We start from the raw sequence: 72,089 nt of genomic DNA on the forward strand, positions 1-72,089 counted from the left end.
TCCTATATATTTTGCATTCTCCATAATGTGCATCAGAGAAGGCATGCAAGCTAAAGCTAGAGTCTCTAGGATACCAGAGTCCTAAACTATGAGTGTCCTTAAGATATCTAAAGATTCTCTTAACAGCTAGTAAATGTGATTCCTTAGGGCATGATTGAAATCTAGCACATAAGCAAACACTAAACATTATTTCTGGTCTACTTGCGGTTAGATAAAGTAAAGAACCAATCATTGACCTATATAATTTAACATCCACACATTTACCTCCATCTTTGTCAAGCTTTGTTGATGAGCTCATTGGAGTGGAATGAGGTTTCCTATTTTCCAGTCCAAACTTCTTGAGCATATCCTTGATGTACTTTGCTTGATTGATGAAGATGCCATCGTTTCTTTGCTTGATTTGGAGTCCCAAGAAAAATGAGAGCTCCCCCATCATGCTCATCTCAAATTCACTCTGTATTAGCTTAGAAATTTCCTGGCAAATGGTATCATTAGTAGAACCAAATATTATATCGTCAACATGAATTTGAACTACTAATAAATCTTTACCTTTTCTCTTTAAAAACAATGTAGTGTTAACCTTCCCTTTTGAAAAACCTTTTTCGATTAAAAAATTTGACAATCTTTCATATCAAGCTCTAGGAGCTTGTTTTAAACCATAAAGTGTTTTTGTAAATTTAAAAACATGATTTGGAAATTTTGAATCTTCAAAACCTGGAGATTGTTCCACATATACTTCTTTTATAAAACCATTTAAAAATGCACTTTTAACATCCATTTGATTTAATTTAAATTCATTGAAACATGCAAATGCTAATAACATTCTAATTTTTTCCATTCTAGCTACGGGAGCATATGTCTCATCAAAATCTATACCTTCTTCTTGAGTATAGCCCTGAGCAACAAGTCTAGCATTGTTTCTCACTATATTACCACTTTCATCAAGCTTATTCCTAAATACTCATCTAGTACATACAGTAGATTTATTACTAGGCCTTTCAACTAATGTCCATACTTTACTTCTCTCAAATTGATTTAACTCTTCTTGCATAGGCATAATCCAATGTTCATCATTTAATGCTTCTTTAATATTTTTAGGCTCTATGCTTGAGATAAATGCAACATAGTTACATATATTTCTAAGAGAAGATCGAGTTGTTACCCTTTTAGATGGATCACCTATAATCTCACCATCCTTGACATAGTTGTATTCTCTTGGGTAAGAGACTTCACTTTCTTCAATGGTTGGATTCTCGATTACATCATGCGTTTCCTCATCTTTCACTTCTTCCTTTGATGATGGTTCTCCAACGTCATGTCTAACGTCATTTGTGTTTACAATACCTACATCATCATTCACACAAGAATCTTTCCTCGGAAGGGAATTATCATCGAAAACAACATGTATAGACTCTTCTACAACTAAAGTTCTTTTATTAAATACTCGATAAGCTTTAGAATTTAAGGAATAACCCAGAAAAATTCCTTCATCACTTTTAGCATCAAATTTTCCAAGATTTTCTTTACCGTTGTTTAAAACAAAACATTTACATCTGAAAGGATGAAAATAACTAATGTTAGGCTTTTTATTTTTGAAAAATTCATATGGAGTTTTGTTCAAAATTGGCCTAATCATTACTCGATTAATAACATAACTAGCAGTATTTATGGCTTTCGCCCAAAAATATTTTGGCAAATTGTTTTCACAAAGCATGGTTCTAATTATTTCTTCTAAAGTTCGATTTTTCCTCTCAACAACTCCATTTTGTTGAGGGGTTATTGGTTCTGAAAAATTATGGTTAATACCATTAGAATTACAAAAATCAGTAAATCCAAGATTTTCAAATTCAGTACCATGATCACTCATAACGCTAGTTATGAAGTAACCTTTTTCGTTTTGGATTACTTTTGAAAACATGATGAATTTTTCTAATGCTTCATCTTTAGTACTTAAAAATAAAACTCAAGTATATCTAGAATAATCATCTACTAATACAAAGCAATATTGTTTTCCATCCAAGCTAATAGTCCTAATTGGCCCAAAAAGATCTATATGGATCAATTGTAATACTCTACTAGTTGATACATCATTATGGACTTAAAGGAAGCTATTCTATGTTTTCCTTTAGCATATGCATAATAGATTTTATCATTATGAAATTTTAGCTTTGGTAACCCTCTTACTAAATCTCCTTGAATTAGTTGTCGTAAAACACTCATGCTAGTATGTCCTAGTCTTATATGTCATAACCAACTATCATGTTCATCCTTAACAACTAGGCACAAGTTAGTCATATTTATTGTATCTAAATGCAGCATGTAAATGTTTCCTATTCTATGACCAACAAGCATGATCAAAATAGATGCAATGTCAATCAATTTTTGCAAACATTTAATTAAAAATAAGACATTGTATCTTTTGTCAAATTCATCTAATCGGATTATGCTTTAACCCATTCATATATAAAACATTATGCAATGTCGATTATCGAGATTAAGAGCATATATATAAAGTTTTAGAAATGTTATGCATTAAAAAAAATTGAATTATATGCACAAACATTAAAAAGTTTAAGGTCAAAAATTTACCAAAACCAAAGTATTTGAAAAATTGATATCAATTGTTAAAGAGATATCATTTACATTTAAAAACAATTTTGGCCAAAAATTATTATGATGAGCTAAAATTATGAAAAATTTCTGAAAAATTTAGATTGTTCATCATAAAACATTTTTCAACATACATGAGATAAAACATAATTATTTAAGATTAAATACTCATGTATGCATAAACTAAATGAGCAACCAAATAAAATAATAACATTAAGTTTAGAGGTTACACATTTCTTTTTCATGTGTGGCTAGAGCATCTTGAATATCTTCACTTTCATTACCATTGCTCCCACACATCTACAAGAGATATTTAAGTAGATTTTGGTACCCAAATTTCTTTGGATCCTTGAACGTTAGTTTCAATACCCTTTGTTCCTTTTGGAACCCATACTTGTCTAATTTTAAATTGTTTTCCTTTATTTAAAGAACAAGTATGTTCCTTATGACCATGATAATGACAATGTGAGCAAATTGTCGTTATTGAACTAGATGAATTATTTAAAATGATTTCTTTTTCTTTTGTTAAGCATTCAAGCTTACTTTCAAATCAAAATTTTCTTTTTCAATACTTTCAAATTTCATTTTTGAAAGCTCTAAATCATTCTTCAAGATTTCATTTTGATTTTCAAGATCCATTTTCATTTCTAGAAGAAGTTTATTTAATTTGAAAATTTATTTTTCAAAGTTTTTCAGATTTTATTTTTGAAAGCTCTAACTCTTTCTTCAACATTTCATTTTGATTTTCCAAGTCTGTTTTAGCTTTCAAAAGAAGATCATTTTTAGATATATATTTAGAAATCAAATTCTTATATTTGGATTTCATGGTCTCAAACTCTGAAAATAATTCATCATAGGCATCTTGTAACTCATTAAAAGAACGTAATTTTAACTTATTTGAGTTTGAAGATACCTTTGGCTCTGTTAGAGCTAATAGAGACACCACCAAATTTTGCTCTTCTTTCTCGTCTCTATAGATTTGCTCAAGCTTATCCTACAGCTCCTTGATGTTTGAACAAGAAGAAGCTCCTTTAAAATTTTTTGGATTAATTGCACAACATAATATGTGCATAGCCTTTGTGTTTTGTTGAGTTTTCTTTCGTTATTGCTCACTCCACTTCTTTGCCTTCTTCGTAGGAGAAGAACATCATTTCTTGATTATCATCCAAGCTTCCATATCATGTGCTTGGATAAATATCATCATGAACCTCTTCCACCGACGATAATTTGTTCCATTGAAGTAAGGAGGTACGTCAATTGGTCTAGATTCCTCCATAGAGAATGAATCGGAAGTGGATGTCATCTTTATCAGTTTAACTCTTCTCGAATCGACTCAAAAGGTGGTTGAACCTTCAAATGAGTGAGGTTCTAATACCAATTGTTGAGTTAATCGATCGACGAAATAGCCAAGAGGGGTGAATTGGCAATAAAAATTTTGGTGGAAGCTTTTGCAGAAAATATAAAATAATTGCACATCGATTTAGAGTGGTTCAACTTTCTCAACCAAAGTCTACGTCCACTACCTTAGCTATCCACACTAAGGATTTTCCACAAATTCAATAATTTGTCTTTCTTTTGAGGACAAAGAGTAACCTTACAAATCCCTCAAGAATTATACCCAAAATTCTTGAGAACACTCTCTCCCAAAGAGAACAATACAAATTTCGCAAACTTAAAGAAAACCTCACAAGGCAAGATCTTTACACAATTCTAGAACAAAGAAAGAACACTCAAGAATAATACAATTGAGCACAATAAGTGTTCTTGAAAGCAAAATGAATATTGAACGATAATTTGGCTTGAAATGCTCAAACTTGAGGTTGAATGATTTCTCTTTGATTCTCTAGCTTCTCTTCTTAATTGTTGTTGATCAATGGCTCCTAAGCTTGTTTAAATACACCTTGAATCATTTCTGAACGTTGGAGATCATTGGTGAAGTCAATAGATCCGTTATTGTGTAATAATCATTTAAAAATCTGGTTGGGAGCATGTGTGCATCGGTACACCATGAGGGTGTGCATCGGTACACTATGTGTAAAATTCAAATATTTCGGCCATTATAAGACTTAGTGCATCGGTACACTAGGTGTGCATCGGTACACTAATTACATTCGATGTTTCCAAAGAGCCATGAGTGCATCAATGCATGGTCTGTGCATCGGTACACAAAATGCATCCGATGTTTCAATAAATTCAAGAGTGCATCGATGCATGGCTTGTGCATCGGTACACAAAATGCATTCGAAATGGGTGTGCATCGATAAATCAATGAGTGCATCGGTACATCCCCCTTGAAAAATTAATTTTTGGCTTGATTTTGGTTCAAAATACTTTGTTAAAAATTGTTTTAAAAATAGTTTAAGTTCAAAACACAATTTTACACTTTAGTAAGGATTAAAATTGATCTTTGAAAAACTTGGAGTAATATTTTGATATTCGAATAATTGAATCAAATATACTTTAAAAATGATTATAAAATCTTAAAATTCAATAACACTTAATTTGTTATATCGAAACATCAAAATGTTTTCAACATAGTTCTTACGCGATGAGGATGATAAGCCATCTTTAGGGATTTTGGTTTCTTGAGAAACCGACTCAAAGATGTTTTTTCCCAAAGAAACTGTCTCAAGGGAGACAAAATTTTGTTTCAAGGGAAACAACTCAATGATAAGTGTTTCAAAAGAAACAATCTCAAAGATGTTTTTGTTTCAAGAGAAACAGACTCAAAGATTATTGCTTCAATAGAGACAAAATTCGTTTCAAGGGAAACGACTCAAAGATGATTTTGTTTTAAGAGAAACTGTCTCAAGAGACAAAATTCGTTTCCAAAGAAACGGACTCAAAGATTTTTCAAAAGAAATTGTCTCAAAAGAGACAAAATTTTGTTACCAAAGAAACAAACTCAAAGATTTTTTTTCATTTTTTTTCAAGTGAAACAGACTCAAATATTTTATTGTTTCGTGTCAAGTGAAACAGACTTAAAGATTGCTCAAGAAAATTGTCTCATGAGAGACAAAACTTTTGTTTTTAGAAATTGTCTCAAGCGAGACGACACTTTGTTTTTTTAAGAAGATAATCTCAAGAGCTCCTAGTCTGTCAATCGGTTCCTGCATGTTGAGGAAACGTCTTCAGAAGATTTGATTGTTAACTTCAGGAAGTCAAATATGTGGATGACATTGTTCTTTCAGGTTGAAGACATCTGGTTATTTCTGAGCTTTTATTTCCTGAAAAATCGAAATGATGTATTTATGACTCTCTATCTTGGATGTTTATGGGTTTCATGATGAAGTTTGTATTTTATTAAATTTTTCCTCAAGAGAGGAGAAAAATGTCTTTAATGCACCTGATGATGAATTTTTGATGCAAAGATGCAAATTTTATGTATCATGTGTGTATATGTTAATGTATATATGTATTGATGTATGTTTTCTTGGTGGGAATGATTGTATAGGCAAGCTTCATCTATCCCTGATTCAGTTCTCTTCATTTTCCACCAGTGTGTACTATTACAAACCTCAACCTGAGACAATTTGTTTTCCTTGGCCCATCAAAATTTACCCAAAAAAATGTCTTCTCTTGCCCCAGCTTCGATCTTTAGCTTTAAAGAGATATTATTTGAATTCCAAGATATGCCTCCAGAGAGATTATCTTGTTTGAAAATGTTTCTGTTCTTTTGAAATTTTCAAAATTTTGAAAAATATCAAAGGAATTTTGAAAAAAATATTGCCTCATTCTAAATTTCACAATTGAAGCAAATCATAAAACAGGAGTTCATTGGATATCAAAAGAATCAAATGCTCTTTTAATCTTTGATAGCTGCAAATCTTTGATAATTGTCAAGATCGAAAAGTTAGTTTCGAGGTTAGTTACCTAAACTCCAAGGTTTGTTTCATAAATTAGGTCACCTTGAAAATCATAGCATGCCCCTCTTTCTTGGTTTGACATTTTCATCGGAGGTGGACAAAATGTCACAACTAGCATAGTCAATTGCTAGAATTTTTATTAAGTTCTCTGAAATCTTCCATTTGTTTAAGCTTCGTGGACTCCTCTAGTCAAGGTATTGCAGAAATATCGGTCTAAAAATAAGATTTCTGAGTGCTCGTGTAAAGTCGACTATAACAGATATTCCTCAACTCCCTTTGTCCATATTCACCGAAACTCCTTATTTAGTAAATTTGATTTAATTTTCCATTGTTTGGCTAGCTGAATTCAGATTTATTGTACATATATCTTATAATTTCCTTTATCAGGCTAGCTGAAGGATTCATATTGTTACAAAGTCTTCGACTTGACAACCACAATGGAACAAACATCGAATTGTCAAGTACCTGATCAATGTCATTGTTTGATTGTAATCTATTCATAAAGACAGGGCTTTCGAGTTTCCTCTATAACCAGTTGCTTTAGTGGAATAGCTCAGCTTTATTGTATACTTATATATATATATATATATATATACATATATATGGTATATAGATTTCATTTCTTAAGCTCGCTGAGGAAAACCTGTTATAGCACAAGTGTTTGTTGAAGGTTAGAAAATCTCATCATTAGAGTTCAATTTACAAGCAACTGACCTAAACTAGATTCGCCTACTTGACCATTCCATCTAAGAAAATTATGATCATCATTGAACGTCATCCAAAGAAGTTAGAACCAATTAGTTTTGTAATCTCACGTGCTAGTTGTATCATTTTGTCTGCTCCTAACACATACCTGAATGCCAAGATGATTGACTATACATGCAAGAAAAGAGTTAGTTTTGTTTCTTCAAGAGAAGGGTATGTATTCTGGCGTAAATTTAGATTAGGATCAAGGCGTCCTTATTTTGCAGGGTTCGATCTTGTCATTTGTCAAATATTTACAACCTCAATTATTAAAAAGCTTTTAATTAAAATGATATTCAAGGAATTGCAAGACTTAAAATTTGCTTATTGCTTATTTCCTAAGAATGAAGCATTTTATTGAAAATGTTCAAAAGTCAAGTGATTTACAAACATTTAAGCATAAGAAGTACGAAAGAAAAACAAGTTCAAACAAGATGATATGCATGAGAATGCAACAAAGCTCTTGACGGATGCCCTAGCCGACTCCTTATCAAAATGCCCCCATCACACATCGAATGTCAATGCCCCTAAATCAATCAAATATTGGATCTTGCGCTTCAATGTCCTATAATTCTCAGTGGTATGCCTCGAGCTCCCAATATGATAGATTCATATGGCGTTAACATCATGTCCTACAGGATATGGGGCCTCTCTTGGTTCGGATTGAACTGGAGTCACAAGGTTTTTCTCAACTAGCGTTGGTAGCAATTCCTCATACGTTATTGGGATTGGATTGATGAGACGGAATGCCTTATGAGGTTTGGTCCTCATATTAGTTAAATAAGATCCCACAATGTTAATCTCATCTCTTTCCTTATTTTTGATATGGCTAGTGCCACTTATCTGGCCATTCTTGACAGCTATTTCGATCATTTCTCCACACATGATGATGTCAGAGAAACTCTTCGTGGCAGCCCCTATCATGCAGTTGATATATGGAGACTTCAATGTATCGATGAATAAAATGATGAACTCTCTTTCAGTTATCGGGGAAAGCACTTGAGATGCGACATCCCTCCATCATTGTGCGTACTGTCGAAAGCTCTCATCATTTCTCATCTCCATATTTTAAAGTGTTGTTCGATCAGGGTCATATCAGTCATGTGTTTGTATTGGCCCAGAAAGACACTAGCCAAATCCTTCCAAGAGCATATTTGAGTATGACTTAATTGGTTATACCACCTGGAAGTAGGTCCAGTCAAACTGCTTTGGAAGTAGTGGATCAACATCTGATCATTGCTGGTGTATCCAGTCATCCTTCGAATAAACATCGTAAGATGTACATTGGGGCAACTGGTTCCATTGTACTTCTCAAAGTCAGACATCTTAAATTTAGGTGGAAGCACCAAGTCGGGAACTAAAACTAATTCATTTACATCCATTTCGTTGTGAGAGATTTGTCCTCTCATTCCCTTTAATGTCTCTCTACACTACTTTTTCAAGTTCTCAGGGATCTCATTGTTGGCTCTTCTCGTCTTATCAGGATTTGGCATGCTGTTATTAGTAGAATGATCCCGAGGACCTAGCACAGTTGCATTAGTTTTAGCGGTGGAGACGCGTGCTTGTTGTCTTGGAAGTTTGTGAGGCGAAATAAATGGTTGTGAACTAGCTTGTGCCTTCACGTATTCAGAGATTTTCATAGTCGAAGAAATCTTCTCTTTACCTCTTTCTTGGTTGAACACAATCAATTTTCTACCATTTGGTTAAGTAGGTCTTTTTTGGTGTTGCAAGATAAGATCCATGGTGGCCTTTTGTGCCTGTTCCATTTTATCCTCCCACTCTGCTTGCATCTTCTGCAAACTCTCTTCCAGCTCTTTCTTTAGCTTCTCCAATTTGGCTTCTATTCTCAGTACTGTGTGAAGGCAGTTGCAAAGTTAGAAGCACTTCCTCAGAGTCCTCCACGTGATAAACCCATGAATCCATAATTAATGCATGTAAAAATGCCTCAATGAATGCCATGCAGAATGAAAATATGCAAATGCAGATGCAAAAATCTGAAAATGTTTAAACAAATGCAATGCATAATGCAAATCCAAAAGGTATCGATTTCCAAAAGTAATCATTTTTAGAAAGAGTTCCATTCATCCAAAAGAATTTTCATCTATACAAGAGAGATCCATAGACGAATGCGGTTTGTGATACGCAATCCATTGACTCCACCAATGATCCCCAACGTTCAGAATCAATCCAAGGTGTATTTAAACAAGTTCTGAAGCCATTGATCAATAAAAATTGAGAAAGAATCAAGAGAGATTTCTTCAAACATCATGTTTGTGAAATTCAAGCCAATTTTCCTTCCATATTCATTTTGCTTTCAATAACACATTTTGTGCTCAATTGTATTCATCTTTGAGTGTTATTTTCTTGTTCTAGAATTGTGCAATCAATCTACCTTGTGAGGTTTTTCTGTAAAGTTTGTGAATTTATAATTTTCTCTTTGGGAGAGAGTGTTCTCAAGAATTTGGGGTATAATTCTTGAGGGAATTGTAAGGTTACTCTTTGTCCTCAAAAGAAAGACAAATTACTGAATTTTTGAAAAATCCTTAGTGTGGATAGCTAAGGTAGTGAATGTAGACTTTGATTGAGAAAGTTGAACCACTTTAAATCGTTGTGCAAATAATTTTAATTTTCTACAAAAGCTTCCACCGAAATTTTTATTGCCAATTCACCCCCTCTTGGCCAATTCATCCGATCGATTAACTCAACAATTGGTATCAGAGCTACACTCATTTGAAGGTTTTACCACCTTTTGAGTCGATTCGGGAAGAGTTATATCGATATTCAAGTCATCAATGGCCTCCACATCAAACTTCGACTTTGTTCTTGATTCTCCGTCCGTCAACAAGCCTCCTTTCCTCAATGGAGCTAATTATGCTTATTGGAAGAATATGATGAAATACTTTATTCAAGCTAGTGACATGGGAGCATGGAAAATCATGGTGAACGGATATTCTGAACCATCCACAGATCCAAATTTGTGGAGTGAAGAAGATACAAGAATGTTTCAGCTCAACTCAAAGGCTATCCATATTCTATTTTGTGCTCTTGGACCAGATGAATATGAGAGAGTTTCATCTTGTACAACTACCAAGGAGATATTGGATAAATTACAAGTCACTCATGAATGTACAAACGAGGTAAAAAAATCTAAAATCAGTCTTCTTACTCATAGGTATGAAAATTTTAGGATGAAACCGGATGAAGACATCAATGATATGACAGATAGATTCTCCGTGATTGTCAATGGCCTTAAAGTATTTGGAGAAGTAATCCCCAACGATAAGCTTGTGAGAAAGATAATTTATTCTCTTCCAAAAGCTTGGCAATCAAAGAAGACATCGATTATCGAAGCTAAAAACCTAAAGTCTTTAACTCTCGATGAGCTTATTGGTTCTCTCCTCACGCATGAAATGATGATTCAAGATGAGGTAGACCTCGAGAAGAAGGACGAGATAAAAAATGAGACGGAGAAAAAGAAGAACGTTGGAGTTACTCTCAAATCCACAAAAGATGAGAGTGATTCTGATGATAATGACGATGATAAAGATATTGCATTATTTGCCAAACGGTTCAGAAAATTAATGAAGCCCAACAGAGAAAGAAAATTCAAAAGAAATGAAGGCTTCAAAAATGAATCAAAGGAGAAGGATCCGATCATTTTCTATGAATGCAAAAAGTCCGGGCATGTCAAATATGATTGCCCGCAATTAAAGAAGAAGGGTCAATCAAAGAAGAAGCACAAGGCATACGTGGCTACTTGGAGTGATGATGATGAATCATCAAATGAAGAGGAACAAGAAGTAGTGAACCTGTGCTTGATGGCCACCAGGGAAGATTCTCATGTAACCTCTAACTCATTTGATTTAGAAGATTATTCTTATGATGAGTTATTAGAAGAATATAATGGGTTGGCTTCGGACTATGAGAAATTATTTTCGAAATACAAGAAAGATATTTCTAAATTAAAAAAACGAAAATAATCTCATATCTAAAACCAACAATGATCTTGAAAGTAAAATTAAAGAATTACAAATCAAAATCGAAGATTTTGAAAAGAAAAATTCTTATTTACATAATTTACTTTCAAAAGTCCATGATGATCATCAATAGAAAATTGATGATCTTAAAGCTTCTTTCAATAGAGTTGGACCAAAACATTTTGAAAAATGAGAAAATTCATAATCCAACTATATTAGAAAGAATTTTAAAAACTACAATCATAGAGGTCCCCAAAGAGCCTCTAATGGTAAAATCATTAGAAGTATATGGGTTCTGAAAGGACTCAATACTACTAAAGATAAGGATATCCTAAATAAATGGATACCCAAGGGGACTAGAATTTTAGAGACTAATGAATATGGACCCAAAAGAATTTGGGTACCAAAAATTAGAAATTAATCTATGTTTGTAGGAAAAGAGCATTGCTACAAGACATAAAATACAAGTTTAAATTCATGGTTCCTTGATAATGGATGCTCATGACACATGACCGGAGACAAGATCCAGTTTATAGAGCTTAATGACAAAAATGGAGGAGTGATAACCTTTGGTGACAACTCAAAAGGTTACATTGAAGGTATATGTACTATAGGTAATACTTCTTCCATACAAATAGAAAAAGTATTATATGTGAATAGGTTAAAGCATAATCTATTGAGTATTAGTCAATTATGCGATAAAGGATACAATGTCTTATTGACATTCCATCTAATAAGATTATGCTCATTGGTCATAAAATAGGAAACATATACATGATACATTTAGATACAATTAATATGACTAATTTGTGCCTAGTTGCTAAGGATGAACATGATAGTTGGTTATGGCGTAGGAGACTATGACACACTAGCATGAGTGTTTTACAAAGACTAATTTAAGGAGATTTAGTAAGAGGATTGGCAAAGCTAAAATTTGATAAAGATAAAATCTGTGATGCATGCTCAAAAGGTAAACAAAAGAAAGTTTCCTTTAAATCCATTAATGATGTATCAACTAGTAGAGTATTACAATTGATTCATATAGATCTTTTTGGGCCAATTAGGACTACTAGCTTGGGTGGAAAACAATATGCATTTGTCTTGGTAGATGACTATTCTAGATATACTTGAGTTCTATTCTTAAGGACTAAAGTTAAAGCATTAGAAAATTTCATCACGTTTTCAAAAATAATCCAAAACGAAAAAGGTTACTCCATTTCAAGTGTTAGGAGTGATCATGGTACTGAATTTGAAAATCTTGGATTTACTAATTCTAATGGAATTAGCCATAATTTTTTTAACACCTAGAACCCCTCAACAAAATGGAGTTGTTGAGAGGAAAAATCGAAATTTAGAGGAAATGGCTAGAACCATGCTTTGTGAAAACAATTTGCCAAAATATTTTTCGGCTGAAGCCACAAATACTGCTTGTTATGTTATAAATCGTGTAATGATTAGGCCTTTTTTAAAGAAAACTCCATATGAACTTTTCAAAAATAAAAAAGTCTGACATTAGTTATTTTCATCCATTTGGATGTAAATGTTTTGTTTTAAACAACGGTAAAGACAATCTTGACAAATTTGATGCTAAAAGTGATGAAGGAATTTTTTCGGGTTATTCCTTAAATTTTAAAGCTTATCGAGTATTTAATAAAAGAACTTTAGAGGTAGAAGAGTCTATACATGTTATTTTCGATGATAATCCCCTTCCGAGGAAGGATTCTTGTGTTGATGATGACGTAGGTATTGTAAATGCACATGACGTTGGACATGACGTTGGACATGACGTTAGAGAACCATCATCAAAGGAAGAAGTGAAGGATAAGGAAACTCAAGATGCCTTCAAGAATCTGACCATTGAAGAAAAGGAAATCTCATACCCAAGAGAATACAACTATGTCAAGAATGGTGAAATTATAGGTGATACATACAAAGGGGTAACAACTCGATCTTCTCTTAGAAATATATGTAATTATGTTGCATTTATCTCATGCATAGAGCCTAAGAATATCCAAGAAGCATTAAATGATGAAAACTGGATTATTGTTATGCAAGAAGAGTTAATTCAATTTGAGAGAAGTAAAGTATGGACATTAGTTGAAAGGCCTAGTAATAAATCTACTGTAGGTACTAAATGGGTGTTTAGGAACAAACTAGATGATAGTGGTGATATAGTGAGGAACAAGGCTAGACTTGTTGCTCAAGGCTATACTCAAGAAGAGGGCATAGACTATGATGAAACATATGCTCCTGTAGCTATGATGAAAGCAATTAGAATGTTATTAGCATTTGCATGTTTCAATGAATTTATATTATATCAAATGGATGTTAAAAATGCATTTTTAATGGTTTTATAAAAGAATAAGTGTATGTGGAACAACCTCCTGGTTTTGAAGATTCAAAATTTCCAAATCATGTTTTTAAATTGACAAAAACTTTATATGATTTAAAAAAGCTCCAAGAGCTTGGTATGAAAGATTGTCAAACTTTTTAATTGAAAAAGGTTTTTCAAAAGGGAAGGTTGACACTACATTGTTTTTAAAGCAAAAGGGTAAAGATTTATTAGTAGTTCAAATTTATATTGATGATATAATATTTGGTTCTACTAATGATTTTCTTTGCCAAGAATTTTCTAAGCTAATGCAGAGTAAATTTGAGATGAGCATGATGGGGGAGCTTTCATTTTTCTTGGGGTTCCAAATCAAGCAAAAGAAAATATGACATCTTCATCAATCAAGCAAAATACCTTAAGGATATGCTCAAAAATTTTTGCTTGGAAAATGTCAAACCCCAAGCTACTCCAATGAGCTAATCTACAAAGCTTGACAAAGATGAAGGAGGTAAATGTGTAGATGTTAAACTTTATAGGTCTATGATTGGCTCTTTGCTTTATCTAATCGCAAGTAGATCGGACATTATGTTTAGTGTTTGCTTATGTACTAGATTTCAATCATGCCATAAGGAATCACATCTAAAAGTCATTAAGAGAATCTTTAGATACCTTAAGGACACTCCTACTTTAGGACTTTGGTATCCTAGAGACTCTAGCTTCAGCTTGCATGCCTTTTCAGATGCGGATTATGGAGGATGCAAAATAGATACGAAAAGCACCTCTGGTACTTTTCAATTCCTAGGAAATATGTTGATTTCATGGTTTTCAAAGAAACAAAATAGTATTGCATTTTCTACTACTGATGCGGAATACAATTCAGCGGGTAGTTGTTGCACACAAGTTTTATGGATGAAACAACAACTTTTAGACTATGGAATTGAAGTAGGTACCATTCCTATCAAGTATGACAATACTAGTGCTATTTGTCTCACTAAAAACCCCATCCAACACTCTAGAACTAAGCACATTGAAATTAGACATCATTTCATTAGAGATCATGTCACTAAAGGAGATGTAGTTCTAGAATTTGTTGATACTTTGCATCAAATAAAACCTTTAGATAAAGAAATATTTTGGACACTTAGGAGAGAATTAGGTTTAACTGACCTACCTTGACTTAGTGTTTAAAATGATTTTAGCACTTTTAATTAGAAATGAAAAATAACATTTTTGATTGCATTATATGCTAATAGTTAGGGAGAGTTTATGATCTTTAGTGAAAATTAATAATATGTTCAAATAAAATTTTAAGGATATTTTTTATTGATTGAACATTGTTAATTTTCAAAATATGAGTTACCAATACCACTAGAGCTAATTAATTTATCATTCTAAATGCTTAAAAACAGTTTTTGACATTTTTGTGCAAAGTGTATTGATACCTAGGTATCGATACCCCCTTGCTATGTATCGATACACCTTAAATGTGTACCGATATATTCCTTGAATGTGTATCGATACCCCTCACGGGGGTACCGATACCCTCGTCGGGTTTTTGGCTTTAAATCCCTAAAATCCCAATTTTTGCCAAAACTCCAAAACAAAACACATTGCCGTCGTTCCTGTCCTCTCTCACTCAAATAGCCTCCTCGCTCATTTTCACCGAAATCAAGTCAGAATTAACTTGATTTTCAACTTCTAAACCTGCCACAATCATCAAAATCGTGCAATCAACAACTGATTCCACTCAATCTTCGATTTTTCTAAAATACTATTTTATTGATTTTTGAACATATGACTAGTTTTAGTTAGTTCTAGCTCGAAATAAATATCTGCCATTGGTTAGATTTTGATTTAGAACAAGAATCTACAACAAATTTCATCAAAAACACAAGATTTCTCAAATTTTTTGAATAGTTTCGAAATAAAAAAAAGAAAAAAATGTTTTGTTTTTAAAATTGTTGTTTTTGATTTAATTATGTTGTATGCTTTTTCAAACATTGTTTTTCAAAATAGTTTTCAAAATTTTCCCATGAGGATATTATTTATAGAACCTTGAAATATTGAGGACTCATATTGAGTTTTGGGATTGAATGTTGCATACATGTGTTTTGAAATTGCAGGTTAAAATCATTTCTAAACGCCCTAGGTCATCGTCTAGTCGGTCAAACGGACCTCCAAACGGACCTCCTATTCCACTCCCAATCCAAACCCAAATGATCCCGAGATGACGATTATAAATTCATGTTTTAATGAATCTGGCCGTCGAGAAAACCTCTACACTAGGTTTGTTGATCTATTTAAGTCATATAATATTCAAGAAGAATGTATCCCTTCTCTTCAAGCTATGATTGATATGAATTTTCAATATCTTCCTACCCTTAAATCTTGAAAATTTGATAAACTTTTTCAGCTTCAACCTATCGTTTATCACCAACTCGTCCGCATTTTCTATTCCAATGCGGTTTGTGTCCAAAACAAGTCCCTAACTGCCACTGTCAGTATTTAGTCTTATCTTTTAGGCTAATACATTCACATTGACTCTAACTCAATCACTAGGATATTTGGTTTAGATAACGATGGTTTAGACAACGAAAGAGAAATTGTGGCTACCCGTTATAGAGCTAAGGCTAGTGCGAGTACCTTGTTAACTCACCGCGAGTGTTTTCTTCATTTGATCATCTCTTGGTGGTTTAGACTATCTAGATGTAGGTACTCCACCCTTAGGGCTTTAGATTTATGGTGGATACATTGTATCCAACATAATAAGAAAATAAATTTACCACAAATTATTTTTGTTGAACTAGTTGAAAACCGTAAACAACGTCCCATCTAAACACGTAGAAACCTTAGTTTACGGTTGTCTTCTTAGTAATTTCTTTATCAAATCCAAACTTAGGATCCATCTTGAAGTAGCCATCCCTCTTAAGAGCCAAATAAATCTAAAAACTTTGCGTAAATCGGGATGGTCCGGGGATAAAGATCGATGGTTCGATCAACCCAGAAAACATCGGGTGCTAGTTCTTTACAAGCTGCACCGACACCGGCTGATGATCCAAAGCTAGATGAACTTCTATGGGATGTCAACGATCCCGCTAACATGCCCGAGGACGAGCCAGCCGAGCAAGATAGTTCGATGCCTCCATACTTTTGCTCATTCATGGAGATATTGGACATGAGGTTTACATCCATAGAGTCCCAATTAACCGCTATGGGGGCTCAACAATTGTAGAATCAATGGGAGATGCGAGCTAACAACGAAACATTGAATTATCGACTCAATGCTATAGACGATAGACTCAATGTGCTCACACTCGATATGACTGCTCTACAAGTACATTTTCTTCCTCCCAATCCACCGATGGATGACTAGACTTCTCTTTCTTAGTTTTCATAGGTTGAATTTGAAATTATTGTTAAAACATTTTGATGTGTTTGGATGATTAAACTTGGATGTTTGTGGATGTTTGGATTTGTTTGTTTTTGGTTTGAATGATTATTATTAGTTATTTGAACTTAAATTAAATTTTCATGTTAATATGCATCATTTACATTTTAGACAAAATATGACCAATTACCATTACACGTTTATGAATATTGTTTATGGACTAATGGATAACAATTCTCTTGATTGTGATCTTAGCAACTATAGTTATATCTATTTAATTCAATTGGATACTTTTTCTTAAAAACTTGTTTACAAAACGTTTTTCATAGTCTTTTTGATTTAACAAAAAAGGGGAGAATAAAGTAAGGGGGTAATTGGGAGTAATTTTCAAAAATGATTTTTAAAAAGAAAATCTTAAAATTACTAAAATGTTTTGTTATATCAAAAAGGGGGAGATTGTTGAAAACATTTTGATGTTTCAATATAACAAATAAAGTATTATTGAATTTTAAGATTTTATATTCAATTTTAAATTATATATTTGATTAAATTATTCGAATATCAAAAATATTACTCCAAGTTTTTAAATGTCAATTTTAATCCTTACTTAAGTGAAAATTTGTGTTTTAATCTTAAAAAATATTTTTGAAACAATTTTTACAAAGTATTTCGAACCTTAATCGAGCCAAAACTAATTTTTAAGTAAGGGTGTACATATACACCTATAGGATGTACCGATATCCCTGAATTTTGAATGTAATCAGGGTACCGATACACAGTCGAGTGTACCGATACCCTTCTGGCTCTGAGAAACATCGAATGTAATTAGTGTACCGATACCCCTGAAGTGTATCGATACACTAGGTTAAATAACGGTCGAAATATTTTGAATTTTACACTGAGTGTACCCATACCCTTTGATGGTGTACCGATACACCAACGCTCCCAATAGATTTTTTAAATGGAAAACATACAACAACGTCTCTATTGACTCCACCAATGATCTGCAACATTCAGAATCAATCCAGGGTGTATTTAAACAAGTTCTGAAGCCATTGATCAATAAGAATTGAGAAAGAATCAAGAGAGAAAGAATCAAACATCAAGTTTGTGAAATTCAAGCCAATTTTCCTTCAATATTCATTTTGCTTTCAAGAACACATTTTGTGCTCAATTGTATTCATCTTTGAGTGTTCTTTTCTTGTTCTAAAATTGTGCAAACAATCTACCTTGTGAGGTTTTCTGTAAAGTTTGATAATTTGTAATTTTCTGTTTAGGAGAGAGTGTTCTCAAGAATTTGGGGTATAATTCTTGAGGGATTTGTAAGGTTACTCTTTGTCCTCAAAAGAAAGATAAAATAGTGAATTTGTGGAAAATCCTTAGTGTGGATAGCTAAGGTAGTGGACGTAGACTTTGGTTGAGAAAGTCGAACCACTCTAAATCACTATGCAAATATTTTCAATTTTCTGCAAAAGCTTCCACCGAAATTTTTATTGCCAATTCAGCCCCTCTTGGTCGATTCATCCGATCGATTAACTCAACAGAATTGTTTATCCTTTGTGTACACTTAATTTGGGTACCTACTGACGGACAGAGGTTCGGTATGACTATACCTAGGGTAATCGTTCTACGGTTCACTATATGCATGATTTCGGCTCTAACAGAAAAAAGATACCCGAATTGTCCTTGTTGGTGCCTCCTTAGGCTGTCAAACCCTCAATCCTAGCCCATTACAGGCTCGTGCAGATTGAGTTTAATTCGAGAGGATTCATTCCCTTATATCCATGCGAAGAAAATAATTTATCTCACATAGACATAAGGTATATGAACCCCAAAGTTTACTTGCTAAAAGCCATACGGAGAAACAAATTATCTCACGTAGGCTAAGCTTTCACCTCAACTTAAAAGGGACAAAGCTCGTAAGTGAGCTTATGATTTGCGAATGTACATGTTGTGTGTGAGGAAAAACTCACAAACCTTTAAAGCACGACAAAAAAATAATACTCTCACAATTTCCAAAAATCTGTTCGAATCTGAAAACCACTAAAATAAAAAATCAATTAGTTAAAAATAAAATAATGCATAATATGTTGAAACTCAAAATAAATAAAAGATTGTAAATTAAATAAAATTTAAGTTTGTAATTCCCAAAATAAAAACAACGTATAATCGTTTATGGCCTAACTCTAGAAATCCTTAGCAGAGTCGCCAAGCTGTCATAACGTTTCCGCTGGGGAATCCGTTAGACTTAAACAAATTTAATTTAGGAGAAAGGCGATGAAATATGATTTGGAAAACAGTTTGATTTTGGAGTCGCCATCAACCATTAAGTTAGGTAGGTTGGAAACCTTAAACAAAAAAAACAGTATGCATTTTACCAAAGATTCAATTTTTAAGGGTTCAAAAGTCGGTTACGTGTGAGGAAGGGTTAGCACCCCAACAACGCCCAAATTTTGGTACCTAAACGATTATATGTTGTTTAAATATTGGGAATTACAAACTCGAAAATATATTTATATTACGATCCTATTATTCATTTGAATTTATTTAAAAAGTGTGAACAATCTTCGGAAAACACTTCCTTTGTATTTAGGAGACTTTCCCATAGATTCCCCTCACAAAAATGCTATTTTGCAAAGATAAAATACCATAAAATAAGACAAAATAAAAGTGAAAAATAATCGGAATAAATAAACATGGAACAAACAAAAATATCAAATATAAAACAACATTTGTGTGGAAAATCCTCAGAAAAGACATCTTCCCTTTAGTTAGGAGAAATCTTCGTAGATTTCAATTAAATTTCTCAATTTTCTAATATTAAAACAATGATGATTGGAAAAATGCGAAATAAAAATATTTACAATAAATAGAGATAAATATATTTAATTACATATGATACAAATGAATACATAACATGCAAAATATATACATACAGATTGAAATAAATACAAACGAATATTGCAACCCAAAATATAATGGTCAAAAAGTAAATATTTAAAATTACAAGGACCAAAATGAGAAAAATAATAACTTAAAGGACCAAAATAGCAAAAAAGAAAAATTAAGGGACTAAAATAGCATAAAAAATTTAAAGGACTAAAATAGTAAAAATAGACATTTAAGGGACTAAAATTGTAAAAAAAGAATCTTAAAGGGGTGAACATTAATTACAAATAAATCATAGCCAAAATCACAAATAATAAGCAATACAGGTAACTAAAATGAAAATAACCCATAAATAATACTTAGGACTAAAATGCATTAAAACAGAAACCTAAAGAATCAAACAATAATTAAATCAACTACCAAACAGTGACTAAAATACAAGATTTACAAATATCAAGGCCAAATTCAAACATCAAAGAAAATATACAAAACATTAAATCAATGACTAAAATGTAACATTCATAAATATTGGGACCAAAGTCAAATAATAACCAAAATAACATAACAGGTAATAACAGGACTAAAAAGTAAGTAATGAAAAATAAAGGCTCGAAATCAAATAATATAGAACTTCATTATATGGATAAATCGTAAGATTACAAGGATCAAGGACCTACATGGCTATTATACCATAACTCAAAACACGTTGAAGGAGGTGTACCAAAACAGCAGTGTTTTGATCATTGCATATAAGCCCCAAAACGAGCTTATTTTCCCAGCCTCCCTCATTTCTCTCATTTCAGCAAAATAAGCAAGAGAAAGAGTTCACAGAACTATCTCAACTCCCCTCGTCGGGGAAGAAGCTGATGGTTGCCACCAGCGGTGCTCGCGGCGGCGCCCGGCGATCGGAGAGAGAGGATCATACCAAAATTCTGCCCTCACCTTCCTCAACCCGAAAAACACCCTTACTTAGCCTAAAACCAACCCTAAACCCCTAGATCTAGGCTTAATACCTTTCAGAATTTCTGGAAACTAATTACTTTTGGGCTTCCTAATGCTCCTCCGACCAAGGTAAGGGTTCACTCCCTTTGGTATTTGTTTTTTTTTTGTGTTGTTGGTTCTTGTCTATTTTATGTTTTTTTTTCTAGGTTCGAATGATTTCCCTTTTTTTCTCTCTGAAACTCTTCCTTTTCTTTTCGCTTCCCTAAAACCCCGAATGAATCTCTCTCACATCTCCTCCCCCTCTTTTTATTTGCATGTGTTGATCTATGACAATAAATCCCCTCGGGATTTTGGATTGATTTTATGTTGTTATTTTATTGCTTTCCTCTCTGCCCGATTTGCCATGTAAGGACTGTTGAGTTGATGCTAGACACTGTTCGGTGCAGGTGGGACAATCGGTGGTGATAATGGAGAACAGATGGTGGCGCATATATCATATCCTAGGGTTAGGGTTTTAAAAACCCTAGGGAGTCGGGTCATATCTGAATTCGGGTCGAATGCTAGGCGAGTTGGTTTATGGAACCAGGATCTGGAATTGGGTCTACTGAGTGATTGTTGGATCTGTATTTGGGTTTGCTGGGTTGTTTGTTTTGGGCCTCGGGTGGGTTGTTGTAATTTTGGGCTGCAAGGCCTGCACAAAAAATGTAATTGTGAATAATAAAAATAAAAATAATAATTTATAATATTTTTTTCGACCCAGATAAAAATGGGTGTCTACACCAAGTACCTGCAACATCCGGGTCGGTGATTTTTCGGCCTGTGTCTCGATCCGGATATTGTCGGGTACCTGGATTTTGCGGGTACCCGATACCTTGTTTTTTTTTCATTTTCAAATTATTAATTAAAAAAATATATACACAAATTTAAAAGTTCGAAACTTCGAATTGCATACTCCAACATCCTAACATAAAATTTAAAAGTTCGAAATACAAAATCTAATAATCTATAATATAAATAATTCATTATATTGTATATGTATAAAAAAACTAACCATGTACTCGGGTAACCGGGTACCCGAAAAACTTCAAGTTTGTGGCACGGGCCCGACCCGACTGGATAAATTGTTTTGGAAAATTATCCCTTTTTTTAGGTCCAGGTCGACGAGTCGATGAGTCGGGTCAACCGGATCAGCTAGTTTTGCACACCCCTACTTTTACCCACCCTACTTTTACCCACTTCTGATAGAGCAAGTACCCCGATATTCACCTCTTCAAACTAGCACATCTTCTTGGGGGAGGGATAGGTAGCCAAATTTTTGGATTCTTTTTGCATCTGCTTCATTAAAGATCGAACGAATGAAGGTATCATTCCACCTATTTTCTGGCCGAATAATGAGATCCGAAACCCTTCCATGTCGTATTGCACTATTACTTTCCAGTTTTCTAACAGGAAACTCAGAGAGCCAGTAATCATTCCATATGTCGACTGAATGCCCATTCCCTATTCTCCACCCGATACCCATCTCGATAAGCCTTCTTGCGCTCCAAATGCTCCTCCAAATAAGGGAAGGATGACCGCCGAGGCTAGCTTGCAGCAAGGATGAATTTGGGAAGTATTTTGCTCTCAAAAGCCGAGCAACCAAGGAGCTCGGGTTGGAAATGAGTCCCCACCTTTGCTTAGCTAACAGAGCAATATTAAACTTTCCGAGATCTCCATGCCCCCATAAGTCTTCAGCAGAGTGAGATAGAACTAAGTCCACCAGTGGATACCACGTCTTGACGCTGATTTCTGCCACCAATATCGAGCGATAAGCTTCGAGTTCTCTATAAAGATTATTAGGCAGCAAGAAAATAGACATTGTGTACACAGGAATAGACTGGAGGAGTAACTTGATGAACACCTCCCTGCCCCCCAACGAGAGGAGTTTGGTGCTCCAACTTTGATACGATTCAGAAGATTCTCTTTTATCTTGAGAAAGGCCGCCTTTTATTTCTGCCCACCATGGAAGGAAGACCGAGATAATTTTCAAGACTGTCTGACCTTCTAACGCCAAGAGTACGACAAACTTCTGACTTTTTACATTGCTCGCATTCCCACTGAAAAAGACATTTGACTTATCATAATTAATAATCTGCCCAGAGCAATCAGCATACCTTTGAAGAAGAGATTTTAAGTTCTGCGCTCCATTTATAGATGCCTCCCTGAATATTAGACTGTCGTCCGCGAAGAATAGATGGGTAATTAGAGTTGCACTTCTAGAGATACGAGCTCCTCTTAGAGATCCACCTCTGGGGGCTTGGCGGAGGAGAGAGAGGAAAGGCTTTCACTACAGATTAAGAACAAGAAGGGACTTAAAGGGTCGCCTTGATGTAAACCGCGAGAGGGGATAAAGGAATCGGTGACGCTGCCATTAAGAATCACCGAGTATTTCATTGATGAAACACAAGACATGACCATTCGGATCCAGACCTCCACAAAACCCATCTTTCTCATGATGCTTTCTATGAGGGGCCACTCAACCCTATCATGTCGAGCTTGATCGCAAAAGAACCGTTATATCCAGAAGGCATTTTTTAAAAGAATGAAGGACCTCGTAGGGACAATGATATTATCGGTAATAAGTCTTCCGGGGATGAAAGCGCTCTGAGCTTCATCGATACAAAGATGAATTACATATTGGAGCCGATTAGCCAAAGTCTTAGCAATACTTTTGTATATAATATTACAAAGGCTGATTGGATGGAATTGGCTCATATTCCGAGGCTCCTTTACCTTGGGGGAAAAGAATAATTTTTGTGTGATTGGTCTCCAAAATCGAATTTTCCCCATTGAGGATTCCGATGCAATACTTCGAAACATCTTCATTGGCAATCCCCCAAAACTGTTGGTAGAAAACTGCACCAAAACCATCTTCTTCGCAGGCCTTAGTCGAGCTCATTGATTGGATCGCTGCCCATATTTCCTCCTGAGTAAAGTTGCTAGACAAAAAATCATTATTTATTTGGGAGATGCTCTGAACGATATCCTCCAAAACTTCCTCATAGGAGGTAGTTCCATTCATGTTGTACATAGCCGAGAAATAGTCCATAGCAATCTCTTTAAGCTTATCCTCCCCTTCCTGCCAAGTACCATCCGAGTCATATAATCCATGGATTCTGTTCGTTCAACAACGTTGATTAGCAAAACTATGGAAAAACTGTGTTCCTGTCTCCATTTTTGAGCCAGTTGGCCCGAGATCGTTGTTCCCGGTACATTTCTTCCTTATCCAATTCGATGTTTAAAGCCAATTTCGCTTCCAGAATGTCACCAAGATTATTATCAGAAACTGTTAGGGAGAAAAGAGAGTGTGTCCTCTGTTCCAGTTCATTGATTGTATGCCTTTTTCCTTTCCACTACTTCCTAGACCACCGATCCATGCCAGAGCTGACCCAACGTAGCTTTTCTGGAATTGAACCAGGGGCAGAGGACCAAAGTCTGCGAACTTCATCTTCACGCAAAGGTTCCAAAAGCGACGCTGCTTCAAATTGAAAGTGACGAGCAAAATTCTGTAGAGATGGAGGGACTGCCGTGTTTAGGAGAATTGGACAGTAGTCCAAATAGAGTGAATCTTGTGTTCTAATTGATAATCAGGGAAGCGATTCCACCAACTAGCATTTACGACACCTCGGTCCAGGTGTTCACGGATATTTTTAGCTTCCGTTCTGCCTCTTTCCCAGGTAAACCAAGTGCCTTTTAACCCAATATAATCTAGATTACAGTCCAGAATATTCCTGAAATTGCGCATTTGAGTTTCATTCCGCAAAAATCCGCCTTGTTTTTCAGAGGATTCAAGAATCTCATTAAAATCTCTCATAACACTGTCAGAGGATGGTCATTAAGACGCCCAAGGAGATCTCAAGATTCTGCCCTGTTAGCCCCCTTGGGGCTCCTTAAAACCAGTACACCCCTAACTTTTCCCTTCAGTGTCATTATTAATGAGAACGTCTATATGTCTTTCAGGTAAGGAGCAAAGAGAAACTGAAACATTTCTCTTCCACCCGAGAGAGAGCCCACCACTACTACCATCCGCACTAATGTCGATGCCATTCTGAAAACTACAGAACTTACGGATTCTATGATGAAGAGAATCGAGTGGTCTATGTTTCACACCATGTGCCAGAGACGGTGAACATTCCGGGGGAGACCCAATCTATGGATGTTCTAACTTAAAATTTTCATTGTGATCGGCTGGCCCAAAGAGCGGAGCCTGCCGATGAAACATCGAAGTTACCATTCAAATCCATCTGCTCGAAAAATTCTGGTAAAACGGACTGAAATCGCGGTCTCTTCGAACCATCAGATTGAGTGATCGGGTTATCTTCATCCTCCACGCTCATAAGGACATCACCATCGGTTAAGGAGTTATTGATTCGCTGGATTGAATCCTTACCAACGTTCTGGCCATGATTAGACTTACAAAAGAAGGCAAGATTTTCCCAGATTGGCTGGATTCCTCACCTTGCGTAATTTTTGCTTTATCACAATTTATGGCATTTCTTTCATTGTTATTCCTTATGGTATTAGCAGGAATTTCGGGCAGCACTTCCTTAGAATTACGGGGGTCCAGCTGACATCATGCCTTGATTCCATGGTCTAGGATTGCCACTGTCATTCTCCTCTCGAAGCCATCTATTGACTGGCTGCATCCATCGATCTCCTAGGGGGAGCTCTCAAGGAGGCATCCCAAACTAATTCCAGATCCTGCTTATCACTGTTCAAACGTATAGGACAAAACTCTTTCCGTGTCCCAATTTGCCGCAGAGAAAACAAAATAGTGTCAACTTTTCATATTCAAAACGGACAAACGGAGACTTACCATTCGCCAATAAGATTTTCTTCCTCCTTTTCAAAGGCTGTCGGATATCGACTCGAACCTGGATTCTCATTATTCTTTTATAAACCAATCGAGTAGCAGAGGAATCATACTCGATGAAAACTCCCATGAAGTTACCCAGAACTCTTGCCACTTTCTATGACATAAATCTGAAGGGAACATCGTGGACGAGAATCCTATAGTTGACATACGTAGGGGAAACTGCTATAGGAACTTCTTCCTCCGACAGTTTGTGAAGAATGAGCAGGTGGGAATTGAAACTTCAAGGGCCGCCTTTTTCAAGGTGATCCAAGTCAACACTGTATAGTTTTTTTATAATGATTGTTTGTATGTTATTATGTATTAATACACACATATATAATGATTGTTTGTATGTTATTATGTAGTTAACACACACATTTATTAATAATTTTAATATATTAGACATATTTAACTGTCAAAATAAAATTATATCTTAATTTTATGTCAACAGAATAAATTATATATTATCTTGATTTTATATCTTTTCAAACTATAATTTTCAGATTAAATATCACTAAACTTCATTAGATTATTAGTATGTTCATAAATATATTATTATATTTATGAGAAGCTAATTCAATTTTTGAGTGAAGCTACGACACCTTCGTATGATATAAGGGTTTAACATGTTGGAGGCGTTGATATCCAGTGCAAGGAGGACTGAACCAGCTGTTGTATGATTTGATCAAAGGTGGAAACTATTACATGTTTTGTTTTCATGCCCGTAAGTGAGATTGTAATTAACTACAGATTGATTCCTAGAAGGTGTCGTAGCTTTCAGTTGAGAAAGATATATTTTATTGCAGCAGCTTACGAAGATGTTTTGGTAGCTGGAAATTGGAGTATGTCGTGAATTATGGCGAGTTGGTTATGATCAGAAGCTGGTTAACAAGTCAAGGTTAAAATGAAGACGCTTCTAAAGATTAAATTGTTTGGCTAGAGGTTAACAGGCCATGAGGTGCTTCTAAAAGGAAGTCAATCCGTGACATATTTCAAAATTTAAAAATGTTGTCTAAAATTTTAGTATTTCTTTTTTGTCTTTTTTAAAGAACGGGTTTGTAATTTTTTTTATTTCTCTCCTTTCCCTGAACATACTAAATTAAATCTAATAATTTTTCGAAAAAATAAGTATACACTTACTCCCTTAGAGGACTTGGTGCATTCGCTCTTCAAACTGACTACCGGCAACAAGATTGAAAGATGGGTGCAGAAATAACGGGGCATGAGCTAAGGGATTTCCCAAGTGCTAGGAAGGTGTTATCTCCCGGTGCAATGGATGCTAAAATCTTGAACAATTAAAATATGTGATATTTTTGAGTGGTTGAAGAAGTAACGAGTGTATTAGATTAATAGCTTTACAAATTTCGTTTTATTGTGGGATATTTGGAATGGAAGAAACTTTGTTGTGCACTAATAGAAGTTACAACAAAGTCTATCGGTTATTCACACTGAAGTTCAGGAATCGACGTATGATCTTATGTTAGGGATGAATTTTTAAAATTTTAAGAGGAATAAATTTATAAAATTTAAAGAGGAAAAACATATTATTAATTGAAAATAAAAAAAAATATATTCTAATTAATTTTTTTTAAAGAGAATGATTACTCTCACTCATCCCTTTGATCCATCCTTTATGAAGTTGGACCTTTTCATGGTGGGGCTGCATTTGCGTGAAGCATTATGTTACGCGACAATAACATGATCCATGCATGTTTGCTATGTAAAACGATACGCTAGTGGTGCGACCCAAACTTAGGTCTCTAAATAAATATCACAAATTTATAACAAGATTTTTCATCTTTATTGTAATTTATAATCATTAACAAACTTAAAAATATTTTTGACAATGGACATAGATATATCAATAATATACCTTTTTATATATAAAATGGTCATAAATAAAATTTTAGGATGAACACTATAAATAAAATATATAAATATTTGAATCCATGATGGACTCGAATCAACCCTAAATGTAATGGGGATCTGCCGCTGCTCATAACTAGGTTTTCAATCATAGAAAACCACACAACTAGATTCTCTAACCGTATCTAATTCTTAAATAAAATTTGAATGCAATACATGTGTGATATAAGCCATATGAAATACCAGAATGAAACAAAAGAAAACTAGGATTGTTTCGAAGCAAGGCATGCATAAACTTAACGTAAGACAACCGGATTCGAAGAGAATTTCCATGGTCATTCTTTGGATTAAAAGAAGCCACAAAATGCCAAAACAAAGTATCACAGCCCCGCATTCGATGTTTCCAACACCTCAAACCAATGTAAACCGGCCAAAATCTGCATCCCGACCCAATATTTCCCTTCAATATTTCTCCACAAACCCCCATTCCATAAGCCCTACATTTGTCATCTTCATCCACACAACAATGTTGTCAAGGGCCTTTACAAAACCCAGAAGAAGTCTTTATGGTGAAAACAGCAGGTCAGGATCCATCTCCGAGTACGATGATTGCATCATATGATTCATGGACGACGTTCCATTGATTTCTTGTGAAAACCAAGGGCAATCGTTGTCGTTGAAGGAGGTTCTTGTTAAAACCAAAATACTTGGAATACCTCTGATTCGTATTATTGAAATTAATGTATAGAAAATACACACATATATATATAGTATTAATAACAAAGAAACTGCTTCTAACCAACCTCTAACTAATTCCTAACTATACAAGAATAGCTAACTAACTTCTTTATGCTCAACAGTCCCCCTCAAGTTGGGAGGTAAAACACGTCTTTTACTCCTAACTTGGATAACAAATATTCATGTTGTGAAACACCAAGTGCCTTTGTTAAAATGTATGCTTGTTGTTCTGAGGTTGGAACAAATTCTGTATGGATCAATCCCTTTTGAATTTTTCCCCTTATGAAGTAACAATCAATCTCTATGTGTTTTGTCCTCTCATGAAACACTGGATTAGCTGCAATTTGTAAAGCATCCTTGCTGTCACTAGATCTTTCCCGATTGATCATTGTGGATTCCAAGCTCTTTTAGCAGCCCTTTCAGCAAAACTAGCTCTAAAGTTGTTATGGCCATGCTCCTGTACTTAGTTTCTGCTGAAGATCTTGCTATGGTATTATGTTTTTTAGATTTCCATGAAACCAATGAGTCTCCTAATTTAATACAAAAACTTGTTACTGATTTTCTTGTCATGGGACAAGTTGCCCAATCTGAGTCACAACTTGCTACAAGCTGACAACTACTTTAAGCCTTCAACATAATTCCCAAACCAGGATTCTTCTTGATGTATCTTACCACCCTAAGAGCTTCTTCCATGTGTTCTTTCTTTGGTTGGTGCATAAACTGACTCAACTGCTGAACTGAAAAAGCTATATTTGGCATTGTGTGTGTCAGATACAACAACCTTACAATTACCTTATGAAATTATGCTTTGTCAACCAAGGTATCTTCCTTTTGGTTCTGCTGCTGAAGTGAGTTATCATAATCCACTGTAGTGAATTTAGTATTCTTCTCGTTTGCGATCAGAAGAACTACCAGAGTTGGAGAACAAAACCATTGTATCAGGCGCAACAATCACAGAGAGATAAGAGAGATGCGATTCTTCTTGGATCAACATCGAGTAAGCTTGATTAACCGTTGGCAGGGGTTGTATGAGCAAGATTTGACTCCGAATCGCCGAATAAGAGTCATTCAAACCCATCAAAAATGAAAACAACTTCTGTTGAACCAAATGTTTCATGTTTTGCTGGGAGACTTCACAATCATAAGCAGTGAAATGAATTAAAGACTCGTATTCATCCCACAACATCTTCAAATGAGTAAAGAAACCAGAAACAGTAGAATCCCCTTGGTAAAGCGTAGCAATTTCACGATGCAAAAAAAAGATTCGAGAACCATCGACTTTGTTAAATCATTCCTTTAGGTCGTTCCAAACAGAGGTAACACTCGAGGCAAACACCAGCCCAATTGATAAATCCTTTCTAACAGCGTTAAGAATCCAGGATAGAACAACAACATTACATCGACCCCACTGCACATGCAAAGCATCACTATATACGCCTTACTGACAAGAGCCATCGATAAACCCTAGTTTATTCTTAGCAAGCAACGCAATCCTCATCGAACGACTCCACACACTGTAATTGTCCAAACCAACCAACGACTAAGAAACGAGCATTAACCCATGCATATCTAATGGATGCAAGTATAATAGGTGAGTGAAGTCAAGCATCTCCTCGGCAGAAGACATTGTTGACAGAAACGGGAAAAAACGAAATCAAAGAATTGGGGAAAAACAAACTGCTTAATGAACAAAAGTTAGAAGAAGGGAAAAACCCCAAAGAGAAGGCCCAAAGAACTAATGAATCAGAAGAAAAAGGATCGAAATTAAGTCTGATATCATATTAAAACCAAAATACTTGGAATACCTCTGATTCGTATTATTGAAATTAATGTATACAGAACACATATATATAGTATTAATAACAAAGAAACTGCTTCTAACCAACCTCTAACTAATTCCTAACTATACAAGAATAGCTAACTAACTTCTTCATGCTCAACATTTATGAGGACATCAGTGGGTGTGATGGGAGATAACAGTAGGGGATTGACTGAAAAAGTGGTGATGTCCAATGGTAGACTTTGCACTGTAAACTGTAAAGAGGTTCCTGAAGGTAATAGCCAGGAAGAGTGAGTTCAGTAGGAGAGTCGAGAGGTTGGCTCAGGTTTGCAACAAGTGCGACTACCTTGTCCCCATCACTGCTTACTTATATTTGTTTGTGTTTCAATGTCCATGGATGATGTGGTCTGTATATGTTAAAATTGATTTGTTAGTTGGAAATTATAGTGGAATGGTCGATTGGCTGGCGATTGTTGGTTTGTTGAGAGCTTCCTGACTCTAAGATTGGTAGCTTTAAGAAGAGCTTAGTGATGGTTTCATCTTATAATTATTGTGGTAGTGGATTCATCATCGAGTTATTTTTCTGGTTGTCCACTCTGGAGCTTTTGGAAATGCTTTTGTTGTCTCTGTATGTGTTGATGTAGTCGAGGAAGCTTCTTCGATTAGAATTGCTTTGTTGTTTTTTAGTTTTAATCGCTTGGGTGGTTGTAGCTTTTGCTTCTATTGGTTAGTGGTGCTTTTTGCTCTTGAGTTACCTTAATTAGATGGTGGCGATCTTTGACTATCTGGTTTTTGCTTTTGGTCTGTTTTGATTGTATTGTCTTCTTATGTAGTACTCTTTTCCTTCAATTAGATTAGGGAGGTTTTTAACGAGGCTCATAAGTTGAACTTCGACTATTGATTTCATTAAATAAATTGTCCTTTGCCGAGAAAAAAAAAAAGAGGATCAAGCTTGTTGTTTTGGACTACTTTCCCATGGGAAGTTTAGCTTACCTTCTTTCTGGTGAGTTTTTCGCTTCCTTCATAAAACCCTAGCTTTCGCTGATCCATTTTGCATATAAAGTACCTTGTTTACTTTTACTTTCGTAGGTTAAAACCACAGAACTAATTTTAAACAACTTTCTTTCCATTCGAAAAAATTTAAGAAACTGCATTTAGAACCAATTAGGGTCTAAATGAATTGATCATTCAATGAACATTTCGTATAACGTTCGTTTATAGACTTAAATAAACGAGTATAAACAAAATATTTATGTTCATTTAATAAACGAACGATCATGAATAGAAGTATGTTCGACTCGTTATATTCATAAAGAACTCTTTTATTAGCTTGTTTACCTAATTTTTCTTCTTTTATCTTTTTTTATTTTAAATATCGGTGAAGGTAGAGATTAAATTAAATATATGATGAATTTTGAAATTCAAACTATAAAACTTAAGGACTAGTGATATAATTTTATTATTTTTTTAACTAGTAAATAAAAGGATATGAGGAGAGAGTATTGGTTGTCTAGGGAACTGACAAAACTTTTCCCTCGGCATCGGTTGAACCACACACTTTTCGCTTCATCTAGGTCTTGGGCAAGTTATGACCCCAGAACATTTGTTAAACTCTCTCGAATTGAACTTTAAAATCAAGGTATAAACGTATATACTGACGAACATGTTTGCAAATATTTTTTGAAGTAAAGATGTATGTCAATGTTTAAAGAATATGTTCACGAGTGTTAAATGAACATTTTCCTGAATACTAAATGAACCGAACACAAATACATTAAAAAATAAACAATAAACAAGAACACGATTTTAAAATTTAAACGAACATGAACACTTTTAAAATTAAAAAAAACGAACATAAATATAAACTTGTTCGTTCAAGTTCGATCATTTGGACCCCCAATTAAAAAGCTGACCTCTTGCTACTTAATTAAAAACACATAGAAATGCTAAATTGACCTTTCGTTCATCGTTTTAGCACTACTTTTTGTTTAGTAAAATGTTATATGTTTATATAATGTTGCGTATGATATCAAGGTGGGAGGCGAGGCCAAACTGCTTTGAACTGGAATGAGCGTTTGAGAATAATAGATTCCATCGCAAGAGCAATCGCATTCATCCACGGACAATCCCCGCCAACAGAAAAGAACATGAAAATGAACGTTCATGGAAACATAAAATCCTCCAACATCATGATAAACAACGACCTCACAGCACGGTTATCGGATTACGGGTTCGTCCAGTTTCCCGGCTGCATTGAGGATTCCGAGAACAAAGAACGATCAAGAACAACAAATAATACTTATTCAGAGGATTTGAGTCAAAAGAGTGATGTCTTCAATTTTGGTCTAGTTTTGTTGGACATGCTAGGGGGAGTGCGGGACCTAAGTTACATAAACTGCATAATTAAAATGAAGGAAAGCATAAAAGAAGGTGATAGTACTTTTTTCGAGTTTCATGTGAAAGGGAAAGAACGCAAGCAAGCTTTCAAGGTTTTGGAGATTGCTTTGGCTTCCACCAACACCTTGCCGGAGACAAGACCTTCAATAGAACAAATCATGTTGAAACTTAGTGATATTCTCAATACTTCCAAGTGATTTAGTTGATGGCTTATTGTGGGTTTATTAGTTGTTTTGATTGCATTCACAAATCCGATTCATCGTTGGTTTATATCATTGCAAATATCTACAATTTTTTTTAAGTTACTTGGGACCAAACTACATGATTTTTTTGCTTGCTCGACAAAACAATTTTATTAAGAACCCAAGGAAGAATGCCTCACATCTGGTTTTGTTTTTCACGTTGTAATAATAGTTTAGCTTAGCTTAGCTGGAAAGAAGGTTGTAATAATAGTTTAGCTTAGCTTAGCTGGAAAGAGGTTGTAATAATAGTTTTATTTCTTTAACCATAATATTTGGCGCCGAGGGTGCATTTGGATTTACCTGCTTAGAGTTAATTTTTTTTTTTGTAAGAATCGCGCAAGACCATATAATCCAATGAATCATACAACTAATTGATTCTTTTCATATATAATTTTTGACATAATTTATTATAAATTTGATAGTTTATTATTCAATTTTATATTATATAAAGTATTTAGAGTAAAATGCATAAATGATCTTTGACTATAGGATATTGTTTTATTAAGTCCCTACTATTAAAATTTATAAAATGATTCTTCGACTATAGAGAGTTGTTTTGTTGAGTCACTTGACTATTAAAAGTTACAAAATGGTCACTTGACTATTCATTTTCCAAACTCATCCTTTTTCGTTAAAATTTTTATGGCACTCTGAGTAGTACATGAACATGCTGACTGAGATATGATAAAATCTGATTTCATAATCTCAAACGACTATCATATCTCCGTCATCATGTTAACGTCTAACTTAGATGATCATTAATTTTTTAACGGAAAATGACGAGTTTTTGAACATAATGAATAGTTGACTGACCATTTTATAACTTTTAATAGTGAAGGGGCTTAACAAATCAACTCCCTATAATCGAGGGACCATTTGTAACCTTTCATAGTCAAGGGACTCAATAAAGTAATATCATATAGTCGAGGGACTATTTGTATTCTTTACCCAAGTATTTAATAGATGAGTATATTTTATCAACCATTAGTTAATTTAACAAAACAAATATCGAGTAAGTACATTGGGCTTGTCGGCTAAGTTGCTTATCTCCCCCCGTATTCTCTTAAGTCATGAGTTTTATATTCATTAGGAACACTCATTCCTTTACCTAAAGTTTTCCTTCACCTCTCCTCTAGTCTCTTATGACTTGTTCATATATAGCTAACTGCATCACTAATACCATTCTCCTCTAATGCTAATTGTTTGTTGACTAAGAATCATACACATCAACATAATCCGATCCTATTTTGACCTTCTTAAAACTTATATTTCGTGTACGAATATTGATATCATAAATCGAATAAATTAGGTTAAGAGGTTTATCCTCATATTGAATCTTTAGATAAATTGATTGATTAATATGTTAAATATCACATTATAAAAAGTAAATATATATTTTTTGAATAGTACGAGGTCATTATAAATTAATATTTATTCAGAAGTTTTCTTAATTGTTGAGAATGCACACACATTATGCAGATGTAACTGCTCGAACCACTACCTTCTATCACTAACCCGCTCAATAAATTCATCTTGTGACGACTTATGTCGCTCTAGGGAGGTAACTAATTTTTTAAACTACTCTGCACCAAATTCTATTCAACCTAGTTTATGATTAACATACATATTGCTTGTGAACTGTAGGCTTGAATATCAGAGAAGCAAGAAAATGAACAAAGGAGGTATGAAATGAATATGGGAGTGTAATTTGTTATATTAATTTCCTTATTAGTTCCATCATTATTCTTAAATACTTATGGCATATGACACATAAGTAAGAATGGATGGATCGATCTTATGTTCTTTCATAGTGCAATACATCTAATTCTTCTTAATATCATTTTGCCGTTGTAGTTTTCAGTTGCTTATATTTTGATACCGGAGAATCAAGACCAATTCAGCTCTCATTCAGAGCCAGAGGTTTTATTATTAATTCATAACACAGTATTACATGAAACGCAAACGTAAAGAAGAATTATCATATTCGCTAGTTTCTTACACGGTAAGTTTATTTAATTTTATATAATCTGTCAGTCTTATTCACCGTGTTCATGCACTTATAGAATTCATCACATCACAGTGCTTTGCTAGTCCACACCTGTAAACAAAAAGCCATTAGTTTTATATCTGAAAGAACGGATGAAGATATTTGGATTGGGTTTCATACATTCGAGAAAAAAATAACAATTTTACCTCGTCGTCGTTGTCACTGTCAGAATCATTGCAGCTGTTTTCACCCCAATTGTTCCATATAGAACCCTTAGCCGAGAGGCCGTTGTCTGAATGGTATCCACGGCCTCCGCCGTAAGATTGGGTGCTGACAAACCCGTTTCCATGTCCGGAGTGTTTGCCACGGAGGTGGGGGTGGCTGCGCGCCATCCCATTGTTGGCGTACTCCCTATAGCCATTGGCCATCCCATGGTTCACATACTCTACAGTGCCATTGGTCTCTTCATAGCCGTAAGCCTCAATTATTTGATAGTTGCCATGATTACCGAAACCATGGCCCATCCCGCTACCATTTTTCCCATAGCCATAAACACGGCCTTGGTTTTTCCCAGGACCATGAAGTTGAGAACTTTGGGACATGCAGTGGCCCGTAAGTTGACCGTACTCATCCCAGGTTTCAGCCATTGCATAGCCATTAATCTGTGTTCCTTGGTATTTGGCCTCCTTCCTGCTTCCCCGATTAGCGTAGCGTCCCATTCCCATATTGTTGCCATCTCCATTTAACCCCATTCTCACTCTTCTTTTAATCTTTCAGTTCTTGATGATTAATTTTACTTGAGTGGAGCAAACTATATATACAAGCATGGTGGATTCGATTCCTTGTGATCAGCACAATAACCAGAAAGTAGGTCGAAAATGAAAAAGGCACCGCCTTTAAAGTTTAGCTTGCAATCAAACACGGAACAAATTCCTCATAAATCTTTGGTCTTGATCATTAGCATCGTTCACGTCCAATACCTAAACATGTGCGCATTGGTTTTAAAATATTTTAAAAAATAGGATAAAATACACAAATAATTCCCCAACTATAAAAAGTTATAAATTGATCTCTTAATTATAATCCATTATTTTGTTAAGTTCCCAGACTACTAAAGGTTACAAAATGGTCATCCAACTATCTATATGTTCTAAACTCGTCATTTTTCATTAAATAATTGACAATTGTCTGAGGTACCTTAACCTACTGATTAAGATATGATAAAATCATATTTTTATGATGTCTACTGAACCACCATTGCTTTCAAGCGTTGACTCAACGACATCATGTTTCAAGCACTGACTCGATAACATAATGTAAATGAAGATTTAACCCACAAAATACAGTTCAAACGATTCTGCGATTAGATTTTATCATATCCTAGTTGATAGTTTAAAATCTAGCTTAAATGATCTCCAATTTTTTTAATAAAAAAATTAGTTTAGAACATTAAAATAGTCAAATGATCATTTTACAGCTTTCAGTAGTAGGGGTTCAACAAAATGAAACCCTAGAGGAAATAACACTCTATAATTAAAGATCATTTATAATTTTGAAAGACTTGATAAAATTAGTTAATAAAATAACTCTATAATTAAATATCATTTATATATTTTATCCTTAAAAATATAATTTTGAAAGTAATGGTAAACGAGGATAAGCACGGACAGAACTAGGAATTTATTATAGCGGGTGTTAAAATATTTTTTTATTTTTCATAAATATAATTTTTTAATTGAGGAGATCCGATAAATTTTTCTTTACTTATTTTTTTTAAATATGTATTTTTTCTATATTAATTAATAATTAAATATATAATTGAAGGGCAAAGGCTCTCCTTACCCTCCCCTGGTTCCGCCCATAGAGATAAGACGCAAGTACCTTTTATTTTTCCTCTCCTAAGAGAATCTCTTTGTCAAGTAGACGACATGAAAAATGAAGGCAACGACGAGATTGATCCTTTTATAATTACCAATTTCATTGTCCAGGTGTATGAATATATTCTTTTATAGCTTTAAATTTGGTCATTTTTTATGGTTTTTTTGGGTATCATTTCCAAATATTTGGCAAATGAAATTTAAAATAATTGCAATTTATGTAGAGAATATAATCTCCACCGTTGCTACTTTTGATGAAATCCTGCATTCTTCGTCGTTTGTTCTACCTTGATGAAGACTGCTGATTGATATGATAAGGTAACATGCAGAATATAATCTCGACCAATAATTTATTTAATAATATGTTGAGACCAACAATGTATGGTCATTACATGTTTGTATTAAAATATTTAAAGAGTACTGAAGGATTAATATATGACGTTGTTTCGATTTCTCTCTATAATTTTTTTTATAATCTATTTCAGGGTAAATTACATTGTATATTAATATACTTTTCACGTTATATCATTCGTATTATTGAATTTGCAATTGCTTCAACTAAAGTATTAGATTTTATTTTTATTTTGATTATTCACTGAGTGGTTAACTTAGACATGGGATATTAATGTGAATGAAAAAAATATTATTTTTATAGGATTTGATTTCAAATAATTATGTTGTAGTTTATGCATATATTTAGTATGTAACCCCTAAACCAGTACGACGCACAATCGATCGATTAGAGTGTCACACGGAACCACCAAAGTAGCTAACCAAAAGTTTTCTTTACTTGATTAATTAAAACAATCATTTATAAATATTCATAATGGATTAAAACGACAATATTTATATAAAATAGTTTGCATCTAGAGCTCTCGGTAATAATCATTTAATTTATATAGACCATCATTTTAAATAATTTACGACTCGAATATACAAAACATGGATTACAAATATACATGCCTTCTAAGAAGAACTCGAGACGTACTATGCTTTGGATCTGGGTCTGGAATCAAGTTGGACAAAAGGCTCTTCACTGCTCCTCTACTAATTTGCGTAAGGAAACAAATTTCAAACGCTGAGCTAACTAGCCCAATACAACACTAACAACTAAATCATACTAAAGTGCATCGGAAAAAAATGCTCAAATTATCAGATCTCATGAATCAGTGAGTATACTCGTATAATCACACTCTACTCTAGGGTAGACCTCATAGTGCAGTTGAGGGTTTTGCATCTCGGAGCTCACGCACCCCTCTAGTCAACCAAGAATGTAGCTCGTAATCTCTAAATCGGACACAACACCCTTGACTAACCCACCCCTCGCGAGTGTCTGACCTCACACCCTAATTAGTCAGTTTAAAGTGCCTCACACACTACTTAAGGATATTCAGACTGATTCTATACATCGACACTACTATCTTACTAAAGGAACTCAAGTGTCCTGATCATTTCCCAAGCATCAATCAAGGCTAGTTTTATGTCACCCTAATTAATGTTGTTTTTAAGTGTAATTTAGCATTATTATTGTTTTCACTTGTAGTGTTATCTAAGAGTAATTAAAGAGTTCTTGGAAACCTCATTTTCCTCTACAATCCCTTGAAAATTTATGATCTAAAATGTACAATGGTACCGATACTGGTCCTTTGGTATCAGTATTGATCACTTAGTATCGATATCTATCTTTAGGTATCGATACTCTACTCTATTTTCAACTGATGGGGAAAGGGATAGTATCGATACCTCTCAACTAGTGTCGATACTTCTAAGCTGAGGTATCAATATCAAATTTTGATTCGATGTTATGAAAATTTCATCGGTATCGATACTCCTATGGGGAGTATCAATACTTTACCCTGGGTATTGATACTTCAATGAGTATCGATACCAAATTTGGCTTCGATGTTTTCAAAAATGCCCTAGTACCGATACTTACCCTCTAAGTATCGATACTCCTTCAATAACTTAGGAAATTTTCTACTAAGAGAAGAACAATATTAATATTGTTCTTATAGTACTGATACCCCTGCTCGAAATGGCCTAGGCTAAAATTCTACACTCAAACTCACCCATATTTCTATTTTGAGGTTCTCAATTATTATTAGTGCCTTATATGAGCATAGAGGGTCATAAATAAGGCTTTAAAACATTTAATAATTCTAAATCATATAATCTACCATGAAAATAACTCAACATGTTTCAACGTCAACTCATAAACTATCTTGTATTTCTAGTAACCCACTAAGGTATGAAGGAGATGTGAGTGTGTTACCTTGAATTTCTTGGCAACTAGCAAAGTACTCAACTCACTCAAGAGGTAATTTATCTTTTCCCCTTGCTTTTTAACTTTCTCCCACTTCTTTCTCTAATCAAGGGTAAGAAAAGTAAATTTTTAAGTTAACTATGTGGTGGAAATAAAGATGAGAACATTTCCTTGAACTTGAATATATCAAAAACAACCTAGAATCCATAGAATCTCTTAAACCTCCCAAAAACCATTTTTCTGTTCTATGGCTAAAAACTTGCAATATGGATCTTAAATTGAAACTAGAAGAATGAGGATTAATGTTCTCACTTAGGAGATGAAGAGGAATAGAAAAATATGGAAGAAGAAAGAAGGGTGTTTGGGGAGATATTTATGGGTTGTTCATGTAAACAAGAAAAAATATAGGGGGTTTCAACTTTCAAAACAAAAAGGGAAATTCACACTTTAAGTCATCTACTTTCTTTTTCATAAAATACTCATCACCCTTTATAAATCTTTTGGCCCAACCCAAGACCAATTTCAACTAAACTTGGTCCAAGCTATTTTAATAAATCCTTTGGGCTCAGAATTATGGGTCTCGAGTTAGCCTGAGCTACTAACATGGGATTCAAGGTGTTATAATTCTCCCCTCCTAAAAGGAAATTTCGTCCTCAAAATTTTATTTGGATGAAAAAGATATGGCTACTGGAGCTGCATGTCTTCATCGGTTTCCTATGGGCTTTCCCGACTCAATGATTCCTCCAAAGAACTTTTACAAATGGATTTTTCTTATTCCTCAACTCTTTCACCTTTTTGGCTAGAATCTGAATCAGTACCACTTCATAAGTCATTTCATGACTCAACTCCACTTGCTCTAAGGGTAAGACATGCGATGGATCCGATCGATACCTTCAAAGAATAGACACGTGAAACACATTATGGATGCACTCTAATTCTAGGGGTAGGGCTAAACGATAAGCTACTGGTCTGATTCTCTCGAGCACCTCATAGGGACCAATGAAATGTGGGGTCAACTTTCTTTTACGCCCAAACCTTAGTACTATCTTCCATGGAAACACCTTGAGGAAAACTTTGTCGCCCATAGTAAATTCGATTTCCTCTCTTTTCAAATTCGCAGATGACTTCTACGTATCTGATGCTTCCTTTAGTATACTTTTCATTATTTTGACCTTTTCCTCGGCTTCTCTAATCAGATTTGGTCCTACTATCCTTGTTTTACTAAGCTCGGTCCAGCAGAGAGGAGTTCTACACTTGAGCCCATACAGAACTTCATACGGTGCCATCTAGATGCTCAACTAATAACTATTATTATAGGTGAACTTCACTAAAGGCAAGTGATCCTCCCAACTACCCTCAAAATAAATAACAACGCATCTCAGCATGTCCCTCAAGAACTTGAATAACAGGCTCTAACTGACCATCTGTCTTAGGATGAAACGCGATGCTAAAATGAAGTTTGGTTCCTAGAGAAACATGAAGAACTTCTCAAAACAGAGAAGTAAACCTAGGATCTCTGTCTGAAATGATCGAAGTTGGGACTCCATGCAACCTCACTATCTCTCGAATATAAAGTTGTGTTATCATCTCTAAGGTAAAATTCATCCTGACTGGTTAGAAGTGAACGGATTTAGTTAATCGATCTACTATCACCCAAACAAAGTCATGTTTGCGTATCGTCATCGATTATCCGATCAAAAAATATATAGTTACTCTATCCCACTTCCATTGCGTTATTTGGATTGGCTGAAGTAACCCCGAGGAACTTGATTTTTGCCTTAACTTGCTGACACACCTAACACCTTGCCATAAACTCGGAAACTTCTCTCTTTATAGCCAGCCAAAAATAAAGATGTCAAAGCTCTTGGTACATCTTATTACTTCCCGGGTGAACTGAAAGTGACAATGGGCCTCATGAAGGATCTTATTACGCAACTGTTCGACCTTGGGTACACATAATTATCCCCTAAAGAATAACACTTCACCATCTGACAATTTGAATCTTGGGGCTTTGCCTCGGTAGACTTGCTCAATGAGAGCTCTTAAGCGATTGTATGAACTTTGCAGTCTCTTAACTTTGCTCACTAACTCAGGTTCTACTCTAAGCTCGGCTAACAAACCCTCATCACTAGATATGCTCAAGTGCACTGATATCGCTATCAAATCTGATATCGCTATCAAATCTGATATCGACTTTCGACTCATCAGCTAATACATTTGTTTTTCCCAGGCAATAATTGATAACGCAGTCGTAGTCCTTTAACAACTCAATCCATCTACGCTGCCTCAAGTTTAGCTATTTTTGGGTGAGCAAATACTTTTATACTTTTGTGGTCAGTGAAGATGTGGCACTTATCCCCAAATAAATAGAGCCTCAAAATATTGAGCGTGAAGACTATGAATGTAAGCTCTAAATCATGGGTGGGTAATTTCGCTCGTGAGGTTTAAGCTAACGGGATGCATAAGCCATTACCTTTCCATCTTGCATCAACACACATCCTAGGCTATTTAGCGAAGCATCGCTAAACACAATGAACTCTTTTTTTGACTTCGACTGGGTTAAGACGGGGGCTTAGGTTAGAAGGTTTTCAACTGTTCAAAGCTAATTTTTTGTTTCTTACCCACATAAAGGTACTCCCATTGGGTTGCTATCATAGAGAAACCCTTAACAAATCAACGGTAATAGCCTGTGAGGCTTAAGAAACTGCGTACCTCGGTCACACTCTTTGGTGGTTCCCACTCAAGTATCGCATGAATATTTTTTGGATCAACTCAAATTTTATCCGCTACTACAACATGCCCCATAAACGAAACCTCGGACAACCAAAACTCGTACTTCCCAAACTTGGCAAAAAGTTGTCAATCCCGAAGGGTCTGAAGAATTATCCAGAGATGTTCGTCGTTCTCATCCTCTGACCACGATTATACCAAAATATTGCCAATGAAGACTACCACAAACTAATCCAAGTACAGGTGGAACACTCGATTCATGAGGTCCATGAATGTTGCCTCTGCATTGGTGAGTTCAAACATCATCACAAGAAATTTATAGTGATCATATCTTATTTTGAACGATGTCTTTTCAATATCTGCCTCTTTAACCTTCAATTGGTAGTACCCATATAACACCCTTAACTCGTATACGTACCCAAATACAAGTCAAAGATGTCATATAGCTTTCACATACATTCCAGAGTTGAAAACCCAATACAAATTTGAACTTTTAAAATCTAACCCATTTAATACTTTCAATAAAATAATATAATCACTTAAAATAATAATATAATATTTAAACATTCGAATCAATATCAATTTCAGGCAACAACTAGAGAGTTCTATATTATTTTATATCATAAAGTAAACTACCTAAAAATTGTCTAATTTAAAATTAGTTATTTATTCTAATTAAAAATATAATTTTTTTATCTAAAACAGAAAACTTAAATTCATTTTTTATAACCCTAATAACATATCTTAGACATTTCTTATTCATATACATGTCATCTAGAAAAATTAAAAATACAAGAATGTCATTATTGATACATGTAATTAGGATTTGTTGATTGATTTCAAACTCAAGTCCTTACTTCACTTGCTCTTCTTTACCTACGTGTGAAAATCATCACACTCTAAGTATAAACTTAATGAGGCATTATAAACAAACTAAAGTGATGTAAAATATTAAAAACTTAACAACATAAAAACAATATATATATATATATATATCCTTATTTAAACTTAAAAATAGCATACCAATTTAAAATTTTAAACTTAATTTAAATAAAATCATAAATATCCAAACTGATTTATTCAAGCCATTTTTCTTCATCATGGACCTGAAAATCATCATCTCATGATTTTGTTAAAACCACGATAAACATTATCATACATAATAATCATATCATATTCTTTTTCATTCACATACATTTAAGAACTTTTAAAATTTCATTTTCATCTTTCACTTTCACATCTCATTTTCATGACTAATACCTTCACATTTGAGAATTCATTCTCAATTCAAAACTTATTTCCAAATTCATAACTTAATTTCATATTCATAGATTAGTTTCAAATTCATATCCCAATGCATATTTATGAGAATGCAAGGTACGTGAGTCAACCATATTGTGTGCACTAGGCACTACATGGTGCCAATCATCATCATAGGATGCACTCTAAGTGCAAATCATATCATACGCACCAACGGTGCCATATATAATGTACACGAATGTACCATAACTTACTTAACTTGAACTTTACTCAACTTCCTAACATGCCAAGTGTACCTATGACTCTCAATGCAATATGCAATGGGCTTTTCCATTAATTATTATATGTTAATGAATTATCAATATATCAATATATCAACATGTCTAACTTTTCATATTATAACATAATGAGCAGTTCATACACTAAACATTTCATTTCCACATAACACTTATATATCATTATCATCGTCAATCACCTTTCTTTAACATATACACATCATATTCATTGTGTAATAAATATCATAATTATAATTCCAATTATAATAAAGTTGACTTATTTCGAACATTTATAATAGCATATAGCATAAGAGTAACACGAAGAATACAATTTATGACAAACTTTCATATGTTGGCAGTTTGCACTACCTTCAAAGAAATACTATTATGTATTAATATATACACTTAAAAATTATTTTGTTTGTACCAATAGAAACTAGAATCGAATATAAATCTAACCATATAAGGAAAAAAATTCTAGTTCAACTTGTAAAAGTTATAGTAAACTTTCAAATCTAACTTACATAAGTTGTTTTGAGCATAATCTGTTGTCTTGTTGTTTGACCTATCACAGGTTAAAAATTCATATCTTTTTGTATAATTCTTAGAATCATTATCCATTTATTTTAAATAAAAATAGACTTATATAATAATCCAAAGGTGCAAGAATCATAATCTAATCATTTATATATAATTTTTCTAAACTTAGTCACAAGTATAGGCATATTGTACTAGTTTGCATCCTTAGCTTAGTCACTAAATCTATTAACTTAACACATGAACATATATACATGAATCAAAAAGTCACACAATATTAGGAGTCACTTCTTACCATAGTAACTTCGTCACTGTCTCATTGCAAGCCAATGTTTGCACAATGACATAAATATAAATTAAATATGCACTCACATGGTGTCCTTAGCTTGCAAACCTTCCTTAGAAATTCACATTCATCCTTAAGCTTCTCCTTAGCTTTAATTTTGCTTGATATTGATTTCAATCATAATCTAAACGAACATCATTATAAGCATATACATTTTAAACCGCGTGTTAGAATCTCACTAACATAGGCACATATCAGAAAATAAATTCTTTAAAAAAATCTTTCGTTGCGCATTCGATACTAATTCTATGTTACAACATAAGTGTTGACCTTAACACTTAAAGTTGACCATTCAAGTCCTTTTTTTATCTGAATTCATCCAAATTTCACAAAACATTTTCAACTTTACATATTAACTACCATTTATGAATTCTTTTAGAATTCATCTCAACTTTTCCATTTTATTCTAAATAGCCCTTTGCACTTTTGACTTCAATTTAAGTCTCAAACAATTTAACTAAAATTCCAGCATCTAATTTCCACAATTCCACTATTGACACTTAAGTCACTAATTTTCTCAATCTTTTCCATTTATTACTCAAACTTTGTCAACTTCCCAATATAGTCCAATTTCATATTCTTACATCAAATTCAACACTCTAACATTAATTTCCATCTTAGTACAACATCTAATGAACAACTACACATTATCCCCATAACTTTTCAAAATTTCCGAATAAGTCCCCCAACTTTCACAACATTACAAATTGGTCCAAAAAATTTCTAAAGTTTGTAGAACCTTTCAAACATCATTTCCAAACCTAAAATTTTTTTTCATAATTTTCGCCCAATTATTTTCTTGAGGTTGAATATTATAGGGTTTAGTGTTATTGATTTTCACTTGATTCTAGCATGAATTTCATCTCTAATCAACATTTCAAGGCTTCTACAATTAAACCCATACATAATTTAACCAAATCACAAACTTCCCAAAACCCTAGGTCATGGTCGAACATCATATTAACTTCTACACATAAGTTTAATCATCACACATGTTTTAGAATTAATCTACAACATCAATGACATGATAATCTTTCATCAAATCTTCAATATCAAAATATTCTTTATAAACCCTAATATCTAATCTTATCATATAAGTATTATTTATATGTAATTTTTATACCAAATGATAGAGAATTTCAAGAGGATTAATTCTCTCTCCAATAGCTAAATCCAAAAATCCATCGAATAAGCTTAAAAATAAAAAATCAAAATTTCTCTTTACCTATATATGGGGGTGCACTGCTTGAGCAAAAAGAGGAGTTGAAAATTATTAATTTCTCTTCATAATTAACATATATGCTTCTCTTAATTTAATATAAATGAATTTAAAATTCATTTAATTGGAAATTACCATTTTAACATTACTAAAATATGATAATTTCCACTTTGCCATTTCTATAACATCATCATGACACCATCTGATCTATATCATCTTCAAAGTCAAAGATGAACAAATAAAAAATTACTTTCCACATTTGCCCTAGCAAAATTTAAAAACTGCAATTTAGTCACTAAATTTTCCAATTTCGGTTAAACATGGAAAATCGACTTCAATTTCCACTGTTCTGACTTCAACTCTTTTAGTTTCGTCAGCGCCTTGCGATAGGGAGCAATGTAAACCGGAATAGACCCTGTCATTACTTCTCTTCCAAACTCTAGCTCTCGATCCAATGGTAATCTTGGTAACTCTTTTGGAAACACATTTAGGAAGTCTCTACAGTTCAAATATCCTCTAACCTCTTAATCGCAACTCTGGTATCAACTATATGAGCCAAGAAGGCTTTGCAACCTTGTTCCAACATTCTTTATACCTTAAGGGATGACACAACCCATGCACCCTTTGGCTTCTCACCAAACATAACGATCATAGTTCCATCATTTTTCTTGAGTTTAAGCCATCAAAGCTTACACCTCAGACTCGCATCGTGCTTAAAGAACCAATCCATGCCTAAAATCATATCAAATTCTAAAAGGAAGCTCCATAAGATCAACTGAAAAGGTCTCACATTGAATTTCAACAGGGCATCTACGATGGACCTTATTTACTAGGACATCTAATCCTAAAATACTGAACACTCGAACTCATATTTCAAGGTTTTCAGCTAAAATATTACCTTCTTTAACTAGGTCATAACATATGTAGGAATGGGTGGATCTTGGGTCGATTACAGCAAAAACTAGAAGATAAAATACGGTAAAAGTACTTGAGATCACGTCAGTGACATCACAATCCTCTCAAGCTTGAACTGTATACTGAAGGAAGGTGATTCTAGGCTCAGCATTTGCCCCATATTGAGCTTCAGCCCTACCAATATGACCGGAAGAAGAACTTCCACCTCTCTGAGACCCTTCACCTCTCTGAACTGACGAAATTGACTTTTAGGTCGAAGTTGGGGTCATATTTCGTGCCTCTGGACAATTTTTGATGAAGTAGTCTAGAGAACCACAACGATAACAACCTCTGGACTTCTGCTGGTAAACTCCCATATACCTCTTACGCCAGATGGAACAGTTGGACTGAGACTGTGGCCTAGCCGAACCTCCAGAACTTGCTACTGAAGAAGTGGCCAAAGGTCTCTTACGCTGGTCAGAATCTACCGCTACCTTTACTTGCATTGTGCACAGATTTGCTAAACTAACCTGTTGGGGGCCTCCAAGACCTTAGAGAATCCCTCATCCTCATGGACGATTGTAAAGGTCCCGATTATCTTACCCCTCCTCGGGTCTAACTAGAAGTAGTCTTCACTTCAGCAGCTTTGCTTCATTACACTCTCTACCGTTTTCTCTTGACGGACCAATTTAGTGAACACTCTAGGCATATCAGCGGCCAGATTGGTTAAAATATCAAAACGGAGTCCCTCTCTAAATCTCTTATAGCAACAATATTTAGAGGACATTAGCTCTGGTGCATACCGGCTTAAATAGAGGAACTTCACTTCATACTAAAATCAAATCGATCCTCATGGGAAAACTAGGTAAATTAATCTCTCAAATCATCAATATGTTTCTTTCCGATGTACTTCTGACGGAGCTCTTTTAAGAAACAATCCCAGTAGGTCGTTCGGGCTCCAAAGACATCTCAACTGTCTACCACTAGTTTATAATGACACCTTTCAGTAGGGAGGTGGCGCACTCTAACACACCCTCAAAAGTGAGGTGTAACTGACGAAGGGTCTTAAGGGTCTCCTTAAGCTGCTGATCATTCGCTATAGGATTATTGTATCATATATCGAAGAAATCTGGTACCTCCAGAGCCTCTCAAATAGGGACTCCTGCAGGGCTATAGCCAATGGAGCTGGCGGAATAGGTTGGTTAGGTAAGGTAGCAAGGGTCCTGGATAAAGCTCTAGTTATGCATATATGGGTCGCTATCATATCTCTAAAAAATGTCACCTTCTCGACCCCCGCATCCCTAGGCTCCTAAAAACCCGTCTAAGGGATGAAATCATCAACTATATCACCCGCAAGGGAATCCTTATCTCATGCCTATCCTCCTGACTGTGGGTCGGGCTTTCCTTTATATCTAAACTTCTGAAATTAAACAATACAAGGGGTTACTATCAATATTTTAGAAACAGAAGTACTCTTAACATCCCTAGAGGCATGTATACTTGTAAACTTTTACTGGCTCTGACTAGCAAGTCCTAGGAACATCTAAACCTGATGCTTTGATATCACTAAATGTAACACCCTGAACTAGTATGACATACAGTCGGCCGATCAGAATGCCACACGGAACCACTAGAGTGTCTAACCAAAAAATTTCTTTACTTGATTAATTAAAACAATTATTTATAAATATTCATAATGGATTAAAACGACAACATTTATATAAAATAATTTGCATCGAGAGCTCCCAGTAATAATCATTCAATTTATGCAGACCATCATTTTAAATAATTTATGATAGGAATATACAAAACATGGATTACAAATATGCATGCCCTCTAAGAAGAACTCGAGACGTAATCTGCTATGGATTTGGGTCTGGAATCAAGCTGGACAAAAGATTCTTCACTGCTCCTCTACTAATCTTTGTAAGGAAATAAATTCCAAATGCTAAGCTAACTAGCCCAATGACACACTAACAACTAAATCATACAAAAGTGTATTGAAAAAAATGCTCAAGCTATCAAATCTCATGCATCAGTGAGTATACTCTTATATTCACTCTCTACTCTAGGGTAGACATTATAGCGGGCTGAGGGTTTTACATCTCGTAGCTCACGCACCCCTCTAATCTACCAAGAATGTGGCTCAGAATCTCTACATCGGACACAACAGCCTCGAATAATCCACCTTTCGCGGGTGTCAGATTGCCCTAGTTAGTCAGTTTAAAGTTCCTCGCGTACTACCTAAGGATATATGAACTGATTTTATACATCGACATCGTTATCTTACTAAAGGAATTCAAGTGCCTTGATTGTTTCCCGAGCATCAATCAAGGCTATCTTTATGTCACCCTAATTGATTTTTGTTTCTAAGTGTAATTTAACATTATTATTATTTTCACTTGTAGTCTTATCTGAGAGTAATTAAAGAGTTCTTGGAAACCTCATTTCCCTCTAAAATTCCTTGAAAATTTATGACCTAAAATGTATGATGGTACTAACAGGCCCTTCGGTACTGGTACTGATCCCTTAGTATCGATACCTCTCTTTAGGTACTGATTCTCTACTCTATTTTCAACTGATGGGGAAGGGAATAGTATCGATACCTATCAACTAGTATTGATACTTCTAAGTTGGGGTATCGATACTAATTAGGGTGTCGATATAAAATTTTGATTATATGTTATGAAAATTTCCTCGGTATCGATACCCTGGGTATTGATACTTCCATAAGTATCGATACCAAACTTGGCTTCAATATTTTCAAAAATGCCCCAGTACTGATACTTACCCTCTGAGTATCGATACTCCTTGAATAACTTAGGAAATTTTACAATGAGGGAAGAACAATATCGATATTATTCTTACAGTACCAATACCCCCTGCTCGAAAATGCTTTACTTAGGCTCAAATTCTACACTCAAAGTCACCCACAATACTATTTTGAGATTCATAATTATTATTAGTGTCTTATGTGAGCATAGAGGGTCATAAATAAAGCTTTAAAACCTTTAATAACTCTAAATCATATAATCTACCATGAAAATAACTCAACATGGTTCAATGTCAACTCATAAGCTATCTTGCATTTCTAATGACCCACTAAGGTGTGAAGGAGTTGTGAGTGTGTTACATTGAATTTCTTGGCTGCTAGCAAAGTCCTCAACCCACTCAAGAGATACTTTCTCTTTTCCCTTAACTTTTTAACTTTCTCCCACTTCTTTCTTTAATCAAGGATAAGAAAAGTAAATTTCTAAGTTAACTATGAGGTGAAAATAAAGATGAGAGCATTTCCAAGAACTTGAATCTATCAAAAACAACCTATAATCCATATATTCTCTTAAATCTCCCAAAAACCCATTTTTTCTATGACTAAAAACTTGCAATATGGAGCTTAAATTGAAACTAGAAGAATGAGGATTAATATTCTCACCTCAGATTAACCAAACTAAACTTGCAAAGCTTAAAAACTTCACTTAGGAGAGGAAGAGGAAGAGAAAAAGATGGAAGAAGGAAGAAGGGTGTTTAGTGAGATATTTGGGGGTTGTTCACGTAAACAAGCATAAAAATATTGGGGGGTTTCAGCTTTCAAAACAAAAAGAAAATTCACACTTTTAGTCCCTCGACTTTCTTTTTCATAAAATACTCATCACCATTTATAAATCTTTTGGCCCAACCCAAGCCCAATTTCAACTAAACTTGGTCCAAGCTATTTTAATAAATCCTTTGGGCTCAGATTTATGAGTCTCGAATTGACCCGAACTACTAACCCTAGATTCGGGGCGTTACACAGTAAGCTATGTAGGAGCTTGGAGGCACTGCCCCTTTCCCGATTTTTGTTATCATTAAAAAATATCGGGATAATTATCTATTTAGGCCTTTGAATTTTTATTTATTTTTATTTTGCCCTTAATTTTCTATTGTTAATTATACTTTACTCTCCTTGAATTAAAATCCTAACCTGACCCAACGTATATTATCGATATATTAAAACAATGTTTTTGAAGGATACATTAAAACAATTTAAATAAATAATACCTTATAATTAAATTTAGCAGGATTTGAGTTTGAAACCTTAAATAAAGAACGTAGATGGGTAAACGTTGTTTTCATCTACAGTCCAAACTATGATATTACATTAATCTAAGTGTAATTTCCCTCGACTTCTATGTCATAAATATACTTGTTCTGGGGACTAAAATATGAAAACGTGGGTTGGCATATTGGATATTTTATGTTGTTGGGTTGGCATCAAATCGATAATCTAATACTGTATAGCCTGTCTTGCCTTAATTACATTTATAAACCCTCAATATTTAAATACCTGTTAGGATATACCATTTTTCTCAAATAAATAACGTGTATTCATTAAATCTAAAAACTTATAAACAGCATAAGTACAAAACAAAAGATTAACGTGCAATTAACGTGAAATAAGAGGATAAGGCTAAGGCTCAAATAGATAAAAATCTAATTTAAATTTAATTACTACTGAAACTACTTTCTTAAAACCATTTAATTAAAAAAACCTTAATGCGCATGAAATTATGTAATAGTTCTTAGGCAAAAGCTTGACCCTAAATCCACCACTAATTAAGAAAGATGGATCCCAGTCGCCTCCCACATGTTACACTATCATCTAATATTTTATTCAAGTCGTATTTGTACTCAAACCCCATCTCCACCAATTTGCTGGTGTCACATGCAACGCCTTTCTTGTCTTCTCCCATGAACCTGTCCATTGAGATCAATTTAAAATCATATGAGTGAAAACAACAAATAAACATAAATAAAAATAGGAGATAAATATGACCGAATATATAATTTTATGTTAGAAAATGAGATTATAAAATTTTAGGAGGAAAAATATATTATCAATATAAAACTATAAAGAAAAAGTTTAAAATATATAATAATTTAAAAATTCTAAGTGAGACAGCTGTCCTAATCGATTCCTTCCGTCCATCCTACGTGTAAATACATTATACTTACTCTTGTGATATCTGGTATTGCGAATAATATTGTCGAAAATAAGTTGTCAATTCTCGGATGGTTGGGTTAGCCGCTGCACAAACGAATCTGCCACTCATGTAGGGTTTCTCCATGCAGAAGATATGTGCATCGGTAGCGTCTTCGACATGCAGAATAGGGACCGATCCCATAACTTCTTCCATGAATTCTAGTCCCTCGAAAGTTTGGGGTTTGCCGATGAGCTGCGAAAACATCACTTCCACACTTAATGGCACATACGAAAGTAGAGTCTCTCCCCCCACAAGGCCACACGCGAGTGTTACAACTTCTAATACCTTCCCATCTCCAAGATCTTCGTTGTATCTCAGTGCCTCTTTCTCCGCTAAGGTTTTCGATATAATATATGCCTAACATCATAGAGTTAGATTAAAATTCATAATTATAGGTACACATATATAACACATATATATAATATTATTATAAAGTATGACATTAAATCAAGTGATTAATTATGTGATATGTATCATGGATATGATCAAATTGTATTATTTTTATCTCGTCAAAAGAGATTTTAGGGTAAAAGCAAACATATCTTCTTGAAAAACCACAACCACTAATATCCATCAATGGATTCAAGTACGGTTTCACAAATCTAAGATTTTGTTATTAATGATTTGATAGGACAAATCCTAGTTGAATTTTATTTTTATTATGATTTAGCTCTAACACATAACATAATATCGACAATAAGTTTTGGAAACGGTCGATTAATACTATTAAACATGAGAATGAAAGAGAGATTTACACGCATATATTCAAAGCCGCGGTTGAACGAGATATCGATTGGTGTCCAATTCGATTCATTTACGCAAGATTTCAAGTTGAATCCATCTTTTGATAGAGGAGAAGATGCCAGCACCGAAGCAGTGTAAATAAGCCGTTTAACGCTTTGTGATTCGATGCAGGACTCGACAATGCTCCTCACTCCTGAAATTGCTGCATCAACTACTTCCTGGAACCCATAAAGGAGTATCTTAGCCGGGCCGGGGAGTCTAAAATAAAACCGTTGTATAAGGCTAAAAAAAGGATTGTAACCATTTATAACCGAAAAACTTATCAAGTACCTAACTCTTTGAAAAATATTACATTCAAATCATATAAATTACGTAACTATTCTATAGTAAGCAGCTAGCGAAGATTGAATAATAAATTACCTGAGAAGTATGAGAACTGCCAGGAGTTTGCTGTGGAGTAGCGACGTGAAAGACAAACTCACACCCTTGAATGGCGTGTTTAAACTCGTGGGGACTGTATAAATCAGCTTGAAATAAAACTAGTTTTGTGTCAGCACCGGGGAGGGACTTTAAAATCCCAACTTTTGACTTGTCGTCTGCAATTCAATATACACTTCAGCCGGGGAACAAGCACAAATTAAACAAAACCAAAAGGTGAGTGTGAGAGAGAGGAGATAAACCCAAGTTACGTAGCGTTGCATGGACGGTGTAACCTTTGGCCAAGAGCTTCTTAACGAGCCATGAACCTAAGTATCCAGCACCCCCAGTAACGCAGACCTTGCTTGAAGCTTGTGTCCTCCCCATTTCGACCTCTTAACTTATTTTGGGCTTCCTCAGTCACTACTGCAGAATATATATATATATATATATATATGCCAAGTTGTTCAAACAGACGTAATATTTTATATTGGGAACAGACTTATAAAATTTAAAATTTTCAACTGATCCAACCAATACCTCAGTACATCACTGGTCCCAGTACCACCAGCTTAGGAAAGAATCATATGTCCCAACTACAGCAATTGAGAAACGGTCAGGTCAATGCATAAAAAATGTTAAAATAGTGAGGATAACGCTGGATTTGTCCTTGGGTTAGGTAATTAAGACAAAAGACAAAGGGTTAATTTGATCAATTAGTTATAATCCTTACGATATTATTATTATTAATATCAGGGATTGTTGAATTAGTCAATATCTCTCCACCCGTATACTACGGTCATGTTGTCCGGCTGATTAATTTAAGAATAATTTATGATAGTTTTCAATTTAAAATAAGTAAAAGGGTAAATGAGGCACTTGTATTTTTATTTTTTTTAAAAATAATGTGGCTCTTATTATTTTTTACATTCAATGCAGCTCTCGAACTTATAAAAACTATTGTGATCTTTTGATTAATTATTTCTGTCGTTGACCGTTATAATATTGACGTGGCACCTCACAATGCTGACGTGACAGTCAACGATGACTGGTGACGTGGCTGATGAGCTATATTGCTTTATTTTTTTCAAGCTTGAGCGCCAAATCGATTTTTTTTAAAAGTTCAAGGATTTATTTAATTTTTTTTAAAAAAAAATAAAAATATTTTAAATTTAAAATACTACAAATATATGTTAAACCCATTAGTCCTTTGATTTTTTATTTTCAACCCCTCTTAAAATTTGATTCTTTCAGTTAAGTATTTTGTTTTTATCATTTGTTAGTATTAATGTCATTATTTTGGAACACATCATTAAAATATCTTTAAAAATATGAGTAAAATCTCCATACTGCACTGATAAAATGAATTCTCAACATTTATTTATAGTGCATTAGAAATAATTGTCATCCAATCAAATTTATATTATTTTAATCACAAATTTATTAATTCATAAATATCTTTTTTAATATCATAATAAACTAATATAAAATTTTCTTTAGATATATCAAATTTTCCAACTAATTCTAAAATATTTACGCTTTACGATAATTTGTAACAATATTACATGTTCCAAAATAATGACATTAATACTAACAATGATAAAAATAAAATGCTTAAGTGAAAAAAAATCAAATTTTAAGAGGGGCTGAAAATAAAAATCGAAGGACTAAAGGGCTTAACATAAATTTGTAGTATTTTAAATTTAAAATATTTACATTTTAAAAAAAATCAAATAAGCCCTTGAACCTTTTAAAAAAATCAATTTGGCCCTCAAACTTGAAAAAAATAATTTAGCCATTTAGACATGTCACCAATCACCGTAGATTGTCATGTCAGTTGGACTACCATATCAGCACCTAAAGTGCCACGTCCACATCATAAGGGTCAATGTAACACCCTAGACCGATACGACACACAATCGACCAATTTAAAGTGCTACACGAAACCACCGAAGTGTCTAACCAACTTTAAACTTACTTTCTCATGCTTTAAAACGACCATTATAACCAACCATAAAATAAAATGAAATATAATAAAAATATTTTCAGTGAGGAGTTACAAAATAAAATATTTACGCTTCAAAAATATTACAAACCAACTTGACTAAATCTACGACTCAACTGGACAATAATGTTTACAGATATACATGCCCAGTAAAAACGCTGAGACGTACATCTGATCTGCACTGAACTAGTCTGGACCCTGGTCTATCTATTGCTTCCCAATTGCTTGATCTACTAACCTGCTCACGGAATCATTCGAAAGTTAGCTCAGCGCCACACTAACGGCTAAAACATACTAACTGTGATTAATTGAAAGGCTTAAACATTCAAGTCTACTGTTTTTCTATTTGGTCTATTGATCTGTTTTGTACTACTTTAGTCACTCTCTACTCTATGGTAGACATCATGGTGCAGATGAGGGTTCTGCATCTCGGAGCTCACACACCCCTCTAGTCTAACGAGAATGTGGCCCTCAGAATCTCTGCATCTGACACCACACTCTCAACTAGCACACTCCTTGAGTATTGGACCTTGCGCCCAAACTAATCAGCTTTAAGTGCCTTCGCACTACTTAAGGATATCCGGACTGATTCTATATTTTCTTCTCTGTTATCTTTTCTAAAGGAACTAGTGTGTCCTGTTCATTTCCTGAGCATTCAAACAAGGCTAGTATTATTTGATCTTACTTTATTCTTGTTTCTATGTTTTCTTATCGTTCTCACTTGTAGTCTTATTTGATGATATAATGAAGTGTTAGGGTACCTCGAGTCTAATTCCCTAAAAAAACTAACCTTTTTACCCAAAACAGACTGAAAGCATCAATACTAATCGAGAGTATCGATACTCCTGCAAAAGTTTTGATACTTTATACAAGTACCGATACTTTTAAACATTCTGTTCTCCCTAGTTAAGAAACTTTCTTGGAGTTTCGAGACTTTGACCTAAAGTTTCGATACTCTTGAAAGAATATCGATAATCTTGCCCAGAAACTCATGAATTTTCCCAAAACGAAGAACAAGTATTGATATTATCCCTAGAGTATCAATACTCTACTTGCAGAAGTCATAAAACAAGTATGAAAAACTCTATTTCTCAATCCCAAAGACCTTAGTGAGGTCCCTAAACATGCTTAAAGTTTTATTTAATCAACGGGGGTCATAATAGAGGCTTGTCAACATGCTTATACCATCAAATGAAAAATCTACCATGGAAATCGCTAAACTTGCTTTAAACTTAACTTTCTAACACATCTTAACTTTCCATGATCTACACTTGGTATGAGAAAGATATAGCTACCTTACTACCTTGGCTACTAAAACACCTCTCAACTCAACTTGGAGCCACCTTACCTTCAAGAAAAACCCATTTTGAAAACTAATTCTAAAACTTACAAAATGGAGCTTAAAACCAAACTTGAAAGATGGAGAGAAACATTCTCACCTTAGCTTAGCAACCCCATACTTAGAATTCATAATATCTCAACTTGGAAGGAAGAAGAAAGAAAGGAATTATGGAAGAAAGAAGATAAGTATTTGGTGAGGAGGTAATGGGGATGGTTCATGTATAAGATAGAATAAGGAATAGGTTTTCATCTTTTAATTTTAACTATAGGCAAACTACATTATCAGTCCCCCAACTTCTAAATCATAAAACTTTTATCACTTAACCACAATTCCTTGGGCCTCAACTCAAGACCACTAACACTTAACTTGATCCAACTAATTTATAGTCTTTTGGGCTCAACTTTGGGTCTCGGGTTGATCTGAGCTACTAACCTGGGATTCCAGGTGTTATAGTTAATGATTGTCATACCCCAATTTTAGGGTTAAATTTTTTATTTCATTCTGATGACTAATTTGAAATTTTGATAAATTTTAGGGACTAAATTTCATTTTTTGCTAAATTCATGACCCAAATAAAAAAATAACCAAAGATCAAAGACATATATAGTAATATACCCATTTGGATGGTTTAAAACCCCATTTTAAGAAAGCTATAACACTCTTTTTCAAAGTTTTTTTTTGTGGCAATTTTTACTCAAGAATTTCAATCATCGACTTGTCACCAATCGTAGCTTCGGTTGCTACACCGCCCGTGCCATCAGAATCCTTGCATTGTCCTGAGTCTAGTGGTGGTCTCGTTGTTGCTTTCGTCACCAGAATGAGGAGGGTGGACATTAACAAGTTTTTGACGAAGAGATATCGAGCTCTCTGTTGTTCACCAACGTGAACTGAGGTTAGTAAGTTCTTTAAAACACTTGAAAATAATTTTATAATTTTTTTTTGTAATTTTACTGTCGCCAGAAGCCACCACACACGCCTCCGCTGCATGTGGGGAGGTCCATCGCTTGGTGGGTTTATAGAAATGGGTCAAACCGACCCGTTGACCCACCTATCTGACCCAATCCATACTGCATTCGACCCGTTCTACCCGCCCCGTCTGACCCGCTTACCCATCCGACTCAAATACAGAATCGGCCCACTTAGATCAGCCTAACCGAACCAAATATAATCAGTCCAGCGGAGCCAAAGCACGGCCGCTCGAACCAATTTAACTATACCATACTATACCGTATGATACAGCTGACCGTGCCATTTGACCATCGCAGTTGATCGTCGTTGACTTTGACCGTTAATCGATGTTGATTTTTTTGAAAACTTCCTTATTGACATTTTTCGATGTCTTGAGTCCAATTTTGCAGTCTGTTTCACCTAATTCTAACCCAAAAGTCCCGAATCAAGCCCTTTAATATGAAAATACTTAGTATTTTTAGCATTTCTTCTTATTTATTTAAAATTTGATTATGAAATTAATTTGGGATTATATTTTTGTAAAGGCACTCGTGTCCCCTGATCGACTAAATGTCGACAAGATCCGGTACTCCCCGTTTGATAGATCAACATGTTGCATGTTCTTCGAGAGCTACTCGTAGGTTTCCATAAATTATTTAATTAAAGTTCATTATTTATTTTATGTTAGGATTATTTTTGGAAACTAAATACTCTGACAGTAAGACATTTGTTTTACCGTATACTTTGACTTTTGATACCTGATTTACCGTATATTCTGGCATGATCTATGGTTACTGTATTTCTATATCTAATTTTAAAAAATGGCATTTATTAAGGTTTTATTAAATTAAATTATTGATTCCACTCAAATTCATGCATATTCACTATTATTGGGGGCTATGATTGGAGGAAGTATCTTAGGCCTAGTCTATGACTTGTAAGACCTTATTGTAGGTTCCTCTGTTTTATGCATTCACTAAGACCCTACCGCAAGCCCTTATGATATTAGCATAAGATCTTTATCGGGCGTACAGGTGGGTGTATGGTTTAGGGGAACCTACACATTATAGTGTTCGGATTGAGGTAGTATTCGTGATTTAAAAACCATGTTTTATAAATAACTTTTATCGAAATATTTTATTAGCATATTTTTATACACCGTAAGGAGAAAACTGGGCTTTTTAGCTCATCCTTTAATTTTTAACTTTTTAGATATTACCAGACAGTAGACTAGTGGACTTGGAATTAGAATGACTGATCTCTCCTCACTTTTGTATCACTGTGTATTTTTGTATGCGCTTTTTGTTATACTTTGGTGACATGTGTTTTTACTATTGTATTCACGTATTTGTATTACTAATATTTTGTTTTCGACGCTATTGTCTCTGTATATTTACCATTGGACTTTTCTGATGGTTATGTATTCTGTATTTTATTGTTATTCAGATTTTATTTTCTAAAATAAATTTTAATTTCATTTTAAATATGAAATGAATTATGTATACAACATGTGACCGCTAGATTCGGGCTTACCTTCTAGGTCGGGTTTAGGGGGTTACAGTGATGGAAAGCATTGGTCAAATACCTTTTGTTTGTCAAAAGAAAAAAAATTATCAAGTAGACTCAAAGAAGCCATACAAGTCAATAACTCTATACTAACCTCATCAAATCGGTTGTTTAACTCTTGAAGCTAAAGATCAATAACTCCCAAGAACACTTCAATTAAAAAATGATGAATGTTAGTAATATCCAAACGACAACGTTTCTTTCTTCCCGGAGGAGTATACACCACATCCATATTAAGAATATCAATGTCATTCTTGTTACAAAATGAAATGATTTTAGCAAAAAAGACTCCCACTCGTTTTTCCTCATATTTTGCAATCTTTCTTTAGTTAAAGTAACAAGTGATATAGCATTGACAATATCTTGATTTTTCTTTGTAAAGCTTTGTTTAATTCATTAATAATACCAAATATTCTCTTCATCAAGTGAATCATGAAAATGAAATCAAATGACTCTATTACATAACTCACATTATCGGCTTTTCGAGTATCATCACCATTCCGAGCATCATTACCTATCAAATCAAGCACCTCACATATCGTAGAATACAAATCAGTTACATTCAAAATCAACTTATAATGAGACCCCCAACGTGTATCGCCTGACCTACCTAAACCAAGCTCTTGGTTTAAACCTTTTCCAATCACAATTTCACTATTTTAAAGGCTTTTGCAATTTTTTAGCTTGTTTTCCTTTAAACAAATCTTTTCACCGACATGGTGATCCAACAAGATTCAACAAATCTCCAAGTTTATAAAAAAGCCAACACAATCTTTATTTTTCTTAGAAACGGCAACAAGAGTTAATTAAAGTTGGTGAGCAAAACAATGTATGTAGTATGCATATTATGTTTCTCTCATGATTAGAGTTTTGAGACCATTAAGTTCACCCTTCATATTACTAGTTCCATCGTACCCTTGCCGATGAATTCTTGAAAAACTCAAATAATTCTCACCAAACAAAGAAAAGATAGCTTCTTTAAGAGACAAAGATGTGCTATCTCCACCATGAACAATTCCAAGAAATTGTTCCTTTATCATTACCTTTTTATCAACATAACGGGCACACAAAGCCATTTGTTCTTTTTGAGACACATCAGTAGACTCATATACTAGTATTCCAAAATAATCCTTACCAAGATCTTCCACAATTGCCTTGGTAGTTTCTTTTGCACAACAATTGATAACATCTTTTTGGATCGAAGATGCAATCATTTGATTATTTTTAGGTTCATTTTTCAAAACAATATTTCATCATCATTATTTTTCGCAATCCAATTCAAAAGTTCAAGAAAATTTCCCTTGTTACTTGATTCATCACATTCATCATTACCACGAAATGGCAATCCTTAATGTAAAAGAAATCTCAAACAATGAACAGAAGTAGTCAAGCGGATTCAGTAGTCACTTTTAGTTTGCTCGGTTTGTTATTCTAAAGAAACTTTCAATGATGACTTAAAGTTCTTTAAATTCTCAAACTTTTGAAAAGCTTGATTATGAGTACTATTAATTCCACCAACATGTTTTCTAAACCGAACTGGCCTATTCCAACCTCTAATCCCATTAACAATAAATGTATCTCATCCTGTAGCTATGGTAGTTACATTCTTAAACAAGTAACAAACAAAGCAAAATGCAACATCTTTTGAAACATTATACTTAAGCCAAGAATACTTATTAAACCAAGATTTATTAAAGCGACGTAATATACCTCTTCCGAAGTCCGTTTGAGGAAATTTGTGTTTCTTTGGTTGGCAAACACCTCTTTGTATGTATGTTTTCCTCATTGCTTCTCGATCCATTGGATGATAATCAAAAAAAAATTCCTTTTAGCCGGATCATGTGGAATAGATATATCATTAACTTGGCTTTCCATATCTCTTGATGTAAATGTTGTACTATCATCTTGTGTAATACATGTAGATCCCTTTCCGGTTTCTTGAGTTTGGGGCATATTATTTAAAGGGAAAGAAAATTCTTGTTTGACTTTAGTTGCTGAAGGCTAAGTCGGCGATGAGACACAAATTGGCACTTGGGAAGAACTTGCATAATTCTTTTTGGACTTTTGAAGAAACTAATCCAACGTTTCATTCTTCTTCTTTCGTTGAGAGTTCATCTTTTCATCATTCATCTTCATACTACTACAATTACCAAATTTACAAATCACAATAATTATTTATTATAATTCACTATTAGTAATTATATTTAATATCAAAGAAGTAAGATCTTAATTACTAATTAAATAATTTTAATGGATTCAACTTAAAAATTAAAAAATCGAAATTGCTTCTACTTAAATTACACAAATTTATTATACCATTTTTTCTCATTCCCAAAAATACATATTAGTAATTTTACAAATTACAATCTAACATTCAAATATTCTTCATAAAATCACTAAAATCTATTAAATTGATTCAAAATTTAATTTTATCTCTTAATTTTAACGCACTCAAATTAAAAAAAAATAAATTTCAAAACTTAAAAGCTCAAATATAAATTTAACTAAATTTAAGAGGGTAAAAGAATGAGTGAAGAACCTAACTATCTAATGAAAAGAAATGAGCAACAACTTACAGGTAGCTTGGTTGGGAAAGTTCACCGAAAAATCGTTAGTGAACAGCGTCGTGGCGACTGATTTAGACTCAAACAAGGTACCGATAGTTGAGTAACAGTTGGAGTTGGGCCTGTGTGGGTTTGAATTAAAAAACAAAACAAAAACTTTAGTTTAAGAGTGAAAGACTAAAAAAAGTGAAATGAATGGTTATAGAATATAAAAATGATATATATTATTTTAATCAATAATTGTTTAATTTAAAAATATGGACACTTGATATTAGCTTCCTACTCACGTCATTTGAGTACAAATTTAAAAAAAACAAAGTGAAAAGAAATGTAAAAAAAAAAGTGTGCAGAATTTTAAATCTTGATATAATATATTAAGTGTTGATATTTTTTTTAAAGAAAATGAGTATTCAACTTCTACCTTCGGGTCACATACTCTCTGTTTTGAAAATTGGACCGGATCGGCCAGTTCAATCGGGAACCGTTACTTAGTCCGGTTCAATCTAAACCGGTTGAACCGCTATTAGTGAATCGGCCAGAACCGTTGAACCGTTCGAACCGGACCGGCTGAAAACCGAGAAAAACCAGAATTTTTGTTTTTTAAAAAAAAAATTAAACCAAACAACGTCGTTTGTTAAATGAGCCAAGTCGAACTCGAGTATTGCTGAGCTCGACTCGAACTTGAAAACTTTAAAAGTAAGCTCAACTCAACTCAAACTCACAAGTTAAAAATTATCAAGTTCAACTCAAACTCGAAATATAATATTGAAACTTGAACTCAAAAAGGCTTGAACTCAAAAAAAAAATTAGAAGCTCGATTGAAGCCTAAAATTCGAGCTTTATTGAAGTGAAAGAATAGTTTACTCAATGCTCACCAAAAGACTATGATTTTGAATGTCAAATTACCTCTATTATTTATAGAAGTTAGTTGTGATGCGCTTCTATGTTTCTTAGCAATGTGAGATTGTTTTGTTCTCATATTTTTACTCTTTAGACTTTTGGGATGTTCTTCTATGTTTCTTAGCCATGTAAGATTGTTTTTAAAAAAAATTAAACCAAACAATATCATTTTGTTATATTTTTTTAACCCCAAATTTATTTTTTAATTATAGTTATATAATTATATTTATTATTTAATATGTTTTACCTTAAATATTATGTTGTAGTTAATTTGAATCATTTTGTTTCACTTGATTTTATGGTTTTTAACTTATATATGTTATGACTTGCTTTGAATATGACTTGTGATATAAAAAATTATTTTTTATTAAATATTTTTGGTATTTTTATTTAATTTTTTAAATAATTATGACGTCGTCCGGTTCTTTCGACCGGTCGGACCGATTTGACCGGTTGAACCAATAAACCGATAACATGACCGATTCGCTAATCGGTCCGATTCTGAAAACCATGCACATAGATCCGCCACTGTTCCTTACGCTTGAAGAATAAGAAAATTGCAGAACAACTATGTTGGGTTTGATGAGGAATTAATTGTAGATGACAGGAGAATGTCAGAAAGTAGTGATAAGAAGGGGCAGTCTCATGAAGATTCTGGAGCTTATGGGGAGAAAGAGCTTCGAGGGTGTTGTCTGAAGGAGAAAGTTGGCGTCTCAGTGCCCAAGAGTTGTGAAGATATTAATGTTTTTAGTGGTGTTGATGGGGTCTCGGCAATAAATGAGGAAAATAGGGACAAGTTTGATGATGATTTAGTGGGCTTAAATATTTTAGCAGACCCAAAAGTTGATATTCATGTCCTGGAAAAGGTCTCTGAAGACTTAAGCAACGGGCTTTAAGATCAACAAGGTGTTAAATAATGAGTCAGGCCCAGGGTGAAGCTTGAGGGATTAAAAAAAGGATCAAGAGTAAAGGTAAATTTCAGCAGAGCGAGGGCTTGGGTGATTCAGGTTTAGAAAGTGTGGGAGAAAAGGGGGAAGGCTTCCAGAGCTTATAAATTGTAAACCAGGCAGACTGAAGAAGTTTGGTTCTCTTAAGCAATTGCTATTCAAATCTGATTCTCAGTCTAGAAAGGAAATCAGAAGCATGCAAGGAAGAAATCTTCGGCTAGGGTGAAGAAGTCGGGTCAAGCGGAGGTCGAGAAGAGTTCTCAAATAATTTTACCAAATTAAGGAAGTCATTCGAGGTTAGAGGAAGCTAAAGAGGTTATTGCTCTGGGAGAGGAATTGGGTATTAGATTTTGTGGTAATATTCAAGAAATAGAGGAGGAATTAGTAGCAATTGAGAAGGGTCTTCAGCCAAATTTAATTGAAGAGGAAAGTTCAGGGGAGCAAGAAGGGATATGAGGGTTGCGTCATGGAATATTAGAGGCCTGGGGGCGGATGTTAAAGTTTCGATAGTGAGAAAATTAGTTATGCTTCATAAGGTGGAACTGTTATTTATTCAAGAAACGAAGTTGGATAGTTTTGATGAGAGCCGAGTAAGTAAAATTTGGTCCAGCAATGAATTTGTGTTTCCTTTTTCGAAAGTGGAGGGGAGAGCTGGTGGATTGGTTTCGATTTGGGATAAAAACAGGTTCAAAAAGGAGAAAAATCAAGTAATTTTGAGGTTCATTATTGTTGCAGGCAAATGGGTGTCTGGGGGGTTGGAGGTAGCTTGTGTCAATGTTTATGCTCCTTGTGATTATCATCTTCAATCGGAGCAGTGGGAGGAGTTAGCACAATTAAAAGCTCTTGGAACCATATATGGATTGTGGGTGGTGATTTAATCGCAGTAAGGAAAAGTAGTGAAAGAGTGGGGTGCAGAAGAACATCGGCAGGTATGATTGGTTTTAATTCGTTCATTGGTAGATGTCGTTTAATAGAGGTCCCTATAGTGGGTTCGAAGTTCACTTAGATTGGTCCACTTAATACAAGAAGTAGAATTTATAGATTTTTTGTGGATAGTAATTGGTGTAGCTCACACTTATATTTAGTGGTGAAAGGGCTTCCTCGATCAGTATCGGATCATATTCCTCTCATTTTGGAGTATTGCAGAGTAGATTGGGGACGTCGTCCATGATTTTGCTGGAAATTTTGGGATTAAAAGGTTGTTGGAAGTCGGAACTGTTGGTCGATGTTAAGGAGCCTCAATTTTCCTTTAATTTTTATAAGATTTGGAAAATGAAAGTACCGCCTAAAGTCAAATTGTTCTTGTTGATGCTCAAAATTAATAGGCTTCCATCGAAGGAGTTCCTATGTTCGAGAGGTGTTCTTTTAAGCTAAGGTCTCGAATGTCCTTGGCGTGAGATAGGTTTCGAATATGTGGTTCATCTTTTTGTTAGTTGCAGGTTTAGCATTAGCTTTTGGAGGGATTTTTGTGCTTGGTGGTCGTTAGACAGTGCTGCAATCAATGCGTCGATTGATGATTTCTTTAATTGTTGTTTCAATGTGAATTGGTTGAGTATTGCTAGATCATTGCGGTTAGTATCGGTTGCTGTAGGTTTATGGAGTTTTCGGTTGGATGGGATCGAAAAAATATTTAAGGAGATTAGTTTAAAGGAGTTGGTTTTTAGTTTCAAAATGAGAGCGTTTTTATGGTTAAAAACAGGTAATGTCTGGGAGTTTTTTTAGGGCGATTGTTTGCATTAGCCTTTGGACTGTGTTGTTCAAAAACGAGTCAGTAAAAGTGTTCCAGAATGGTGCACTCCTTTAGCGGGTTCGGTGAAGTTTAATGTAGATGGGGCTGCAAGCGGTGTTTCGGCTGGATGCGGTGGGCTGCTAAGACGGATTCATGTGAAGTCAGGGCGATGTTTTCTGGTCCAGTGGAGTGTTTAGGCTCGGGGTTTGGTGAATTGATAGCTATCACAACTGCGTTGTTAATTTCCATCGAAGCGGGCTGGAGGGGTAAGTCGTTTTTTAGTGGCGGAATGGGATTGCCAAATGGTGTTGAATTGGATCGCTAATCCAATCATGAGGCCATAGAAATGGTGGAATATTTTCGATGAGGTGGATAGATTAGCAAGAGCCATCAATAAGATTCATTTTTGTTTTTTATTCAAAATGGTATGGCGGAGGTCTGCGTTACGTCTCTTTTGTTTCGTACTTTTTTTATTCCAGGTTGTTGAGTACTCTTTTCCGAGTATTATTTTCCTCGGTTAGGTGTTGGGAGATTTTTATTGAGACTTACAGCCTTGGTTCATATTAATAAAATTTATTTGCTGTGCAAAACGGAAAAGAAAAAGAAAATTGGTGTTGTATTTAAATTTTAAAAATCACTAAAGTAAAAGTTGAAAATGATCTTATAATATCAAGGTGATTGGTTATTAAAAATGGTGATACGATACTTCCTTAATCTTGTTTCTGCTTTGAGATAAATATCATTCATGAATGGACCATCTTACTCTTAAAAGTTGTAGTTACTATTTCTTTTTTAATTTGTATTTCACATTTTTCTTCTTCATATATTATAGTAACATATCATCATGTTGTATAAATTTTTTGGTTGTATTTTTTTAAATCATTAAATATTTATCAAAGATTAATTTATCCTAAACATGATACTTGAAATTACACGAGCATCTTAAAAATTTAATATCATAAAATGAAAACACCTAAAGTCATGAACCTATGATGACAATGATATTTCAAAATAAAACATTGATTGAAACTTGGGAACAAAGTATATGTAACGTGCCAATTAATATACTCTAACTAAAATGACCATATATGAATAAAACATCAACAATTATATAAAATATATATAAAACAAAAAAAATTAATCAATTCAAAAGCGTTGCAACTAATTAAACATTTGCAAACATATTCAGGGACAGACTAAGGGTGTGGGCAGGTTAGTCAACCCTAGGATTTTTAAGATCTTCTATATTTTATATATTTTTTTATATTTTATATTGATAATTTATTTTGTTCCTTTAAAATTTTATAAATTCACTCTCAATTTTTTTATAAGTTCACACTTTAGCATAAAATTTTATACTCCCCTACACGTATAGTTACTTTTACAGTTTCATAGCATATTTACCTGCTAAATTATCATTACATATCACCTATCATCATTAGTCAACTAATCTGTTGTTTTCAAAAAAAATTTACTTGGCAAATGTTTATATTAAAATTAAAAATGTTAACTAATAAAGCCTACTAACCGGGTCTTGTAAGGATTAGCAAGGGATGTTTTGGAATTGACTTTACATTTTTGGGGATGATTTAGGTGTGGATCTGGTAAAGATTTCGTTAGGATCGTAGTTTATTGGATTTTAAATAAAATACAATATTTCCCAAAAAAATTGGATAAACTAGTATCAAATATATACTGAAATAACCAACAATCGGTTGGTCTAGTGAGATGAGGCATTAGATCTCTTAAGCAAGGTAAAAGATTAAAACCTTAATATTTACAAATGCTGCAAATTGATTGGAAAAGTTGTCCTCGTCTCTGCATACCCGTGGAACATCCATCTCAGCCTCAATCAATCCAAATTAAATATTATATATGTTTATAATAGGACGATCCTTCTAATCTAATTTTATCGATCCACGACGTTAAAATGTAAACTCTTAATTTTTATATAAAAAAGTTAATGCTTCTTAATAATTCACAATTAGTCATCCTATATTAAATTTAATGTCACTATTGAACCAGTCTGACGATCTATTCAGTCTGATTCTGATAGCGGTAACATTATTTATTTGGGACCGCACATGGTCTTGAGATCCTAGGGTGGTGATCCCATCTGCAGCCATGTGATGTTTGGGACATATTTTTCGTTTTGGTGGAATGAACGTAAGCATAGTGGCTGGTATTTTTTACCACATTCAGATTACAGAATATGTTGGAGTGGGTGAGAGCTTCCACTGGATTTATCTTTACGCCTTTACTTTCTTTCCCATTTTATCTTGTATTTCAGTTATTTGTTTTCCATTGATTTTACTTTCTTCCCGTTGAGCAACTTTAATGGTAAAAGAAAGTATTGTTCTATCTGAAGATTTTGAGTCCTAACGATTGTGTTTACGGGGTATTTAGGCGTTGTCAATAATTAAGAAAATTTTTGAACTGATATCTTGTAATGAGACCATACTATTAAGAAAATATAGTAATAGAACAAACAATGAAATATTCGTAACATAGGGTAATTGACAGCCAACATGGCTAGATAATATTGGACAAACTAGAAAACATAAGCAATGCAAATAAGCAAAACCTAGAAGACATAAATGATGACTTAACAAAGTTTATGATTCTTCCAAATTTGGGCTAGCTTGGTAAGGGATTTTGTTGAAGATCCATCGGGGCTCAGAGTCATTTTGACACTCCCTCAGTTTCTTCATTCTGGTTCGGAGGACTTGCCCTTCAATCACTTCCTTTGCATATTTTTGCAATATCTTGTCGGCATACCACCTCATCTTCAATGTGTTGGACCCTTAATGCAACCTTGAGACCATCTTCTAATAGTGCAACATTCCTCTTTTGCTCTGCATAGAGTGGCCATGCAATTAACGACACACCATGCACAATGGACTCCAACACTGAGTTCCAGCCATAGTGGGTCAAGAACCCACCGGTCGATTCATGACTCAATACCTGAACCTGAGGAGCCCAATTCAGAACCACCAAACCAATATCTTTAGTTCTTTCCAAAAACCCATCAGGCAGAAATGCTAAAGGGTCATTGCCACTCTCTGTACTATCGAAGTAAGTGGCGTTTGCAGCTTCATCGAAAAGGTTCATCACAACCCATAGAAATCTTTGCCCACTCATTTCCAAACCCAACGCCAATTCATTTATCTGTTTATGCGAGTGTCATCACTTCCAAAATAAACATAAACCACTGACCCGCTAGGCTGGTCATTTAGCCACCTTAAACAATCCTTAAACCCTTCAATTTCATTGGTTGAACTTGAACCAGATTTTGTCAAAGGTCCAACTGCAGGCAAACCATGCTCAACCTCCATCAAAGCCCCTAAAGCATCGTTTTCCAATTCCATAAAGATGTTCACGATAATCCAAGCTGCCAATGGGTACAGTTTGCAGATCTGAAGAGTCTCTCGATAGGCAAAATCTTGCCTGTGTTGAAGGGGGTCAGCTACATCACTTCCACGAAATGGAACTCATCCTGGTAACTTGATCGGCTCAGGAAAATCTCTGTACTCACATGAAAACATCTCATCAAGCTTGGGTAACTCAAAAATCATTGATAATATCATGACATTTGTAGCAACGAAAAGATAGGGTTAAAGGCCAAATTCCTTGGTAATATTGAATGCGTCGGTGCCAAAGACGTCGACAATGAAGGCTGCAACCCGCTTTGACTGAGCTAGGACCTTGAACGAGTCTCTAAGATGATGAAGTGATCGAGTCAAGATGAGAATGATCCGGGTCTCGATTTTGACATCCTCGAAAAGATCGTCGAAGCTAACCGGAGGGAGAAAGATGGAGGAAATTGTTTTGGGGAGAAATAAAAAGAGTTGATTTTGGAGCTTTATTGATGACCCATCGTTGGGGATAATGAAAGTGACTGCAAAGTGGTGGTGGTAGTTGCTTGGAGAACTCGATGAGCGGGATCAAGTGACCCATACCTGGAGTAGGCACAATGATCACATGGAGCAGTGCTTCTTGTATGGTTTCCTGGCGGATTATAGTGGTTAGGTTAAACACTACTGACAACATGGAGTAGTCAGTTACCTTCTTCCTCTTGTCACGCCCTTGGAACTTCAACGCCTAGAACGTGCGACCTTAGTCGTTTTCTCTATAATAACAGCTAAGTCATCCTAAAAACAATCAAAGCATAGATGCTTAGGATTCCCAACGGAAGCAAAGAACAAGAGAACTTGACGAGCACGAGCACAAAGACAAGAGAGAGTTTGAGAGAATGATATGTGATTTCTCAAAATGAATAAGTAAGTACAAATGAGGAAGAGAGGCCTCTATTTATAGTGGAAGCTCCCCTCAATGAACAACTAAGATCTAAATACATCGACGGTCCAGATCTTTACAATCCCACAATCTAGGGGAATCATATCTACACAATCTCTCTATCTAAGGAAAGTACATCAAGATATTGAGAATATGCCTTAAATAGAAGATTATAAGGATTATGAAAAGAATGTTAAGGATCATGCATTAACCAAGTGATATTCTTGTCATAATCGTGTCAAGCTCTTCATTTCCATGGAATGGGCCATTCTGAATAGATGTGGGAAGGCCCAAAAAGCCAACCAAGTAGTCTTGGGCTCATTGTGTTACAGTAAACTCGGCCATGGGCTCACAGTCCTTGACATTCTCCACCACTGGTTCTGGTGACGCCCTCATCACTCGCTTTAAATGATACTGGTCTATTATGGGTTTGAATTGTCAAAGTCCCTCGGCATGCTCCCAACTCCCTTCACTGTCAGGAAGTCCCTTCCACAAAACAAAGTACTCATGTCTTGGTGGATGTCATGGATGTCGAACAACTCTAAGTTTTTAAGATACATGTGATATCATGTATTTGTACACTTTGTGTTCTCTAAGTTTATAGTGGATTATTGTTTATCTCGCTCATGAAGATAGGCAAGGCCGAACCACATTAAATCTTGTCTCTTTTGCATGTATTATATTATGCTAATATCACTTTGATTATTTTTCTATTCTCAAATTCTTAACAATGAGAATGTTTCAAATTGAAGTTTTTTCCTCAATTCGAGCTTTAATTTTTTATATTTTAAATTTAAGTTGAGCTTAACAATTTTAACCTCGTCGAGCTCAATAATACTTGAGCTAGGCTCGACTCATTTACAATCCTAAATCTCCTACTCAACATGATATTATAGTATAAATAACTCATATATTTAGATATAATTGCAATATAATTCATCTCTATGCTTTTCGTTCAATTATGTCCTATTTTACCTAATAAAAATGAGAATTTATATATATATTAGTGTCATATCATGTTAGACGTATAATTTTACCCAAAAATATGGTTAGCTTTCGGGTTGGGTCGAGTGATTCATGGAGAAGTGTAACAATCTAGTTGGGTTCAGTTCGACCAAAAACTCCTCCCAACCTGACTCATGCTCATCCCTAATAGCTTAGAAATTAATAAAATTAGTATAATAACAAATTTAACTCTCAATTTTTTTATTCATTTTAATTTAATTGTAATTCTAAATAACTAATTTATTTATTTCATTAATTTTCTCTTGTCTTCTTGCTTTCTTCTTTATTGTTCACAACTAATTAGCCAAAATCCCTAAAATTAATGGACACAAATTATTCTTCTGATTTTATATTAGCAACATAAAACAAACACACATGTAAGAGACGAGTTTTAACGTGGTTCAATTATATCACATGCATTCCAATACGCGATATATATACTAAATCTGGTGTATCCCAAAATACTCTTCTAACATCTTTAAAAAAATCATCTTTATAACGTAAATTACAAAAGTTATAGAGGGTACAATAGAATTACATCTCTCCAAAATAATTCACTCTATCTCATTATTCTGTAGGCTAAGACATAATCTATATTTATAGAGTCAAATACTTAGTTAAAAAAATATTTTTTCAATACGAATTCTTATGAAATAAACTTCATCTTCAAGTAATCTTCGACCAGTAAAAATATAAAAAATTAACATAATTTATAATTAAAAAATGAGTCAATATCTAACAATCTCTCACTGATACAAATTCTATTAGAAAATTGGTATTTGAATCTTCCACAACTTTAATTCTCTTGTAAGTCAAATATTTGTGAAAATCATTCGTCAAGTCTTCAACAGTGTTAATTCTCTTGTAGTTCTCCAATATCACTAAAGATTACTTGTCTTATAGTTTAGGTGATTTATCTGTTTTTGGTTTCATTGCTTGTTGCTGAGTTTCAACAAATATTTGACTTACGAGAGAATTAAAGTTGTGGAAGATTAAAATACCAATTTTTTGAGTCAATCGATCGATAGAATAAGCCAATAGGGGGGTGAATTGGCAATAAAAATTTCGATGGAAGCTTTTGCAGAAAATTGAAAATATTTTCACAGCAATTTAGAGTGGTTTGACTTTCTCAACCAAAGTCTACGTCCACTACCTTAGCTATCCACACTAAGGATTTTCCATAAATTCACTAATTTGTCTTTCTTTTGAGGACAAAGAGTAACCTTACAAATCCCTCAAGAATTATACCCCAAAATTCTTGAGAACACTATCTCCCAAAGAGAATAATACAAATTTTGCAAACCTACAAGAAAATCCTCACAAGGAAAGATGTTTGCACAATTCTAAAACAAAGAAAGAACACTCAAGAATAATACAATTGAGCACAATAAGTGTTCTTGAAAGAAAAACTGAATATTGAATGGAATAGGCTTGAAAATGCTCAAACTTGAGGTTTGATGCTTTCTCTTCGATTCTCTCTTGATTCTTGATAATTGTTGTTGATTAATGGCTTCTAAGCTTGTTTAAATACTCCTTGGATCATTTCTAAACGTTGGGGATCATTAGTGGAGTTAATAGAGCCGTTATTGTGTGAAAACAATTAATAAAATAGCTTGGAGCGTTGGGGGGTATCGGTACCCTGCATAAGGTATCGATATCCTGCTGTGTAAAATTCAAATATTTCGACCGTTATGAGATGGGGGTATCGATACCTCCTGGGGGGGTATCGGTATCCTGCTGTGTAAAATTCAAAAATTTTGATCGTTATGAGATGGGGGTATCGGTACCCTCCGAGCAATCTGTTATTTCTCGGAGTCAAATCTTACATGGGGGTATCGGTACCCTCCGAGCAATCTGTTATTTATGTTTAAGATTTATTAAGAAAATATTTTTGGCTTGATTAAAGGCTCGAAATACTTTGTAAAATTGTTTAAAGGATTAAAACACACTTTTACACTTGAGTAAGGATTGAATTTGACATTTGAAAAACTTGGAGTAATATTTTGATATTCAAATAGTTTGATCGAATATATATTTAAAAATGATTAGAAAATCTTGGAATCCAATAACATTTAATTTTTTATATCGAAACATCAAAATGTTTTCAACAATCTCTCCCTTTTTGATATAACAAAACAATTTAGTAATTTTAAGATTTTCTAATTGAAAAACATTTTTGAAATCAAGTTTTGAAAAATTACTCCCCTTATACTTTAAAAATAAATTACTCCCCCTTAATCTTAAAAACTCTTAAAAATTACTCCTCCTTACTCTTAACACTTCTCCCCCATTTTTGTTAAATCAAAAAGATTATAAAACATTTTTAATCAAGGGTTTTGATAAAGCGTAAGCTGCTAAGATCACAATCAAGAGAAATGTTAGCCATCAGTTCCATAATTCAATATTCATAAACGAATGTGAAATGGAAAAATTGGTCATATAACTAAAATAATGTAAATGACGCATAAACTTAAACTAAACCAAATAGATATAAGCATTAAAAGTTAAACATTCAACACCCACAACAAATTCAAACAGTCAATCCAAAACAC

General features: G+C 34.2%; 4 protein-coding genes and 1 pseudogene across 4 annotated transcripts; 1 reads left to right on the forward strand and 4 right to left on the reverse strand.

The window, feature by feature from the left end:
* Window positions 1–22,018: 22,018 nt before the first annotated feature.
* On the reverse strand, window positions 22,019–23,232 carry LOC120214252. The gene is made up of 2 exons (XM_039212199.1): window positions 23,035–23,232; window positions 22,019–22,879 (listed from the first exon to the last, which is right to left on the reverse strand). The coding sequence occupies exons 1-2, from the start codon at window positions 23,230–23,232 to the stop codon at window positions 22,019–22,021; spliced, it is 1,059 nt and encodes a 352-aa protein (XP_039068130.1).
* Window positions 23,233–30,191: 6,959 nt separating this feature from the next.
* Window positions 30,192–32,620, forward strand: LOC120214253 (probable inactive receptor kinase At3g02880). Its single transcript, XM_039212200.1, has 2 exons — window positions 30,192–30,300; window positions 32,061–32,620. The coding sequence occupies exons 1-2, from the start codon at window positions 30,192–30,194 to the stop codon at window positions 32,618–32,620; spliced, it is 669 nt and encodes a 222-aa protein (XP_039068131.1).
* Window positions 32,621–34,551: 1,931 nt separating this feature from the next.
* On the reverse strand, window positions 34,552–35,449 carry LOC120214284 (hornerin-like). The gene is made up of 2 exons (XM_039212218.1): window positions 34,859–35,449; window positions 34,552–34,763 (listed from the first exon to the last, which is right to left on the reverse strand). Exons 1-2 carry the CDS (start codon window positions 35,402–35,404, stop codon window positions 34,740–34,742), a joined length of 570 nt encoding a protein of 189 aa, XP_039068149.1. The 5' UTR covers window positions 35,405–35,449; the 3' UTR covers window positions 34,552–34,739.
* Window positions 35,450–50,579: 15,130 nt separating this feature from the next.
* Window positions 50,580–52,639, reverse strand: LOC120214291 (anthocyanidin reductase ((2S)-flavan-3-ol-forming)-like). Its single transcript, XM_039212224.1, has 5 exons — window positions 52,499–52,639; window positions 52,239–52,414; window positions 51,830–52,036; window positions 51,046–51,431; window positions 50,580–50,787 (listed from the first exon to the last, which is right to left on the reverse strand). The coding sequence occupies exons 1-5, from the start codon at window positions 52,620–52,622 to the stop codon at window positions 50,643–50,645; spliced, it is 1,038 nt and encodes a 345-aa protein (XP_039068155.1). The 5' UTR covers window positions 52,623–52,639; the 3' UTR covers window positions 50,580–50,642.
* Window positions 52,640–66,833: 14,194 nt separating this feature from the next.
* On the reverse strand, window positions 66,834–68,286 carry LOC120214254 (annotated as a pseudogene).
* Window positions 68,287–72,089: the final 3,803 nt, after the last annotated feature.

This window comes from Hibiscus syriacus, unplaced genomic scaffold, assembly GCF_006381635.1.
Source record: "Hibiscus syriacus cultivar Baekdansim isolate YM2019G1 unplaced genomic scaffold, ASM638163v2 tig00110057_pilon, whole genome shotgun sequence".
Lineage (NCBI taxonomy): Eukaryota > Viridiplantae > Streptophyta > Magnoliopsida > Malvales > Malvaceae > Hibiscus > Hibiscus syriacus.

Excerpts from the sequence above, each read along its gene's own strand:
- LOC120214252 (XM_039212199.1), bottom strand. The coding sequence starts at position 23,232 with ATGGGTTTTGTGGAGGTCTGGATCCGAATGGTCATGTCTTGTGTTTCA. Across the intron at positions 22,880-23,034 it reads CCTCCGCCAAGCCCCCAGAG|ATTATTAATTATGATAAGTC; the intron begins GTGGATCTCTAA and ends TGCTCTGGGCAG.
- LOC120214253 (XM_039212200.1), top strand. The coding sequence starts at position 30,192 with ATGAGGACATCAGTGGGTGTGATGGGAGATAACAGTAGGGGATTGACT. Across the intron at positions 30,301-32,060 it reads CTGTAAAGAGGTTCCTGAAG|GTGGGAGGCGAGGCCAAACT; the intron begins GTAATAGCCAGG and ends TATGATATCAAG.
- LOC120214284 (XM_039212218.1), bottom strand. The coding sequence starts at position 35,404 with ATGGGGTTAAATGGAGATGGCAACAATATGGGAATGGGACGCTACGCT. Across the intron at positions 34,764-34,858 it reads ACAGTGACAACGACGACGAG|GTGTGGACTAGCAAAGCACT; the intron begins GTAAAATTGTTA and ends TTTTGTTTACAG.
- LOC120214291 (XM_039212224.1), bottom strand. The coding sequence starts at position 52,622 with ATGGGGAGGACACAAGCTTCAAGCAAGGTCTGCGTTACTGGGGGTGCT. Across the intron at positions 51,432-51,829 it reads GCGGCTTTGAATATATGCGT|GCATATATTATATCGAAAAC; the intron begins GTAAATCTCTCT and ends CTATGATGTTAG. Across the intron at positions 50,788-51,045 it reads CAATACCAGATATCACAAGA|GTTCATGGGAGAAGACAAGA; the intron begins GTAAGTATAATG and ends CTCAATGGACAG.